Source organism: Gymnoscopelus microlampas, assembly GCF_963454915.1.
Source record: "Gymnoscopelus microlampas genome assembly, chromosome: 14".
In the NCBI taxonomy this organism is placed as follows: Eukaryota; Metazoa; Chordata; class Actinopteri; order Myctophiformes; family Myctophidae; genus Gymnoscopelus; species Gymnoscopelus microlampas.
In genome coordinates, this window is record NC_139951.1 from 12,239,757 (window position 1) to 12,303,738 (window position 63,982).

At 41.2% G+C, this 63,982-nt stretch overlaps 3 protein-coding genes across 3 annotated transcripts; 1 reads left to right on the plus strand and 2 right to left on the minus strand.

Moving 5' to 3' along the window:
• Positions 1 to 21,386: 21,386 nt before the first annotated feature.
• Positions 21,387 to 33,604, plus strand: LOC311060050 (monocarboxylate transporter 12-B-like; the record flags this gene model as incomplete). Its single annotated transcript, XM_084078178.1, has 7 exons — positions 21,387 to 21,505; positions 27,420 to 27,523; positions 28,344 to 28,487; positions 29,294 to 29,572; positions 31,479 to 31,830; positions 32,263 to 32,522; positions 33,342 to 33,604. The coding sequence occupies 7 exons, from the start codon at positions 21,387 to 21,389 to the stop codon at positions 33,602 to 33,604; spliced, it is 1,521 nt and encodes a 506-aa protein (XP_083934304.1).
• Positions 33,605 to 39,585: 5,981 nt separating this feature from the next.
• LOC311060051 (uncharacterized protein) lies at positions 39,586 to 47,935 on the minus strand (the record flags this gene model as incomplete). Its single annotated transcript, XM_084078179.1, has 8 exons — positions 47,774 to 47,935; positions 47,652 to 47,687; positions 47,357 to 47,433; positions 43,301 to 43,353; positions 42,125 to 42,351; positions 41,727 to 41,983; positions 40,709 to 40,831; positions 39,586 to 39,603 (listed from the first exon to the last, which is right to left on the minus strand). The coding sequence occupies exons 1-8, from the start codon at positions 47,799 to 47,801 to the stop codon at positions 39,586 to 39,588; spliced, it is 819 nt and encodes a 272-aa protein (XP_083934305.1). The 5' UTR covers positions 47,802 to 47,935.
• A 134-nt stretch (positions 47,936 to 48,069) lies between these two features.
• LOC311060052 (GTPase IMAP family member 8-like) lies at positions 48,070 to 53,282 on the minus strand (the record flags this gene model as incomplete). Its single annotated transcript, XM_084078180.1, has 5 exons — positions 52,582 to 53,282; positions 51,710 to 52,402; positions 49,700 to 49,812; positions 48,590 to 49,403; positions 48,070 to 48,239 (listed from the first exon to the last, which is right to left on the minus strand). Exons 1-5 carry the CDS (start codon positions 53,144 to 53,146, stop codon positions 48,070 to 48,072), a joined length of 2,355 nt encoding a protein of 784 aa, XP_083934306.1. The 5' UTR covers positions 53,147 to 53,282.
• Between the last annotated feature and the right edge of the window lie 10,700 nt (positions 53,283 to 63,982).

Genomic DNA, 63,982 nt, shown 5'->3' on the forward strand with positions numbered 1-63,982 from the left:
TTAAATAACATGTCCCAAAACATGTCTAACATCACGTGAAATATGTGACATGGGAAAATGTAGTGCTGCACTGCACGAGCTGCGTGAGTGCAGACTAATTTATACAGGATGTATACAGGAAAGGATAGATCTCCAAGCTGACAACATTATGCACCGTGACACGTTAGCTTGTAGATCTGTTATTTTTTTAGCGGTGCCAGCCGCTCTACATTTGACTTTGTCCGTGTGTCCGTCCGTATGTTATGTCCGTCCGTCCGTATGTTATGTCCGTTAAATGTTGTAAAAATCTGTAAAAAATACTTTAAAGTTAATAAAGTGATTAAAAATACTTTCAAGTAAATACATTCAGTATCAATACGTAAGAGTACTTCAAATGAGTAAATAATACTAATACAAATACTCTTTTAGTACCGCCTCAATACCAGTTTGAATTCCAGCGCCCACACATCAAATAGATTTGTACCAACTGAATGACAGCACACACTCATCAAACAGAGTAGGCACCGCTTACTCGCACTGGGTGTGATTTTTATGTGACACCTTCGCTCAAGTCTGTCTTGGGGCATTGATAGCACGCTCGTGTAAGAGCCTCATTATTGCGCCGTGTGGTTGCAATAGGCCTGAAAATGGGGTCAAATACTTTGAAAAAGTTATTGAAAGTTTTGGAAGTCCGTTGTTAAAGATGTGTGGGAACCTGGCTGAATAAGCCAGGAGCCATTACATGTAGAGCACTGGTTCTCAACGTCCGGATTTATATATCAAAGTCGTTGTTTTAATCTATTTGTTTGCTTAACCCCCGTGTCCGGTGATAATGAATGATTGAGAGAGAGAGAAAAAAGAATCAAAGTACTACTACCGTTATTATACACGTACTATACCGTTGGAAAATGAACAAATGAAAACGGTTGCTTATGAGGCAATACCAGAACTTTTGCTGCCAAGGCGGGCATGTAAAAGCGGTCTCTTTCATTGCCATTCCAGCAAGTTATGCAATTTTTTTTGCTGGAAAGATTCTGGCACTGTAGTGAAAACACAGCTTTAGTCAAATGTTCTCAAATAGAAACTTCAAACAAATCTAAAAAATGTATGTGTGTGTTCCATATCGTTGCTGTCAGGAACCAGCTAACTAAATTTTTCCGCTTTTGCTTTTTTTCCATAAATCAGTGCTATTGAACACCCTTTATGTCTGTGTGTTGGTAAAAGAAAAAAATGTAACCAATGAAAAGTATTAAAAAGTGCTGAAAAGTGCTTTTGACAAAAGCAGCTAACTCCATTGGATCTCCTAAGTCCAGCAAAGGGGGGTGGAGTTAGTTGGTTTTGCTGACTCCAGGCTCCACCCCTTTTGACCTCCAACCTCATTGTGAGCTTGGAGGTCCATTTAGCTGTTCTTATCAATGATGAACAAAACCTCCTAACTCCATTTTAGTTTTTTTCAGTTTAGTTTTTTTCATTTCCTGAAAAATGAACATTTTGGAGTTAGCTGGTTCCTGCCGGACAGCAGAGATATGTATTTGTTCCATTTGTACATTCTCAGAGTTAAATGAACACTAAGGATGTATTTTAAAGTGTAGATTGTTGTCCCAGAGATAGAAGATAAAATAAAATACACATTGTAATCTAATGGGGGTTCGTGGCCTAATGCATATCAAACTGGGGGTCTTTGAAATGAAAAACATTGAGGATCACTGACATAATATAGAGCAACACTATTCCACTTGTCACAACTTCTCCAGACGTGGTTCTGGGTCCAAGTCTGCAGGTAGCCTACAGAAACAAGTGACTGAGTTCCATGTCATTCGTACGAGGATTTTTTTGTTATAATGTATAAAATGAGAGACCATGGTATATTGTGATTATACAACGCTGATGAAGGCTTTACGCCGAAACACGTACGTTGCTGCCTGCTCTGCAGAATACCATGCCTACTTAATATTCTATGAAAGTGCCTTAAAAGGTCAGTTCTGTGAGTGCTGGTATTCTCTTTTAGAGATGTATTGTAAAGTAAACTTTTCCAGACCGTGCACCCAGTAAGAAAGTTCAGTATTGTTGAAACGAGTTGGAGTCGTGCTCGCACCCTTGATTTAAAGATATTGTGGTTATACCACAGGTCTGTGGATGTTGCTGTCTTAAACACCCGTAGCTGTTGTATAATCATGACATATCACGGCATTGAGTATCAGTTAGCAGCAAGACTCTGCCCACATTTTCTTTTGTGCTTTTTACCCCTTTTTCTCCCCAATTTAGTCGTTTTTGCCAATCGATTCCTCCCCACACACATGCGCCACGTTGTGAGCTTGCTCGGTTCTTTTGCGCTGTTTTTAAAGTTTTTGAAAAGTTTATGACATGACCAAAAATAGGCACGCCAGGTTGAAAGTGGTTAACTTAACTAAGTAAGTATTTTCTGTTTACTATGCTCCCTATATGAACTCATCTTTGTCCTTAAGTTGGTTTGAACACTTCAACATCATTGCGATATGTGTGCTGCAATGTTATATGTAGATACAGTGTACATTATATATGTGTATAGGATGCTTACATTGCTTAAGTCTTGAGAGCATAAAATGGACCTACTGTATGCGCTGTAAAATTCGCTGTTTGTTAAATTCACTCAGGATTTTACTGTGTAGAGACGATTTCTACACCCCCAATTAACCCTGATGTTCTTAAAACATATATATATATATATACAGTACACACCTGTGGGCGAGAGCAACCCCGAGGGCTCATTCAAGTCAGTCAGAAAGGCCCCATGGAACTTTTCTGCCCAGGGTCCCAGCAGTCTCAAGAATAGCCTCTGCTCACAAAAGGCTAAATGTTTAGTTTTGCTGTCCTGGTTGCCAAGGGAACCCTGGACCTTCTGTATACACTGTAGAACAATTGGTTGTTGATGGCACATGGCAGGTCACTACCTTAAGGCCTGATTTACATTATGTCTCAGTCTATAGCTGTAGCATGTATCATTATCTACTGTTACAGAGCAGATGGCCTATACTGCCTGCTGGTCGAAGACCCCCTGTCCCTTTTGTCCCTTTTGTCCCTTTTGCACTGTAAAGGTGAGTAGGTCCTTTATGTCTGTGTGAGTTTTGTAAAGTAGAAACAGGGGGCTGGGGGGGCACAACATCTCTGGGTTGTTCATTGGTGGGTTGTTCATTTACTTTACTTTTACTGTATTTGTTTATTTGGACAGGACAATGCATATTAATGGACGTCACATGGACGTAAAAACACCGGATTTTGCAAAGATGCTAAAAGTCCTCACAGAAAAACATAAAATCAGAAAACAGACAAACGGTGGAATACATTTACATAACATTACATAGGGAACACAGCATGAAAATAAACCTAAAACATGATCGCAAATGGTTGCAGCTTTGGTTTTCAAGCAACCATCTTTTCAGATTGAATTTAAAAGATGGAAATGTAGCACAATCCCTTATACGCAGACAACCCTGTACTGAGAGGACATTTTGACCGAAAGTTGTTTGCCGGTGCGGCACTTCGCAATCTCCTCGAGTGATTGCTCTTGTACTGATTCCCCTATCAGGCTTCCTTTTAATGAATTCACTTGGGGGGCATGGTTGCTGAGCAGGAGAACGGGGTTCGATCCCAGCTCAGTGCTCAAACCCACTACATCAGGGACACTTCGACACATAGACCGAAGTTGGGAGGCGAATCTGTGACATTCTGATTGCCAACAGGCTCTCTAAAGCTATGGCCGCCCCTATCTGTGTGTGACTGTGTTATCTCTGTGTGTATGTGTGTGTGTGTGTGTGTGTGTGTGTGTATCTGTAAAGTGTTACGTGTACTGGATCTGAGTCGTAAGGCTGAGTGAGATAACAAAGGGTCAGTTCCAGTGCATGTCCTCATAGTTAAAGGGGTAGTTCACCCCCCAAAAATAATTTCTATCGATTAGTCACCCCATAGGGACTTGAATTCATGGATATGGTCACATTCCTAAGCCAATCATTTGATGACCGGCAGTAGTTCCGGTATACTGTAGGGGACACAAAGAGTCTCATTTGTTTCTCCTACCGGAACCACTGCCTACCGGTCCGCTGGTCATCAATTTATTGGCTTAGGCTTAACAAAAAATATCTGTGAATTCAAGTATCCATGGGGTGACTAATCGATAGAATTTTTCTTTTTTTGGGGTGAACTATCCCTTTAATTTAACTCTGAGTACAAAATGGAACTACGGTAAATGGATAAATGAACACTGATGACTTTACCGTGTGCCACTTGTCACTCAGACTGTCTTTGTTTTTTTTTTAACCACTAATTAGTTCTGAAGCCCAAGGGCTATAGGGAGAGGGAAGTGCTGGGGGCTGAGGCGGAGTACAAAGAGGTTCAGATTATGGTGTGAAATTGGGAGTGCCTCTGCAGTTCTGACTGCAATGTGGGGAATGGGTGCTCTAATGCACCTGCAACCTGTAATTACGATAGTAGACATCTGTACAAGAATGAATGAACCTGTTAAACCACTGCTCTCTCAGCTGAAAGCAGACTAACTACAATAAATCATCAAGTACACAGTAAAATCCTTAATTTGACTATGTATTAAGTCTGAGAGTACACTCTCAGAGTTACAAATGGATAAATTGTGAAGATTTTGCTGTGTAGGGAACTAATGCCACAGTCTGTTTACCAATTTTATCCAATCAGGAGAGCCCCACTCATTTATCAGCTTAAATGTGATAGTTTTCCAGTTCCAATTTTGTTTCATCACTTCGAGCTTTACTTGTTGATACTGTATCCTTTATGAGTTCTCTCTCCTGGTTGGATAATATTGGTATCCTGGCCTGAATATTTCATTTTTTATGTCTTTCTTTTCCCTTTCTGTTTACAAGAGAAATGGGGAGACCCTTTTACTGAACAAACACTCTATACCAATGGAAGGCTTTAGGTGGCCCGTGGGCCAGAACTGTCCTGCCAGCAATAATATCTGGCCAGGCAAATTATTTAGTAAATAATTTAGGATAACTGACTGACAGTCCCACATACTGTAGGTGTGATGTGGACAGGTAAATACACAATGGCTTTGTGTTGATGAACCCGGGTAGGATGAACAGATATAAGTTCTCTTGCAATCTTGATGTGAATGTTCTATTTTCACGTAAACTTTCCTCTTTAGACTTTTGGATGAAAATGTTGAACCCATTAATACCTGGAACGCATCTGTGTCACTTTAGATTTATTTGGCTATTCAAAAATAGCAGATATACAAGCTCATAGCGCGGCACCGAGGGCCGCGCTATGAGCTTGTAGATCTGCTATTTTTGAAACACATTGTTTTTTTGATTTTTTTCAAAAAACTGTTAGGATTTCGATTTTTTTTAAAGAATCGCCTCAGGTCTTCATGGGTTAAACAACTGTGTTTCACAGGTATTAAACAATACACTGTTGCTCAAGGAGAGACCTTGAACGATGAGAGATCTTGTTTCAAAAGCAGTATGACTGTCCGTCCCCAGATAAAATGTTCTTTTTGATGCACTAAATATCCTCTAATAAGTGCCACATTCAAGGCTTTGGCCTGCACAACGTGATCACACGAGCATGCTGTGTAACAATGAATGTAGAACTATTTAACACATATTTAACAAAACATTATACTTTACATCCCCTTTAAAGAAAATGTGCCATCTACCTATAACATAGCCTCCCTTATTAAGGTATTCCTGAAGAGCTGCGTTTATGTGATTGTTTTTTTGTGTGATCATTTTGTGTTTCGGCATTGCAAGTGCAGCTGTTTTAGTTTACACTTTGATTTGATGACAATTCTATTTTTATCTTGTCTCTGTATTGAATAGCCTACTGTGTCTGTGTGTTGATTTGTTGATTGTTGCTGCTGTTTGAACCAGATCTCTCTTGAGAATGCGACCTCAGGTCTCGATGAGATTACCTGTAAAAGGTTAATAAATACATAATAATAAATAAAGACCTTCCGACAGACAAAACAAATTCCACTGAATTTGTCTGAAATAGATCATTCTGAAAGACACAGAGCAGTGAAACATAAAATTGTGTTTTTGTGACATCACAAAAACAATCACATGAACATGGCTCTTTAGGCCGAGTGGTCCTCAAAGTGGGATCCTTGAGGGGGCTCCAGGGGGTCCCCAGCAAAACGATTTATAGTTAAGATCCAAATCGGCCCTTTACGGGTCTGTAACTCAGAGAGTGTACAATTTGTTCACTAGAGCTATGGTGGTCTGTGGCCTAATGCATACCAAACTGGGGGTCTTTGAAACTAAAATATTTGAGAACCACTGCTTTAGGCTATGTTAAAGTAATCAGACCCATGGAGAGAGAGCTTTGATCTCGCCGCAAAGCGGGCTGCTATGGGCTGTAGTTCCAAACGTTGGAACTTCCTCATTGAGTAAGACAGAGCATTTCCGCATTCCATTCTTACAATGGGAGTCTATGCTAGTGTCGTCACTCTCATACTAGATCACGCTGAAGGTAATATGTTGAGCTGACTCTTTAAGGAGATATTTTTGTCTTAGCAAGATTTGTTTATATGATGCAGGGCAACTAAGACAGAGAACACTGTAGCCACCATAATAGGATCATTCCTGTCATGGAAATGTAATGTTTTGAAATATTACCAATTAAAATTGGTGGAACTATGAGGCTTTGTCATGTGGCCATCATCCATGCTGGTTGTTGTTATGGGCTGGGAGCAGGTCTATTTCACGAAAGCGGAATTAAATTATCCTGGTTTGAAAGGCAAATCCAGGTTTGACAAGCCTGCGCTGTTCAGCCTGGTTTATTCAGTTCCACGAACGCCAAGCCGGGCTGAGAAGGAGCGGTTTGTCGAGCCAGGATCGTTAAACCAGGCTGAATTTGAGTTCACATATTCCTATAAAAGACCATGAAAGTCGATAGCAGAATCCTTGAACTTGACCAATCATGGAGCTAAAAACCAGAACGGCGTCCTTCTCTGTGGCAGAACAGCAGCACTGCAGCAGCTCATGGAATCATACAAGGAAGTAAAATGTATAATATGCAAGAAAGGAAACACGGCCGCAATAAATATAGATCCAGGGAGAAAGCGTGGCAAAGTATTGCCGACAAATTAAATGCACAAGTTGTCCAAAAATATGCAATTAATTTATATACAAGTCCATAAATCTATAATTCAGTTAGGCTTAAACATGAGGAGTTTAAGTGAATGTTGGAATTATAATTACAAACACTTAGAATCATTTCTAATTTCTAATTTCTAAAATCAAAGATCTACAAGTGAGGGGGGGTCAACGGGGGTACACGGGGGTCCACGGGGGCGGGGGTCCATGGGGGGCCGGTGGTCAACCGGGGGGCCGGTGGTCCCCGCCCCCCCCGTGGACCCCCGGCCGCCATAAGACAAAAAAAATTCAGGCTTGTAGATCTTCGATTTTCGCATAAGAATTGAATAAGTGTGGAAAAACTCATTGGTTTACGATTGGAGTCATTAGACTAACAGCTATTTCACAAAACTGGAAGAACAAGGCACTGGATTAATAAAGCTTGGCTGTTAGCCTGGTCCGGACCAGGCTAACTTCACAGCTAAATTGCCATGGTAACTAAGGCAGGATTGCTTCAATTTTCTTTCGTGAAACCGGATCATGGATAAACATATCCAGGTTTACTGGCTAAATGAATCTGCCTTCTTTCGTGAAACCGATTCCTGGATCATTTAAGCCAGGATAGCCGTTTAAACCCGGTTTATCCCTAATCCAGGTTTCGTGAAACGGCAGGACACTCAAACATGCCAATCAATCAATGTAGATGTAAATACATGCACACAGCTGAAGTCAGCAGCATGCCCTTACAGTGTGATGAAATGTCTTCATGGATTTTTCTACTGTTGTGAGTCCAAATGGATTCACAAAGGGGTAAAGGTCTCACCCTCTCTCTCTCTCTCTCTCTCTCTCTCTCTCTCTCTCTCTCTCTCTCTCTCTCTCTCTCTCTCTCTCTCTCTCTCTCTCTCTCTCTCTCTCTCTCACACACACACATTTGCATGATGTTTTTGAATAATTGTGAAACTGTACCTGTTATCTGAAAGGGTTTGAACTAACTTGCATAAACACACACACACACACACACACACACACACACACACACACACACACACACACACACACACACACACACACACGCATACTTTTACATGAGGTTTTTGAATAATTGTCAAACCGTACTTGTTATCTGAGATCGTTTGAACTAACTTGCATAAACAGACGCACACACTACTAAGTAATCTGAAAGAATTGTACAATGATTGATTGATTGATTGAATATTTTATTAGACAGAAATGTAAAACGGCACAAGTACAGTCAAACACTTTGTCTAAAAGGATAACACCAAAAAAAGGCCTTGCGGTCATACTTTTGTGGCAGTGCAGTAGAAGGAGAATTTACCCATGTTTGTTTATAGGTGGGTGTCACCAGATTGTTGTTTACGCTCCCTCTAGTATTGTGACTGTGGGTGTCATAAATTTTTTTGAGGTATTTTAGTCAGATATGCGGGTATTGAGGGCATTGATAAAATGATTACAATGAGCACATGCACAATGCACACGAAATCCTTCCGAAGGATGTGAATCACTGGTTACTTTCAAAATAGGCTTGAAAAAGCATCTACCAGGAACCTTTGTGGAGTTAGATAGACTATTAATTCCTATTGAAATGAGGGATCATACACTGCCTCTGTTTTCACCTTTTCACCTAACAATTTGAATGTGTTGATGAACATGTATTAACGTGTTAATATCCTGTTGATGAATTGAATACATAGGACCACAATGGAAACAAGTTCCCAGGAGTTTATCCTTTTGGCCTAAATGTTTTACTTCATGCTGTTTACAATCCTTTGACTAGTAAAGTAGCCTATTCAATCAATCAATCAATCAATTAATCAACGCACGCATGCACGCAAAACACACGCACGCACGCACGCAAAACACACACACACACACACACACACACACACACACACACACACACACACACACACACACACACACACACACACACACACACACACACACACAGACACAGAGTTCCAGTCTGCACTCACTCACACTCGTTAATTACATAATTTATTCTCACGTGTTGGACAGAGACCAGAGGGAGCAGGAGGAGGAGGGCAGTGGTGTAAAGTAACTAAGTACATTTACTCAAGTAGGCTACTGTACTTTTTTTAAAGGTATTTTCAAAAGATTGTACATACATTTTAAAACTTGTGAAACGGGACATTCTGCATAATGAATAGCCTACTTTTGGTATTTTAAGTACATTTTTATACTAATAGGTCCTACTTTTGTGTACTCAAGTCATTTTTTAATTCTGGACTTTTACTTACAGAGTATTTCTATATTACAGTATTGATACTTCTACTTAAGTAAAGAATGTGAGTACTTTTTCCACCACTGGAAGAGGAGGAGGGAGAGGGGTTTGAGGGGGGCTGGCTGCTGGCCACGGTTCAACAAGTGTGTGTGTGTGTGTGTGTGTGTGTGTGTGTGTGTGTGTGTGTGTGTGTGTGTGTGTGTGTGTGTGTGTGTGTGTGTGTGTGCGTGTGTGTGTGTGTGTCGCGTGCGTGCGTGCGCACACACACACACACACACACACACACACACACACACACACACACACACACACTGTGTACTGCGGGACTGGACTGGATGTCCGCTTTCCAGTCTGACCTGAACCGGACCCGGTGTGACGTCACGTGTGAGAGAGAAGCACACACACACCGTTTCTTTTGGAGGTTTTTGTCAGCTTTGTTTGTGAGTCCAGTTGTTTGTCCTGCTGTCTGTCTGTTCTCTGTTAAGTCTGTGAGATCTGCTGCTGCTGCCAACAAACACACACACACACACATCTGGGACTGCATGCACTGCACCGTGCACGGGATACGGAGGTAAGACGCTCACGTTTTTTTTCCTGTAGCAATACGTTTTTTTTTAAATGAATGGTTAATTAGTAGCCTAGCCTTGGATCAAGACTACCATAGATGTATTTGATCGAGTCTGACTTTTACTTGAATATGCAAAAGTCAAAATCGATAATAAAAAAAAACATGATAGTCTTGATCCAAGGCTATTAATTAGTAAATATTTTAATAAGTGTGTTAGTGTATAGGCTATAGTTGGAATGGACATTCTCATCTGGGTGAAGTGAAAAACAAACAAAGAAACAACTAAGTAAAACAAAACAAACAGCCCCAGCTAAAACAATCAACTTTTGGATGTTTCTGCTTTTTTTGTGAACCTATATAAGCATGACCGAAAACAGACCATCACAGCAACGCTTCGCATGCATCGCGGCTAATAGTTTCGTGGTTCTATTTAAATTAAGCATGTAGACTATCCGAGTCTGATCAGCTCTGCAGACCTGTTAGGCTATATAACAGGACTGATGCAAAAATGTTGGCAAAAAAACACGAAACACTGTATTTGTTTTTTAATTATCAGTCTCTATAGGTTGTTGGATGGATTGAGAACATGTGTTTTTCTTCTTGAAATGCATATGGCCCCTAAAAGAGGAGGGGCCCCCGACCTAAACGGCGAAAACATGTCTGGCACACAATAGCAGGCACATATGGTCTGGCAGTCTATGGGTCTGGCCTCAAACAAACTCACACTGAAACATGTTCCATTTAATGCATTTCTATCCTTCATTCACTCAATCACACAAGTGGCTTGCTAATTATTGGCAGATAACAGTAAGGAACACAGTGAAATATTGTCCAAATGTGCAACTTTTTTACACGTGACTGACCAGATAGGCACACTGTTTATACAGTTTGGCACCAAACTGACTTTAAGTCCATTCGGGGTCATTGAGGACCTGTGACTGTCATTGACCAAGTTAATGTGTGCAGAGATCCAGAATTCACATGGCTTGTCTCAGCTTTCAGTGTATGGTTCTCAAAGTGGGGTATGGGGACCCCTAGTGGTCCTTATGGGGGATCCCCACCAAAATGAGTTAACATAGCATCAAATTCACTTTAACCACTTTAATTCTAGACTAGTACAGTAGCCTATATAAATTACATCAGCTATTTGAAAATAGCCGATCTACAAGCGCTGTGAGCTTCATATGCATTTGGGGTCCTTGACATAAAAAGGTTTGAGAACCACTGGTGTCTTTAGTCTGCTGACCAGTAAGTCAGAATTATGATATTTTTGACCAAATACCTCCATATCAGATTTTTGATGATAATATCGTATTGTAATGATACTAGCCTACATTTTTTTCCACAAAATAGCCAAACATTTAAGATCTACTTTTTGAAAGTATAGAAAAGGCTTAAAGCATAGTTCACCCAAAAATTACTTATTTTCTATCAATTACGCACCCCATGAACTGAAGCCTTGAATTCATGGGGGATGACTTTGTTTTTCTCGCATTCGTAAGCCAATAATTATTTTGATGACCAGCCGAGTCTCCAGTATAGGAGACTCAATGGAGACTCTTTGAGTCTCCTTCCTACCGGAGACTCCGCCGGTCCTCAAATTATTGTCTATATGCATGTATTAACGAAGGTAATGATAATAATTTAAACATCCAGATTCAGATATGTAAACAAAGAAAACAACTAAATGAACTTCAAGCTACATGATAGAACATTCACTCTGGACACTCTAATCTGTAAGGGTCTGTGTCTGGCACCCAACAGATTCCACTTGTGTGCGCTCGCGCTGGTCGCTGAGGCGCGGCGACACCCGCATAGTGGCCGGGCCAGGCAGCATTCCAGGGCGGGTGATCAGAGTGTGCGCTGCACCGTGCAGCGCAGCGCAGCTGGCTGGTGTCCTCATGGTGACATATTTAACCTCTCCCTTTCCCTGAGTGCGCGTAGTGCTGGTTCAAGTCATCTTTCCACCTGATTCAAATCATCTATCATTCGCTGTTCTTCTTCCGCTGAGAGAAAAAAAAAGCATGGTGACACGCACGATTGACGCCCTGATGATGCCCTCACGCACATAGCGAGCAAATGCTTTGAGAGACGTGTTGGCAGTAATCTGTTGCATGTTACCGGCAACCTATGCGAGCATGCTGTAGCCTATATAGATTACAGCTGAGGGTTCAACACCATGGCCCCCTCCAGACAAGCCTCTTCTCCTCTCTCGCGTATCATCAGACGGCCGGCTCAGTGTCACGCAGCCATGAACCTCGTCGTCTCAAAGAGGCCGGCTTCTGAAGGTGGGCTGTAGGGTGCCGGTGGTCATTCGGCAGCCTGCTCATAGACTCGTCGCAATGCACATGCACATGCACATGTGCTGTCTGTCAAGCTCCCCTTCTTCGTAGGTTATTTGAAGCGGCCGACACCAGTACTACACGTAGGTGGTTCAGCAGGGTTCATTCATTGGTAGATCTTCTCCTTTGGCGCTATCTCCCTGCGTCAAAGGAGACTATGGGTGCGTTCGGAAATTACGCACCGGAGCACACTCGCCTATATTACTTTGTATTGGCCAGTGCGCTCAGTGCTGTATTTTCGAACGCGCCCTCTATTTAAAAAAATATAGCCTGCAGAAGTCCAGTCTATCAGAATACAGAATATCGGCCTGAGCCGTAGCGTGACGGTCCAGGCAACCTAGGCTGCAATGCCAGCCTGACAACGTGTCGCGGGTTCGTCTCCCGTTTCCGACGACCTTTGCTGCGTGTCACCCCCCCCCCCCCCATCTCTCTCCCCATTTCCTGTCAGCCTACTTTCCCTATCCCTCTAAAAAGAAAATAAAGGCATAAAAAGCCCCCCCCCCAAAAAAAACAACTTAAAATTATACAGAATATCTTCTAATATTGTAGAAGCCTTGTTTTGTATTTATGAATTTCATACTATGAAATACAATTCATTATCACCCTTAACCTAAAGTACAATTCATTATGTCCGTAGACTTACAATCACTGTTGTATTTCATGACCTCACTGCGCTGACATTTGGCCTTTGTCAGCCCTCCAAACCTTTCAGAACAGAACACCAAAGGCCAAACGTGGCCTTTGCCCCTAAAATGATTTAATTGGCCTGTTGCTGGGAAGACTAGTGCTAATATTTTCTTCATTTATTCAAAAACTTCAATCGGAAACACATCAAGTCCTGTTGCTTTACCGCTTTTAATATGTTGACTAGCTTTTGACTATTTTTAAATGATTAAACCACGATGTATCTCCTTTTTTTGCACCTCTGATAAGGCTGTAGTGTTTGAAATTAAAGCTGGGCCAAACCAGTTCTAAACTGTGAAAGTGTGCAGTCCATCAGTCAGCCAGTCAGTCTCTTTATTGCTTCCTGACTGCTTTAAAACAAAGAGTCTTTCTTAAGAGCCTGCTCACAGGGCAGCCCCCCGCTCACGAGACTTACACTACACTCACTGTGCCACACTACTAAGTATAGTTTACGCTAAACATACTGTACTACAAGCGCTGTACTACGAAGCTGTGACGTTAGTTCTGAAACGACTCAGATGTAACCATATAGTCAGTGGTGGGAAAAGTATTCAAATGTTTTACTTAAGTAAAAGTATCCCTACTGCAATATAGAAGTACTCCGTTACAAGTAATAGTCCGGAATTCAAAATTTACTTGAGTAAAAGTACAAAAGTGTTGGTATCAAAATGTACTTAAAGTACCAAAAGTAAAAACTTAATGTTTAAAAATAGCAGATCTACAAGCTCACAACGCGTCGCAATGCGACGCATTGTGAGCTTGTAGATCGGCTATTTTCCTAGGAATGAAATAGGGTGGTTAATGTATTTTTTATAATGTAATCATTTATATCTGCAAAGTAACTAGTAACTAAAGTTTTCAAATAATTGTAGTGGAGTAAAAGTACAATATTTGCCTCTGAGCTGTAGTGGAGTAGAAGTAAAAGTATAGACAATTGGAAATACTCCAGTAAAGTTAAAAGTAGGCTACCTCAGAATTGTACTTAAGTACAGTACTTGAGTAAATGTACTTAGTTATACTTTACACCACTGCATATACATAGTATATGGCTTTACTCCCTTCCTGTATTTTAATTACCAGCATGATAGGGGTGAAAGTAAACTGAGTTAGCCACTTGAACCCTAGCGCCCCTATCCTGAACTTGTAGAACAAATCTACAAGTTCACAAAGTGTCACAATGTATTATATACTGTATATTTGTTGTAGAGGAACAAACAGAGGGGGCCTAGCCTATAGACCGATGGAGAACTCCAGGCAACAAAGTAGGCTATAGTATAGGGTTTAAGTGTTTAAGCACATTGACAAGCCTCCTACCACCTCTGTTCTGCTCCAGAAGTGTTAAAGGCATATTGTGTAACTTTGATTGATTGATTGACTGAAATTTTTATTAGGCAAAATAATGTAAAACAACACAGTTACATTTATAATGCTTTTGTCTAAAAGGTCCGGCCAAAAAAGTCCTTGCGTGTTGTTTACGCTCCCTCTAGTTTTGTGACTGTGGGTGTCACTAACTTTTTCGAGGTACTTATACAGATATGCAGGTATAGGGGGCATTTTGGGCAAATCTGCATTTACAATTTTGAAGACCAGTCCCATTTTTAATTGTATAACCCTGTCTTCCACCCTGAGCCAGCCTAGGCTGGCAAAGTGAGTATGAGAGAGGTGGGTCATGGGCCCCAGTCCGAGAAGTAGTCGAATCAGTTTGTTTTGGGAGGTTTGAAGCTTAGTCTTCAGTGACACTGAGGTGTTGGAGTACCAAGAGGAGCTATCATAGTCAAAAAGGGGCTGAATCAGGGCCCCAGAGAGGGTCCTGAGTGCCTGAGGGTTGACAAAAGAGGAAACTCTGCCCATAAATCTGGTTCTCTGGTTTACTCCTTTGAACACCTTTGTTGCCATGCTTTCACCTGTCAGGTGTTTGTCAAGAATACATCCCAAATAGGTAATCTCTTCTTTGCTAGTGATGATTGTGTCATCGACTTTGACCGTGAAGTCATTTACCTTCATTTTACTGAGGGAATGTTTGGTCCCAAATAGGATGGATTCGGTTTTCCCAAGGTGTAGTGACAGTTTGTTATCGGTAAGCCAGGTACGGATTTTTGAGAGTTCAGAGCTGAGAGCTTCCTCGACTTGCAACTTGTCCTCACCCGAAATCAGGAGTGCCGAGTCATCAGCGAACAGGAACAGTTTGCAGTTACAGGCAGCATTCATGTCGTTAATGTATAGAAGAAACAGTAACGGCCCTAGAATGCTGCCTTGAGGAACCCCGCAGCTCACCGGGAGGGATGAGGACATGGTTCCGTTGATGTCAACCACTTGTTCTCTACCCTCCAAGTAAGATCTCATCCAATTTAGTGATGTGCAATCAAAACCAATCGCCCTCAGCTTATCAAGTAGAATTTCGTGGTTTACAGTGTCAAATGCCTTTTGGAGGTCCAGCATGACCATGCCGCAGTATTTGCCCGAGTCTACCTCACGTTTGATGTGATCGGTCAAGTACAGTAGGCATGTGTCAGTGGAGTGGGATGTTCTGAAGCCCGATTGGAATTCAAACAACAGCTTACGCTCGCTGAGGTAGCTGTTGATTTGTTCTTGGATTGATCGCTCTATAACCTTTGAGATGGAACAAAGGATGGAAACAGGCCTATAGTTGCCAGGATCTAGTTTGCTTCCTTTTTTAAATACAGGGATTACTCTTGCCAACTTAAATTCTTGTGGGACATGACACTGACTTATGGACTACTAAGGGAGCAATGGAGACCGCTGCGTCTCTGAGGAATCTGGTGGGGATGTTGTCAAGGCCGGTGGCCTTGTTTGGCTGTAGGGCGAGGAGTTTTTTTTGCACATCAACAGTCAAAACAGGTTTGAAAGAGAAAGAATATTTTTTAGCCCCTAGTTTCTCATAGTGAGCTTGAATGTGGTCGGGGCCATACAGACCTGAATGCTGAGGGAGTGTGCTTACCAACTGGGTTGCAACTGTGGTGAAGAAACTGTTAAAACAGTCCGCTACCAATTGCTTGTCGGTAGTGAGCGAGCCACTTGAAATAATGCAAATGTTTGTAGATTTTGTCTGAATTTTTCCGTTGCAGCCTAATTGTTTTAGTGCCTCCCACAGTTTTTGTGGGTGGCTTTTGTTAGCCTCTATGTTCTCATTTAAGAAATTCTTTTTGGCATTTCTGATCAAATTAGTAACTACGTTTCGTAGTTTTCTGCACTTTTCAAGTAGCTCCTCACTTTTGTTTTTTCTGAACGCGGAGAAGCTTTTGTTCCTGAGTTTGATGGTATTCAAAATATCACCCTTCATCCAAGGTTCTGTGCTTGCTTTGACCCTCACCACCTTTGTGGGTGCGATGTTATCAAGTACACACAAAAAAGCTTTTTTGAAACAGGACCAGGACTCCTCCACAGAGGTGCAATTTAGGACATGGGACCAGTCCATTTTTTCAAGAGCTGTTGTTAGAAGATCACTAGAGTAGTGTTTCATAGACCTGCAGCTGATTGTCCTGTGACAATGAGCTCTAGGTCCGTGAATCTTCCGAGTGCAGAAAATGATATTGTGATCACTTAAACTGCACTCAATAACACCGCTCTTGGAAATTCTGGACTGGTCCGTCGTCAACACTAGGTCTATGATTGATTGAGAAGCAATGCCCACCCTTGTAAAATGCTTTATCAGCTGGGTAAAGCTGTGCAGGTCACAGAACTTTCTGAGGGACTTAAAGGTAGCTGAGTCTTCCTTCAGAACACAGGTGTTAAAGTCCCCAATTAGTACCGTCTCAGTGTTTCCTAAACCCACAACATGTTCCTCAATCAAGTCATAAAATGCATTTTGATCTGGGGGTCTGTATATGGCGCCAATTATCAGTGGTTTTGCATGTGGGTATAAGATTTTGCCCCAGACCGATTCTGTGGGTTTTTTATCCATATCTGGGATCACCTCGTAAATAATGTCTGATCTTACATAGATGCAAACCCCACCCCCATAGAGATTTCTGTCTTTTCTGATGACATTGTAGCCCTTTATTTCAATCTCAAAGTCTTTGATGGAATTATCCAACTTAGTTTCTGAGAATGAAATAATGTCCACCTTGCCATTTCCAAACATGGATCTCAGCTCAGACATTTTGTTTGAGTTTTTAAGACTGTTAACATTCAAGTGAACAATGTGAGTACCTCTAGTTGAAAAAATGGCGTCCATGTCTTCAGTTGAGTAGTAACCATTGTCCCTTTCAGCCTCTGGGGGGTCGGTGGGGGGAGGAGGAGGTGTGGGTGGGGGAGGGGGGACTTTGTGATGTCTGCGGGGGAGCTGTGGATGTGATTTGAGGCAGCATATCCTTCCTTGGACCTGTCTCGGGGGAGGGGAGGTGGGGGTGGTGGTGGTGGTGGTGGTGGTGGAGGGGGATGTGGGGGAGGGGTGATGTGGGGAAACCCTTGACTTTGCCCTGGGTTTAGATAACAAAACAATAAACACATGTTTTTTTCGATAATTGATACCTCTGTATCAGCAGTTGTGATGGTGTTTACCTGCTGAAGCGCCCTCTCGCTGTGTTTTGGCGTTTTCACTGTTTGCTTTGGTAGACGAGGACGTTTTTGGGCTACCAAAACAAACTGTGAAAACACCTAAATACAGTGAGAGGGCAATGAGGTTCTGCAGGTGAACAGGTTTCACATTCCCACAACAGTCAGTCGTTAAATCAGATTAACTATGCAAACAAACTGGTTAAATTAGGCTACCGCTAACCTCTCCTCATTCTTTACAGACAAAAACAATTGAATAGATGAGAGGGAGACCGTGTAGGAGAGATAGACAGTTGGAAAGCTGAGAGGGAGACTGTGTAGGAGAGACAGACAGGCAGACAGACAGTAGGAAAGCCTAGAGGGAGACAGACAGTGTAGGAGAGTTAGACAGTTGGAAAGCTGAGAGAGAGACAGTGTACAGTAGGAGGGACAAACAGTAGGAAAGCTGAGAGGGAGACCGACTGTCAGATCAGATGCCCTCTGATTCCAGAGAGTTGATGAGAAGGAGCTTCTCCACTGTAAGGTCACAAGGCTTCGACATTAACCACTTAAACATTGGTAAACAGGAATAGTAGGCCAACCACGAGCCATACAGGTTTACACAAGGACAAACGGTGCTAGTAAATAGAACCAAACTAGGCCAAACAGAACTACACACACAGGGCTAACCAGGGCTAATGTGGGGGACACAGGGGCCTAGTGGGGATGCAGTGGGATTAACACCTAACAAACTGTACAAGCGGTACTTCTACACTGTTTACAGGTCAGTAGCTACTAGCTACTGATGCAGGACAAATTCATACAAATGCTGACACTGACTGTACAGTTCCATGAAGAATGTGTTGGTGTACTAATTCATTGTTTCTCAACGTCGGGTCCGCGGACCCTGGGTGCATTTCTCCTTTCCGACATGTCGCCTTTCCGACGTTGACGAACCCTATACCTAACCCTAACCCTAACCCTAACCGCACGCGGAAGCCACTAGTCGGAGTGGTGAGATGTCGGAATGGAGAGTGAACACCGCGGACCCTGAGAGTGTAATGGAACCAAATGGGCCCATAACAGTGTTTATTTAAGGATTTTACAGTGTAGATTGCGGTCCTATTGTATCAAATGGGGTCCGTGGTCTAATGCATATCAAACTGGGGGTCCTTGAAATAAAAAAAAACACTTTTACGTTACGCCAGAAGTGTAACTGAGTACCATTAGCCACTTAAACCCTATTTGGTTGACCGGAGTCCTACTGAGTCCACTAATACTTTGGTTAAGAATGTTATTTAGATAGCATGTTGTTTTTAGACAGATGCTAGGTTCATTGATTACCTGGTATCCTATAGTTTCAAACGTACATAATGTTATTTAAATAGCATATTGTTTAGACAGATGCTAGGTTCATTGTTTACCTGGTATCCTAGTCTCTTGGAGGCCTGTGGACTCTGTGAGGCCTTTGTGGGATTATTTACCTTGTTTATTGACTAGAGTTCAATAAACACTTATAAGTCTTGATAAGAGCGTCTGCTAAATGCCTAAATTAGCCCTGTTTTGCGCTGTTTAAACACCGTAAAATCCTCAGTGTTAAAGGTCCATTAGTTACGTTTGTGCAGTCTCAAGAGTCAAATTAACACTCAGGATTTTACAGTGAACCCTGACCCCTGTTTCACACAATAGGCTCTATATTGGAAATAAATTGGGCCTCTTCCTTACTTCCTTCACCAATGATACTAGTGAAGGCGCTGTTCCATTTAATGTAGCACAGTGGTTCTCAAACTTAATTTCAAGGACCCCATAACTCTCTGAGAGTGAACAAATGGAACGGTTCCATTTATACACTCTCAAAGTTACACGGCCATAAGGGGCCATTTGGAACCCCCTCAAGGCACCATGAGGGTCCCTGGACACCAATTTGAGACCCACTGGTGTAACAGAGTGTTTTCAGTGAGCCAACATGCACAATATCAGCACCCTGACTCTGTTAGACCAGAATGGAACAGAGCCTTCATTAGAATTATTGGTAACACCTGTGAAGGAAGTAATTAAGGAAGAGGCCCAATTTCTTTCCAATATGGCTGCTGTGCATAGAGCCTATTTCCACCGATTTAGCTCAGTTAGATAATGCTTAGCTCTCTCTCTCTCTCCCTGCACTGAAACCCAGGCTGCAGTCTAGCCAGGTCAGACTGACCTCTGTGGCTTCTGGCAGTAAACAACTGGCAGTCTCTCTCTGACACCCTGAGACAGAAATATACACACACACACACACACACACACACACACACGCACACGCACACACACACGCATAGAGTATACACTACAGTATATGCATGAATATACACATCTACACACACACACACACACACACACACACATACACACACAAACCCATACATACACAGGACATAAATACATGCAACTCTGGCTGGCTTCATTTACGCCACCTGACACCCCGTTGAAGCCACGCTGCCAGCATGAATCGCTCAAAACTCCACCTGCCTCAGGTATCGGGTGCCACCAATCGAGTGCACGCCGTGTCGTCGCAAATGCCATTCAAATGAGTGCTGACAACGTGTGTGTGCGTGTGTGTGTGTGTGTGTGTGTGTGTGTGTGTGTGTGTGTGTGTGTGTGTGTGCGTGCGCATGCGCGTGTGTGTATGTGTGTTGTTGTTGCTATATAAAAGAGAGGTTATGTGCGGTTTGACTTGAAGCTTTTAGGACTCCATGTCCTCTCCGTCTGCAGGCTTTAAGAAATGGAGTGGGGCGGAATTTGAGGATGGATAAAATGAAGTTCCTGAACATTTTGGGGATTTAATAGCACAGGTTAACTTTCAACATGTATCTGGAAATGTCGGGTTTAGTTCGGGTGCGTTTGGTTAATGGATTATCACCTTCAGGATTGATGCCCGGCAGGAGTTAATGAGTGAGGGTGGGTTCGGTGACTTATTGAATTTAGAAACGTGATTTAAGAACCAAACCCCCACTGCTCTGTCAACTAATCTTTCCTCTTGTGTTTCTGACAGAAGAGAACAGGAGAAGAGAAGAGAAGGCAAGAGAAGACAAGAGAAGACAAGGGAAGACAAGAAGACAAGAGAAGACAAGAGAAGACAAGAGAAGAGAAGTCAAGTCCTTACTAGCTCTAACCTTCTCTCTACAGACTTCATAGTAGAAAGACACTATTGTCCTCTATGAGAGTCCACTGGATCTTACTCAATGCTGCACTTCTCTGAGACGATCTCCACTCACTACTCCACTGTTCTGTCCTCTGCTCAGCTCTGACCTGCAACGAGGGCCAAGGGAGCAATGGAGGGGCATTTCTTCTACTCAGGCTTTATTCTCCTCCAGTAAGCTGTTTTCTGCTCTCAAAGAGAGACGAGAGATTTACAGTCACAGAGAGAGACAGAAAGACATGGATCTCTCTGGTGTTACTGTGGTTTACATGTATCTCTGTAGCATTTAGTCTATCCTGTGGATAGGTGTGTCCATCTGCATTTATCCAGCCGCGTCTGTCACACAGATGCGGTCTGTCTGAGTTCATAGTTTAACCTCAAAAGATAGGTGTGACTGCCTGTCTGTCTGTCTGTCTGTCAGCCCTCAGGCGTACAGAGAAGCACCAACCACACGGTGCAGAGGTGGGGAGAAACCAATAGGAGAAAGGAAAGGAGAGGGCAGAGGTGTTGTTCCAACTGGGCCTCCATCTGACAGGTAGGCAGGGGGAGGAAGAAGCATAGAGAGAGCAGAGGCGAGCCGACATCTTATACAATCTTTCCTGCACGAAACCGGCCACGCGAAAACCTTCCAACCTTGGCGTAGAGAGAGGCAACCTCGGCGAAGGAGAAGTGCAGAAAAGACGGACAGAGGGAGGTGTTTACTGCTGAGCTGTCAGCCTCTCGGATCAATCACCACACCGGGATCAGCTTAGAACTTTTGTAATTGTTACGCATGGTGCGCGCTCTCGCCGCTATGACTCATGGGAAAGGAGGCGGGCCTGCGCGCGAGGCACGCCCCCCCGACGGAGGATGGGGCTGGGTCATCGTCGCCTGCTGCTTCCTGGTTACTGTCTGCACGCGAGCCGTTACCAGGTACTACACGCACGCACGATCGCACGCACGCACGCACGCACGCACGCACGCACGCACGCACGCACGCACGCACGCACGCACGCACACACACACACACACACACACACACACACACACACACACACACACACACACACACACACACACACACACACGGTTGCACATGCAAGTGCAAACATTCATCCACACACACACACACACACACACACACACACACACACACACACACACACACACACACACACACACACACACACACACACACACACACGCACAGACAGACAGACAGACTGACAGACTGTCTATGAATAGTTAAGTTGTGAGTGTCAGTTAAACAGCTTGTTTTACTAATGACATGAGAGACAGCTTGAGTTACTGTCAGTAGTAGCTCTCTGACATGAACACACACACACACACACACACACTCACACTCACACTCACACACTCACACACACACACACACACACACACACACACACACACACACACACACACACACACACTTGCTTCCAAGTAAACATGCATGCGCACACAAACCTTTGTTCCACGCTGCATTCAGCTGCTAAACAAAGACAAGTCTTTATTTTAAAGATTGTTTTGCAGTATGGTGCCTGACGATCATGTAGTGTTTTGCTTTTTATGATGTATGTATTACCATGCTCATGTCATGTTTTTAGTCTGTGTAGTATTTATGTGTGCTCTCTGTGTGCAAAGCAAATTCCCGTAAGGGCAATAAAAGGTTTCATTACATTCATTCAGTTCAGAGGTCGCACTGGCGTCCAGAATGTCTGGAATGATTACGGTTTGCAGAGTTGTGGAAGATTCTGTAAAGAAAAGAGGAAGCAATGACACGTGACAATTGGATTCTCATCACCTAATGTTAATGAACAACGCTCACGCCAGACCAGAACAGTGTAGGCTGTTGATTTAACAAGATATTGATGATTTGAAATAGCAAGATTTGTAAGAAACAGTAGAGTTGTCTGATTATTCAATGATAACATGCCTAATGATAAATTGCCAAGAAATTTCTCTGTCTGTCTGTCTGTCTGTCTGTGGTAAATGGTGGTCTGTAGCAGTGCGGCTGCACGCTTACCAATTGGAGGGTCCTCGACATGAAAATGCTTGAGAACCACTACTACTCGAGACCCATTCATCCAGTTGAATTCACACTTGCTGGGTGTACTGCTGATGACCCAGGGAGTGCAGTCAGTGTTGAGTGTGAAGTCAATCGGATGAGCGGTCATTGAGAGCTGCAAGCAGCCAAGCAGTCAGCCTGTTCCGAACATGCATGCTCCGAAACAGTGATGCCCCAAATGGCCACGACGCATGTTAAATTACTATATTGCAGAGTTAGGCACACACGCAAAATATATACATACTGTATATTCATTTAATCCTTGCAGGCAGAAACATGTCTGCAAGCATGTCTATATTTAAGCATATGCATATAGGGCAGTAGGGCACAAGCACACGCACACGCAAGGGCACACGCATACGCGCACGCCCACGCCCACGCCCACGGACACGCACACACACACGGGTCAGGTAGAATTACAGTTGACGGTAAACAACATATGTCAGTGTGGTTGCGCAGTGTGTTACTAGGGATGGGATGATATGAAAATCTCACATCACGATTATTGTGGCCAAAATAATTGCGATGAACAATATTATTGCCATAATCAAAATATGCTTAAAACTCTTAAAATGCTTGACCACTTGCACCCCATCATCTATATTCCGTGGGGAACATTAGCCAAAAATAGCAGAGCTACAAGCATTTGACGTCCTACGGTCCTGACAGCCTCTTTTTTTCCAGTCTACCCCCAAATCTATCTCTTCGACAAAATAGCAACAGTTTTTTGGCGAAGAGATTCGGTGTAGACGGACAAAAGGTCCAGTGTATGACGTACAATTTCATGATTCTCTCTGCGATATGATTATTTTTGTCTTTTTTTATCGCAATATAAAGCGATAATAACGATTATCATTCTATCCCAATCTGTTACTGATGCCCAGAACATCCACAGTCTTGTAATGGTGGCCACTGAGTCAACAGTTTCATCCCCCAACACGCACACACCCACGCACACACAGATCAGGATGTGCTCTATATTAGTTACTTAGTTCTCTGTTCTGGACCTGCTACAACAGTAGGCTACTACTCTCTACAAGATTTTACTAAATGTTTCGAAAGTAGCCAATTTACAGGCTCATTGTGACCCGAACTGACACGTTGTGTCACAATGTGTAATATTGTTGAAGAGAATCGGAATCAACTGTATTGTCACATCACAGGTTTACAGGTATAAAGAAGTACTGTAGGTGAAATGTGTTTTTGTGCAAGCTCTCTGCATGAAACTGTTCCTCATTTTGCTTGGAACCCACTCGAACCCTCAGGGACCCCTGGTGGTCCCTGGAACCCACTTGTGAGAGCCAATGCTATACTCCAGTGGTTCTCAAAGAGGAGTCCGGGGACCACCAGGGGTCGTTGAGGGGGTTCCAGGGGGTCCCCAGCTAAAATTGATAGTTAGAGATCTGTAACTCTGAGAGTGTTATGGCTGCCTAATGCATACCACACTGGGAGTCCTTGAAATTTTAAAAGGTTTGAGAACCCCTGCTATACCAAACCAGCTAGTTAGTTGTGTTCAACCTGTCCCAGGACCAGTCCCTGCTAGTCTCTGACTAGACAGGTAGACCACTGGCTTCACCGTACAGCTGGCCTGAGATCAGACAGACTTCACACATCAACAAAGACAAATATGGAAGCATCCCTGATTAAATAACTGGTCAACCCTAACTGAACCTGTGTGTGTGTGTGTGTGTGTGTGTGTGTGTGTGTGTGTGTGTGTGTGTGTGTGTGTGTGTGTGTGTGTGTGTGTGTGTGTGTGTGTGCGTGCGTGCGCGTGTGCACGTGCGTGTGCACGTGCGTGCGTGCGTGTATGAGTGGCCGGGTGTGTGTGTGAGTGCGCGCTTGTTTCCTTACCAGCTGTGGTATATTAGGATCAAATTTCCATCACATTGACTGCATTTCTAAATGTGTGTGTGTGTATGTGTTTACATGCGCAGTCTGATGCTGAACTGCTGTTTATTCAGGTGCCACTGTGTCAGAACAATGAGGCCTCGAGCGGCGTGCGCACGCGTGGCCGTGCGCACTGCGCACACACACACACACACACACACACACACACACACACACACACACACACACACACACACACACACACACACACACACACACACACACACACACACACACGATTAGAGTAATGTTCCAGTGTGTTGGGTTAAAGAGACCTGCTGGGTTTCTTCAGGCCGTTCTCTGGTTTCAGGAAGACCAAGAGCTCTAATCTAATCTAATCTCCTTACTTCTCAGCCAAACCACAAAAGGTGAAAAACGACACCTGTCACACGCTGGTGTTCCTCAGTCAACAACTCTAAAATGTTCCCCATTTAGTAACACATTCATTGACTTTTTGATTGATTCTTCATTTTTTCATTGATCCAAGAAACACACGTTTGTAGCCTACAACAACAAAAGATTGCACACTCGTAGTCAAAATGATTACACAAAAAAATTTTTTTTCATTGTGGTCCTACAGTATACATCCTCATTCATTCATCCTCATTCTCAAATATCTAAAATGTTCCTCATTTAATTAGTCTGAAATATTCCCCTTTCAGTAACTCAGTACAGAATATAGGCCTAGAGATTATCAATTAGGAGGAGGAGAACGTCAGAGCTGGTGGCAGGGACGCCATTTCCTTTTTGAACATATCTAATATACGTACAGTAACGCTCACTTCATGGGTGGTTTTCTGCTGCGGTTCCCGGCGACACAAAGTACTGCTGGTCTCCGTTCTAATCCAGTCCATTCAGAGACAGTTTCTATCTCCAGGCCATTTTATTTTGCTGTGGTATGTAGGGGGGTGGGCGGGGGTTAACGTCAACACAAGGGATGCCAGCAAGCTGAACAAGCTGTTCTTGGAAGGCCAGCTCCGTAGTTGACAGTCTGGAGGTGGTTATGGAGGGGAACTGGACACTTATCTTGGCGACTATGATGAGCTGTAGTGAAGATGAGGAGCATGTTCAATCACATATTCATCCTTAGTGCCAGTAGCAGCCATCAGGCTCCACAACCACACTTGACCTCCATATGAGAACTTTAAGACCTGCATGTAGGCCTACTGTTACTGACGTTTGACTACTGACTCCTGCGTGTACTCTATAGTTCACTTGTACATGGACTGCTAGGATGCACATGCACTGCTGAACTTTGACAGTTGCCTGTTAGCCACTTAAGCTCTATGTACTTTGTGGTATGACAAATAGCGGAAAATGTGTCGATTTTAGACCGAACATGCAACTAAAGAGTGCATCATGCACAATTAAATTGTGGGAATTGTCTCGCCAAGTACTTTGGTACTGTGTGAACGGCGAACGCTGACACTATTGTGAAGCAGGGAAAACAGAGAATTCACAGAATTATGAAAACAACTTTACTTTTCTATCAGGCCCGACATCGTTTTCATCAATCTTTTATTGAGAGCTTTTATTTTACCTGCTGGTGTCTCTCACGTAAAAGTAATAGATAGAAACAGCCTGAACAGCTTTGTCAACATCTGTCTGTTCCAAGATTATCAGAGTGAAACAAACAGAGCGACTGCAACCAACAAATCCTCTGTGTTTCATGGGTGGGCAGCGTTTCATTCTCTCTGCTGTTGCTGCTATGACACCTGGATTTCCCCACGGAGAGCAATAAACATGTATCTTATATTATCTCGTATGAGTAACTAATAATAACTCTTGAACTCAAAACAGCGATGTGGACCGTATGAACTGTGACATAATGCTGTCTTGAACGCAAGATCGCTGTTGAGAACTTTCCATTGTTGGCAGAGTTCACTTTAAAACACTTCTGGTGTCATTCACACCTAACCAGGATTTTGTGTGCACCCAGTCCAGGGACATCTAGTCCAGGTCGTTGCAGCTGCACCTTTGACCAACTTACATAATTTCTGTTTGCATCAGCATTCATTCCAGAAGGAAGGAGTCTGCCTGTCCATCGGTCAGTCAGTCAGTCAGTCAGTCAGTCAGTCAGTCAGTCAGTCAGTCAGTCAGTCTGTCTGTCTGTCTGTCTGGGGATGAGGGAAGTAGCCTACTGTAATGAAGTATTTGAACAAATGATTACTTGATTTACAGTTTAAATCATATCACAACCTCAAAACAACTGAAATCCACGTTCAAAGAAATAAGAAAGCCAGCCAGACACATGGACAACACAGCATAATAAACAGCACCACAAGTCCAACACTAACTCAAGGCTGCCTCATGGCCCCCGCTGGCCCCATGTGCACACTGCAGGTCTGTCATCACCAGGCGCTAATGAGTGACTAGTACACATGTATGATTAATCACTCACTACAGCTGTAAGGGGTGGGGGTGGGGGATACCTGGAGTGAACAGGATAAAACACAACAGCGTAACAATTACAAACTTTGTGTGACACAATGTTACAGTATATAACATCTGTATCTGTTTTATCTTATTTCATAATGGCAAGACACACAACTACAGAAAATGTGTGTTCGTGTGTATCTGACTTTCACACATTGGCAACAGGGACATACAGAAATGTTTGAACTATATACGCTATTCTACATGTAAGCTAAGAAAGCAACAGAAGTTTTTCACTCCTCTCCTCTCTTGTTCACTCCTCTCCTCCCGTTTCCTCTCATCTCTTCTCCTCTCCTCTCTTCTTTCCTCTTTTCCTATGTTGTACATTGTATGTCTATTTATCCATCTCCTCAGTGTGGATAAAACTCCATCTAATATTATGACAGCCACGTTATACGTCAAACAACTTATCATTGCTCTCAATGCCCCCCCCCTCTCTCTCTCTGTCTCTAGGTGTATCTCAATCTTCTTCGTGGAGTTCCAAGGTCATTTTGAAGGAGATTATTCTGCTACTGCTTGGATCCACAGCCTAGTGGACTGTACCACCATGCTCTGTGGTAAGGTTATTATCGTACTAGTGGACCCAACGTTTCTCAACGGTTCCATTTGTAGACTCTCAGAGTTAAATGAACACTGAGAATTGTAGGGTGTTGATGGCCGAGTGGTTAACTCATTGAGTGCCATTAACGTGTTTCACGTGTTTTACCGCTATGGTGCAACATGCCATTAACGTGTTTCACGTGTTTTTGAAAAAAAAAGAAAAAAAGAAAAAAAGAAAAAAAGAACCTAAGATATCATTATCTGAAGATTTACAGCTCCATCCACTCCTTGTTTAACTTATAACTTAAAAAGGCTGTATCTCGCTTCCTAAGCACTTTTTTTTTTACTAGTTAAGGTGCGTATCTGTCTTCTGATTATTTAATATATTTAATATTGATGTATATATGTATCTCTGTTGATATTATTGTTGTATCTCGGCTACATTGAAAATGAGGGCCTGCCCCTCAACTGTATTCCGAGTTGAAATAAAGGTTATGATGATGATGATAGGCTATATGGGCTCTGATGCTCGGTGGACCTTTGCGCAGATTAGAAGGTGAATTCTGCTTCACAATAGCCTCAAGCATTCGCATCGAGTTTAAGATGCACGTGCGCACGTATGCACACACGCGCGCACACAGTCAATTTAACAATTTTTATGATGCGTTGTGAGCTTGCAGATAGGCTATTTTCAGCAAAGAGATTTGGCATACTTTTTTTAGAGGGGAAAAAGAACGGGACCAAGTATAGACCCCTGGGTGACACCGGTCAACAAAGTATATGTGGTTTAACACTGTGTGTGTGTGTGTGTGTGTGTGTGTGTGTGTGTGTGTGTAGCTCCACTAGGCAGTCTCATCGCTAACCGCTGGTCTTGTCGTGTGTCGGTGATTACGGGAGGAGTTCTCTCCTCCTCCGGTCTTTTCGTCGCATCCTTCGCTCCCAACCTCGAGTTCCTCTACCTCACACTGGGAGTCCTCACAGGTAACTATGCATTCAACCACACACACACACACACACACACACACACACACACACACACACACACACACACACACACACACACACACACACACACACACACACACACACACACACACACACATGGTAATTCTGGGACATACATATGCACCTAGAGACTATCTATCTAGATGGATGGATGGATGGATTGATTGACTGACTGACCTGCGGGATAATTAAAGGTCTTTAATTATTAATCATCATAATTTAACCACATTATCCCTAGCGTCCCTATTCTGGGCATGTTGTGAGCTTGCAGATTGGCTATTTTTGGTGTAGAGATTTGGTGTAGAGGGAAAGAAGGAAGGGGCCAAGTACAGAACCCTGGGGGTTCTCTACTTGGCCCCTTATATTAAGTATATTATGGTTTAACCCATTAAAACCGGGAAAGCATCTGTGTCATTTTCAATTTTATCCATTATTTTATACTTTGGCTATTAAAAAATAGCAGATATACAAGCTCATAGCGCGTCACTTCGTGCCGCGCTATGAGCTTGTAGATCTGCTATTTTTGAAAAATCATGAAAATTTGTGCACATTTTTTAAAATATATATACGTTTTTTAAAGCAAACATTTTTAACTCAAATCTTTGCCTCTGGGGGGGTCCCTGGAAAAAAATATATTGAGATGCTAAATACATTTTTTAAATACAATTTTGTGGGTCCTTGACATGAACACGTTTTGAGAACCACAACAACACACAAGACATTAGTAGAATCGGCCTCAGATTTTAACTGGGTTAAGTGTTTAATATCTCTCTCTCTGTCAGGTCTTGGCTTTGCCCTGTGTTATTCTCCTGCCATCTCCATGGTGGGCTGCTACTTCAACGAGAGGAAGGCTCTGGCCTACGGCATCGCCATGTCCGGCTCCGGCATCGGCACCTTCATCCTGGCTCCGGTCGTGCAGCTCCTGATCGACTATTACACCTGGCGCGGGGCGCTGCTCATCCTGTCGGGCCTGGTGGCCAACCTGTGTGTGTGTGGAGCCCTGCTCCGACCAATCACTGCGAAGCAAAAGGAACTGGATACAGCAGAGGAGGGGCAACTTGGTGAGGAGGGGAGGGCAGTGGAATATTGTAGAATATAATAGAGCACAGTAGAGTACCGTAGAATGTAGTAGAAGAGTACAGTAGAATGCAATAGAATATATAAAAGCACAGTAGTGTACCGAATGTAGTAGAAGAGTACAGTAGAATGCAATAGAATTCTTGCATGCATTCTTCGATGAATTGAGTACACAGAACCCCAATGGAAACAAGCCATAGCGCTTTCTTGGGTATAATCCTCTTAGCAGACTTTGTATTGAACTGTACTACTTTCCTGTGCTTTTTTTTTGCAAACTGCTAATAAAGTATTCAATCAATCAATCAATCAGAATATATTACAGCACAGTAGAGTACTGTAGAATGTAGTAGAAGAGTACAGTAGAATGTTAGCGTACAGTAGAGTGCAATCTAACTATATAAATGGCGACCGACTTCCGCACCCTCGGTGAGGACACCCCACAGCTCTGTTATGGAATAAACAACGCACCGCCAGACCACATGTCGCCAACTGACTCGCCACGGCGGCCGCGCTGAATTTACGCGTCGCGTAGGGGACATCTCATTGCTCACTACACCTTTTCCACCGCGCAACATAATTAATTCTACTCACCAAATGTCGGACAAAACGGAAGGTGAATCACTTTCGTACCGTTTACCGTGCACACCACCGACACCGAACGCCGACGGGTTTCGCCGAAACAACACGAGCGGCCGCCATTGCACTCTGCCCATCTCCTCCACAACACCACACACGCAGCTCCTTTGCTTCAACCCCCCCCCCCCTTCTTACGTACCTCCTTTGTTCCACCCAGGCCGTTACTTTCACTTCACTCATGTCTCGATCACAATATGTCCGTCCTTCACGTGCCATGTTCATCCCAAACACACAAACAAACAGCGACGGCCACAGCACAGCACGTTGCCCAGGCTAATGTGGTAAACAAACCGTTCTAGGTTCATGACACCAAAGGACTCGACAGTGATGTCATCATTATGCAACAAGGAAATACAAATACCAAGGATACGTCAGTGATGTCAGTCGGGTTGCCAGGCATGCCAGGTTCTCTAAAAACAAGCGCCAGAAACAAGCAACCACCTTCATGACAAAAAAAAAAACACCGTAGGGGTCCGCAATGTTCCAGGGGTGTCCCCGCGCGTCCCAACACTCCACAGGGGGTCAGTGGACCAGCAGGGGGTCCGCGGACCCCCTGTGGACCCCCTGAAACATAAAAAATATTATTTCTTCTACTTTTTTCCTTTTTCAAAAAAACTTTTCCACAGTTTTACTCCGGCGATTTGGGTCCCCCAATATACACGCGGCCACGCTGGGCCCCGTGCGCGGCTGGGGTTGAGGGGGGCGTAGCCCCCCGAAACTCTAGTAGAATATATTAGAGCAGTGTTTCCCAAACACTAAATCTGGGTCTATTCTTGGGTGGCAGGCCCGTTTTGATGGGGGCGAGTAAATATCCCTACACCTATATTTGTTTTATTTTATTCAAGGTTTGGGGGGGTGGATCAAAGACATTTTAGAATAAATAAGTTAAAACATTCCATAAATGTAAAAAACATTTAAGAAATAGTGAAAATAGCACATATATGTGCTATTTTTATAGGGCTTATGTGGTTGATTAATAACGTATTACTGTACATTTGGGTCCCGTGGAGACACTAAATTAATGTTGGGTCTCAGCTGAAAACGTTTGGGAACCACTGTATTAGAGTACAGTAAAGTGCAGAAGAATATATTAGAGTACAATAGAATACAGTAGAATATATTACAGTACAGTAGAGTGCTGTAGAACATGTTGTCAGCTGTCAACATTCACATTACAGGAGTATACAATTACAATAGACCTCATTTGCATAGAGTTCAATAAAGTCTGACGTTTCCACTCTCGTCTCCTCAAAGCAGGAAGTGCGAGTGAAGACTCTTACGTCGTCCCGTCAACACCAACCACGCCTTCATCACCGCAACCTCTGTTACCGAGCAGCAACCGGCCAATGGCGCGCCGGCGTTTCTTCAGCCTCACCTCCTGCTTGCTGCCCAGCCGGGAGTACCGTTTCCTGCTGCTGCCGGACTTCCTGGGCCTGGCTCTGTCCTTCCTGTTCCTGGCGAGCGGCTGCAGCCTGCCGTTCGTCTACCTGGTGCCGTACGCGCTGAGCGTTCACCTCAGGCACACGCAGGCCGCCTTCCTCATGTCCATACTGGGAGTCAGCAGCATCGTGGGAAATATCACCTTCGGATGGCTGACCGACAGAAGGTACTGCAGACAGGGGGGAACGTTTGTGTGTGTGTACGTGTGTGTGTGTGCGCGCGTGTGCATGAGCGCGCGTGCATGTGTGTTTAAGGCCAGTCCACACCAATGATGCGCGATGCAACGAGTTGCACACTTACAACAGAATCCCAAAACTGCACCGACCTGCAACGGGGCAATTCAGGCCGCTGCCATTTCCCTCTGCAACGTATTGCAACGGTTTTGTTGCATCGCAAATCCTTGGTGTGGACTGGGCTAGAAGGACCGTTAAGCTCTTTGAAGTTGTAAATTTAGGATTAACTTATTTAATCTTTCTTTACTCTGTGTATCTGCTCTCTCTTTCTTTCCATCTCTCTCTGTCTGTCTCTCCACCTTTCTGTCTTGTCTCTCTCTGCCCCCCTTTCCCTCTCTCTCTCTCTCTCTCTCTCTCTCTCTCAGGTGTCTGAAGCCGTACCGTCTGTCCTGGTATTCCTTCTCAGTTGCCATGGAGGGAGTGTGTTGTCTCTTCACGCCCCTCCTGCACTCGTTTCCCCTCCTGGTCCCGTTCTCCGTCCTCTACGGTTACTTCGACGGAGCCTATGTGGCCCTCATCCCTGTCGTGACCTCTGACCTCGTGGGGACCCCGTACCTGTCCTCGGCGCTCGGCGTGGTCTACTTCCTGCACGCTGTGCCCTACTTACTCAGCCCCCCTATAGGAGGTGAGGGGTGTGTGTGTGTGATAGAGAGAGACAGAGAGAGACAGAGAGAGAGAGACGGACAGACATACGTTCAATTTCATGTGCTCACTGTGTTGAGTATGTAACTAAAACATGCACAGTTATAAATGTAAATAACGTGTTCATAGTCGCCAAAACAAATGTGTACCCAAAGTAGTGGCAACCTGTCAAGCAAGCCTTGTCACAGAATCACCACCTGCGATTTAACCAGTGGTGATTGGACACTGGAGTGATCTGTTCCAGCCAATCGGGGGTCAGGGAGGCAGAGGTTGTGGTCAATCAGTGACAAGTTAAAACAAACTGAGCGTGTTTAGTTCACATCTTGTAATCTTTGAACATGTCTGTTAGACATTCTGATGTGTGCAGAGGTGTTCGGGTTTGAAAATTCGAAAATAGCGGAAATAGTAGATCTACAATCTCACAAAGTGTTGCAATGTGACATGTTGTGAGCTTCTAGAGCGGCTGTTTTGGAGGCCGCAGCCAGAAGTTATGGCTGTTCCCAAAACATCACATTTCTACGCAAACTCTACCATTTAAACTATGTCCAGGACCAACAGTGTCATGCTCGAGCGAGGAGCACACCTGGTCGAGTGCGTACGTGTGAACTATGAGCTCGTGTTGAACCCCACCACAGTATATAACATGATTAGCAGTAATGTCAAGTATACTGTGAGTCATAGTCAATGGACTAAACATGACAGAACACCAGTATGGTCCTTTAAAGTGCTTTAACTTCTCTTCCCCTCCTTTTCTCTCTCTCTCTCTCCTTCCATCGCCGTCCCGCTCTCTTTCTTCCTCCAGGTTGGTTGGTTGACTTCACAGGAAGTTACACGTCCACCTTCTTCCTGAGTGGCTTTGCGCTGCTGACCAGCTCAGTGGTCATCGCCACGGTCGCCGGGATACGCCACTGTCGCCGGGCGACGGCACAGAGCCCGGTGGCCGAGGACACTAAGGACCTCAAGGCCCTGACCCCTGGTCTACCCGACCAATCGGAATGCTACATCACCATCAACAAGGACGCCATAGCAGCTGCCACTCCTGTAATCAAATCAGCATTGGACTAAATTATTCTCATTAGTATTTTCACAATGCCAAATCCAAGAGGATGTTGATTTGATTTATAATTGGCTAAGGCGGCCTTCAAATCGAACAATTGCTTCTTTCCATTGGATATAATGAATCTCTATTTGTTATTTTCGTCTTTTTTGATAATACCAAAGCGTATTGGTGGACAGTGTCATGATTGGTCCAGCTGGCCGTCAGTCAAGCAAGTAAACACCAGTACATATTGGAGGCTGTGCTTCCATTATTTAGTAAAGACTATAGATAAATTAATCAATAACCCTTTTTGACAAAAAGGCTCCCGGAACAACTAGAGAAACTAAAAAGTCAAGGAACTGCAAGTCCAGGAACTAAAATAGTTCCTTGAGTGTGTTTCCAACATGTCCGTCCACCCACCCTCCCACCCACCCTGGCCAGCTCTCCCCAGCCACTGCACCTCCAGGAATATGCAGGAATATGCTGACACCATGCAAGTTGAAGACATCATTTTGTTCTTTATTATTTACTGTTGCTCTGTGCTATTTTTACTATTTTTTAAATAAGCCTAAGTGGTTCATTCATTATATATTTGTTTGTACGTTTCTGTCCCAAGAGTCCCTTCCAGGAAATGTACTGTAGTGGTGTCAAAAGTACAATATTTCTATTTAAAGTCAAAGTTTAGTCAAAGTTATGAACTTGCAAAAAAACAAATACTCTAATACTAAAAATGGACTTAAGTACAGTACTCAAATAAATGTACTTAGTTACTGTCCACCACTGGTTGAAACCAATGTCAAGGTCTTGAGTTATTGAATGAGCTCCTGAGTTCCGGGAAAAGTACCTTCTGTGGAAAAGGGGCTCCTGAGTTCCGGGAAAAGTACCTTCTGTGGCAAGGGGGCTAAATATAATATCGTTGCTGTCAGGCAGAAACTTTGCATGTCCATATTTCAACCTTTCAACCATACCTTAAAATGTTTTATCTACAAGCTCACAGCGCGTATTTCACTAACGGACAAATCTCTATCCGTCCATCTATGCGTCCGTCAGTCCGTTCATCCTCATCCATTTTTCCTCTGCGGATTTGATCAGTTGATCTGAACCTGCACATGTGCATTGACCATTGGCATAATACAGGGAATGAGGAAGTCCATTTGTCACTTTCCCAAAATTTAAGCTGTTTATAGGCTCTATGTACAGCAGCCATATTGGAAAGAAATTGGGCCTCTTCTTACTTCCTTAACAGGTGTTACCAATAATACTAATTAAGGCTATGTTCCATTCTGGTCTCAAAGTGTGGTCCAGGGTTCCTTGAGGGAGTTCCGAATGGCCCCTTGCGGGTGTGTAACTCTGAGAGTGTACAAATGGAACCAAATGGACCCGTAAGGGTCCATTTGGTTCCATTTGTACACTCTCAGAGTTATGGGAGTCCTTGAAATTAAAAAGTTTGAGAACCACTGTACACTAAATGGAACAGAGCCTTCATTAGTATCATTGGTAACACCTGTGAAGGCCCAATTTCTTTCCAATATGGCTGCTGCGCATATAGCCTGTGTTGCAGTCGCGTTCCCATTGCCTGGATGGACCACAACACAGGTATGTGGACTACTGTACAGTAGTTTATGAACCGTTTTTGTAACATATTATTGCCTATAATGACCAGATTAGGGACAGGAGCTTGAAAGTGCTTAACAGGTAGTGTTTCTGCACTCAGGTCTACAGTGTGCATTGAGCAGTGGTGGAAAGTAACTCAATACTTTTACTCAAGTACTGTACCTAAGTATTGTACTTTTTACTCCACTACAACTATTTGCCTGCTTTAGCTACTGGTTACTTTGTAGAATTACTACTTTTTTTCACCTTTTTTTACTACGACTACTTAAGGCCTATTTTATACCTGGGCTATTCAAAAGTAGCCAATCTACAAGCTCACAACATGTTGTGTTGTGTGAGGGGAAAAAAAGGGCCATTCATAATGAGTACTTTTACTTTAGTACTGTAAGTATATTTTGGTGGCAACTTTTGTACATTTACTCGAGTAAAACTTTTACTTACTTTTTTACTAGTAAAGTAAATAAATCTGTGTACTTCTTCCACCACGCTACTGGCAGTGAGACATATATTTCAAATGCCTGCAGTAGCAACTTCTCAGGGAGAAGGTCTGTGTTTAGCTCAAGGGCTCCTCCACATGGCTGTTGATGGAAGTGCGTTGCAGGGGATCAAATCGTTATTCGGGACCATGTTGCCTCTTTTAAAGCAGTGGTTATCAACCCGTGGGCGGGGGGCCGGGCCCACTGGTGGGCCGCGAGGCAATTGCAAGTGGGCCCCCAAATAATTGGCATAATTATGGTAATATAATATTAATATAAAACAAACAACAACAATGTAAAAACAAAGTAATCTCTTTCTTTTCATTAAAACCTTTTAGTTTTTGTTGTGATACTGAACTGAAACACCACATTACTTCCATTGTTCCAAGTTGGAACACAATCGATTGATTGATCATTAAAATAAACATGCTATATGAAAATGAAATTTCCTGAAAAGCTAACCGTTTTGGACAAATAAGCTCTCCACCTGACGGCGAAAATATACACTCTTTATAGTTGAGTGTTGGTTTGTTATTTTTGTGATACGTGAACGCACAAAGTCACCCTTCAGTCTTAGCTCAGTGAGCTAACTCTAGAGTCTTATAAGTGTACAGGCGACATTGTGTCATACAGTATAGGCCATTGTTACAAGACTGCCATCAGTGTGCCTTTTTTATGACTTTAGAGAAATTGAGGTGTAAATACTGGATCTGTATTAATGAACACATCAACATGTATGTATGGAAACATTTTTAAAAAAGAACAGAAATTATATTCACCTTGTTATTTTTTTTAACATGTCGGCTTCTATAAATAAACAGGTTTGACAGTAACAGGGCTTCTGTCACTTTGTCAACACATGGTAAGTATATGTATGAAGTGATATGAAAACAAAAATCCTATTTTTCCCATCCTTATTATTACCAGCAATTGCAGGGTAGAAGCAACAGTGGTTATTATCGTGGACATATTATGGACAGGGCCAATGGAGCCCGTGCCCAGGGGCCAGGGACGTAGCCTGTATGGAGGGCCATAGCTGCTATATTTAAAGATAATTAAATAAAGGAATTAATTAAATAATAATTAATAATAATTAAATAATTCATATAGAAATAAAAGTGCAGGTTAATTTGAAGATAAATAAATATTATTTTTGCATGCATTTACAGTATTTTCCAATACTATTTTCCCAATAGATTCATTTATTTATTTCCCTGTTTACCCCACACCAATTACGACACACCTGTCAATTATGTGTCCCATACCTACAGTATGTGCTCTCCAAAGCTAGTTTTCATTTGTTCAGTCCTGCAATCATTTCGGGCCCCGTCAAGGGTTGTTATTGCAACTTACAACAAGTCCTCCATTAAAAAGAACATTTGTGTCACACTGTGTTAAGACATTCTCTATATCAGTGGATCTCAAACTGTTTTGGCTCAGGGCACCCCTGTAAATAACTTTTTCATCCACGGCAGCCCTGAATTACTGAGTTACTTCATAGCACCTTACATTTATGTCACATTAAGGTACGTAAGTATGTAAAACTTGCCCCTAAGATACAGTATGCCACGAGGAAAACTTGAGAGGATATCAGTTTCCATTAGGACGTATTGAAAATAACTTTATACTTGACATTTAACCACTTGAACCGCAGCATCTCTATTCTGGGAGCTTGTAGATCGGCTATTTTTGGCAAGGAGCTTTGGTGTACAGTACTGTATACTGAAAAAGAATGCACAAAGTGGTTAAGTTGTTAAACTGAAGTGATATTGATAATTTCCAAATATTATCAAAGTATTCTGCGGCACCCCTGAACTTGTGAAACCCTGCTCTAGATGTTCCCAATATCACTCCAAAGCATGTTTTGAAGGCTAACATCCAGAACATTAAAAGAAATATATATAAAAAAAGGGAGAGAGAGAAATATATAATGATATTCTGGCACTTATATAATTTTGAGTATTTTTCACAGTGACATAAAGCTGATTTTACAAACAACAACACACTCACTTAATAATAATAAAAATAATAATAATGGATTTTATTTATAATGCACTTTACATTTGTGTAAATCTCAAAGTGGTACAATAAGCATTTGCATAAAAACCATCACACCACTATAAAAGATCTAAGAAATAGAAACAAAACATTTTAAACATGAGGGCATACAGCCTAGAGGTAAAACCAGTGTAGCTAAAAAAAATGTGTTGTGAAAAACGTAGGTCCTCTCTTAAGAACAGGAGATGGGATATTGTCTGGGCTTTGACACAGGATGAAGGGAAATTCCTTTGGTTGGTAAAATGGTCGACACTTTATTGAAGGTGTTTCTACGCCGCTGATCTTATGAACCGGTCCGGAATGTTTGAGGTCAGCGAGGTTTTCCCTGATCTTCCTCTGGAAATTGAAAATAAACGAAAAGAAAAAGCATGTCAGACGCAACTCCAACAGACTGGACCAAAAGAGGCATTTGAAGTTATTGGTTCTTACCCAAATCTTCAACAAGAAATGTTTCATAGTGTTGCAGAGCATCGTAGAATGCTGACATTGCTCTTTTTCCTTTAGGATGTACAGCATCAAACAGTATTCTCATTTGATCTTGACTGGTCTTTGCTTCCCTGATGCTGTCATATGTCCCCTTTGTGAAAATGTTTTTGTCAAGAAGGTCATCTGCTAGACACAGAACCTCTCTGACGCGCTGAATTAGAGCAAGCCTGTTCTTCTCCACAAATTCAGCTTTCATGTCTGTGAAAAGAAAAGTCAGACTATTGTTACTTGACTTTTACCCTCAGAAAACTAGAGGTGCACTGAACTTGGGAAAAAAAGACATCAAACAATTATCTCATTGTCCATTTTATTCTTCTGTAGTTCTTGGTTTGACTTCAGGGTTAAAGATAGGCCTAAAGGACAGAGACAAAGGCCTTACCTGTTGTCCGGCTAATCTGAGGTTCTTTCACATTTGATGCACCTGAGAGAAAACAATAATCACTTGATGCTGTAACATAAATGACTTTCATGTTCATGATGTGAAGAAAACAAACAGCTTCTAAAGTTACAAGCTGCATCAAACACTAGACACAATATTCAATGAACTGCTTAAGTTACATCACCTCAGGGAAGAATCTGAACAATTCAATATTGTGTTCAATTAATAACTTAACTAATAGCAGTTTCAACCCAACAGTCTCTTGCCTGATGAAGACACTGTTACAGTAGGTTGAAACATTGCTAGTCAGACTATTGGGGGCTGTAATCTTGGGTGCAGATATTCATGTCCTTCAATCTAGGGAGAGAGAGAGGCCTAGACTGTGGATTCGATTGGTCAATACTTTACATTTCAATATTGATTCTCTGGGGTTAGTGATTTAGACTGTAGGCTATTATGCTCTCATATAAGGGTCTGTGTCCCCCAGAGTGTAGGTCAGTGTATATTCTGAATTTTCAGGGAGCACTGCATATTTACACCATGCTACATATGCCAGCAACGTGATGAGGCGCTGAGCGTCTGTCCTGCATGTTTGTTCTTTTTGTCTGGCTCCCAGAGTTGATTAATGTTAAACTTTGGATAGAAACACTCTGCTCGTCACCGTCACTTTTTACCCATCCGTCCAATCACAGTGGAGGAGGGGCGGGACTAACACCGCAACATACCAACTGTCATTGTCGCTCTTCTCACATGGACGATCAGTGATCTTGGCCTACTGAAACAATTCTAAATACTTTAGTGCAGTCCTTCATATTGGGGCTGTGATATGATATGATTGTTCAAAGCAGTGGTGGCTATTATTACCTAATATAATTACATTGTATTTTCTATATTCATCATGAATGAATACAGGAGTTGTATTTTCTTAAAGGCAGACCTATTAATATATCACCATTAATAAGAGAGTTATGCTACTGCATGAACTGTAGGCAGCTCAAGCCAGCAGCTGTGCCTGGCAGGACAGATGCAGAAAAATGCATAGAACAGAAGCTCAGTGCAATTCATCAGTAAACAATCTATATATTTTAGGCAATACATTATGCTTTTACTCAGTATTTGTTATCCGTATTCTGTAATTTCCATAGTTATATTACAGTCAATTTCGGCCAATCTCAAGTGGTGGTGTGTGAGTGATCATTCATTTATTTCATGAGTAAGTGAATGTACCTGGCTGATGTAGAAGAGAACGTCTCTTGCTGGTTATTCCTTCACCTGATGCATCAGATCTCTGCTTTCTCACTGTAAGATGGATGGAAAGTACAGTCTGGTTCTACAATGTTTGAAAATCCTCATCACACAAATTAAACCAAATTGATCGTGCTTACATGTATTCCTTTTGCCAGTGCCCAGCCGAAGATGACCAAATAGTTGTCGGAATGTGCTTGGGCTTTTCTCTGTTATACCCACCAAATTACCTGACATTATGACATGAGAATAAAATATACACATGATCATTGACAAATACACTGCAAAGTCACAAACATAATTATTGTGTACATACTGTAGTTACCTTGTTGAATGTTTGCAGACCATGTAGTATCTTCGCTACCACTCACGTTGAGATAAAATGTGAAGGGAGGTGACTGTTCATAGAATGCTTCAAAGAATCCTTTGTACATAGTTGGTGCCAGGGTGAATATCAAGTCCTGCACAAACACACAATTAGTAATACCTAGAAATGGTGCGCAAATCACCAGGAGGCACACGCCAAACTGTATTTGTTTGTTTGTTTGTACTGTCTGTATTTTACTTTGGTAAAATGTGTAATTTACATGCTGTGCATGGTTGTCACTTATGTTTTTGTAACATGCTTATTTTATGTTTATTGTTTATAGTTTTCACGGTGGATTTGGAGGGATTTGAAGCCGCTTTCCAAATAAATCAGTAGCAAGGAAACCACTTGTGTCTGTCTGTGCTTGGAGGGAGTTACAAATTAACTTGTATCACATTCATTCATAAATAAATACAACATATGAATTAGGTACACAATCTACAACTTTACAAACAAAACAGTGATATGATATGCATATGGTAAACTGAATGAGCATCAAGCACACCTCAGGGTGAATGACCCCTCTTGGCTCACTCATAAGATGGTACTTCTCCTCTCCCAGTAGTGGACAGAGGGTATTCTTCTTAACCCTACTGAAATGTCCCTTCTTCAACTCCTTCTTGATGTCCTGCCACGCACAATAAAAAAACGAGATTTTTTTTTTTAAAATTTAGTTCCAGACAATTAGAAGGTAGACTAACAGGTTATCAATACAATATACTGTACACTAATTGAAGACCATGTTAAGGCCAATACATGCTTTTTCCAAAGTTGGAAATTCTTCCAGTTCGGACAGGCTTTCCAAACTATAGTTTGGAGAGTCAGGACATCTGGCGGTGCACGAGTTCCGAGGCCACCCATTACAAGTTCGGAACGATGTCAATTTGAATATCACCTCCCTTTGGACGTCTAAAGGAGCGTGTATTGGCCTTTAAAGTAAAAAATATAGCATGCGGGTGCATTTCAACTCAATAATATAATAATAACTCAAGTCAATAATTATTCAGAGAACAGTTGAAATAAAGTCATGTCTAACAATATAGTCATATGGTGACAGCTGGTCATTGTTCACTATATGATCGGTAAAAGAATGAATCCAAATAATTGTATCCTGTAATTGTCATTGTGATCCATAAAACAGCTCATATCGAAGCACTCTCAATATATTTTAATTATATTTTTTAAGATTTCTATATTTGGACTTGTTTCCTAGTGATTTGCATTTGTGTTCCTTTTTCTAGGGTTTGACTCCACTGGCATGCATTGCTACCTGAGACATAGTAGCTTGAAACACGTCTGTGTGCTTTGTGTCAACAAAACATTTTGTGTTCCGAAGGTAAGGTACTGCTGCACTACTTTATAGCTTTAATAAATGCTGATTGATTTTGTTTTTTAAAGGTAAAAGTTATTGTTGTGATAATAGTGTTTCACATGATTATCATTATAGAAAATTATGTTTGGCTTTGGCCTGAAGCTAAACTGGAAGCACATATGTCATCTTTCTGTCTGGGTGCCCTCCTCACTTTATGCCATGAGCTGCAGTTGGGGCCGAGGTAGACACGGAAAATGTGACCGTCTTCACTACTTCCCAGATCCTCGTAGACCAGCACTGCTCCATGGCATTTCTCTAGCTGTGTCTCCTGAGGGATGAAAGTGGAACCGACCGGTGACAGGGAGGACACCGGCCACTTTAGATGGCTACCAGAGTACTGGACTCTCTCAATGACAGGATCCCTGCCAGTGATGTGTAGGACACCAAATACCCTCTCTTTTTCCTGTCCTGGGTGAAGACAATGGGAAGGAAGGATGGAGGTTAAATGCATGCAAAAAGAAGAAAAAAAAATGGATTTGCCGTATTACAAAATATTGGACATGGAAGATGTTTAGTTGTCGATACATATCTCAGAGTCAGCATTCTCACCAGCCAAGCACAAGCAGTGGGGGAGCTGAATGGACTTGAGGGCAGATGGATCCTTGTCGACTGCCTGTATGTTGAATATGGGACCAGCAATCATCCAGGGGCTCTGGAGGAACTTGCCGAACTTGGACCAGGGCAGGACAGAATAACACACCAGAACTCGCTCCGATGCCTCAAATATCAGGCCTGTGAACAGACACGCATATGTCCCCTCTCCTTCCAGCTGAGCCCTAAAACATGCGCGTGCACACACACACACACACACACACACACACACACACACACACACACACACACACACACACACACACACACACACACACACACACACACACACACACACACACACACACACACACACACACACACATATTAGTCCAGGGGCCAAGCCATATTTTGGTACCACCTAAGGTGACCGTAAAGTTTTTGTATTTTTGTCTTCCTACATGTCTCTAGTTTATATTTTGGTTTGATAACCCTTCCAATCTTGTAGCTTAATGGCAGTTATCACTACCTACCGGCTAATGTATCCGGTAGGAGACACAAAGTAGAATCTTTGTGTCTCCTACACCCAGGCATCAAATTATTGCGACAAAAAACTAAATATATCCATGTATTCAAGGCTTCATGGGGTGTGCAATTGATGGAAAATAAATATTTTTTTGGGTGAACTCCTCTTTAGGTTTCCCAGGGGGACTCTCTACCCATTCAGCTATGACCACCCTGGACCGAAGGAGGGTAAACTTTTACAAGCTTATGGAAAGCAGTCTTTTTGCAAACACCAAAAATCTGAGAAGTTATCAATTGCACACCCCATGAAGCCTTGAATACATGGATATATTTTGTTTTTTGTCGCAATAATTTGATGCCCGGCTGTAGGAGACACAAAGATTCTACTTTGTGTCTCCTACCGGATACATTAGCCAGTAGGTAGTGATAACTGCCATTAAGCTACAAGATTGGAAGGGTTATCATACCAAAATATAAACTAGAGACATGTAGGAAGACAAAAATACAAAAACTTTACGGTCACCTTAGGTGGTACCAATTTGTGAAAATATCAGTGTTGGCCCCTGGACTATATGCACACCCGCACACGCACAGTCAAAATCACAAGTCTCATAATGAATAGAATTGAACCAGATAGCCAGATTATGTAAAAGCAATGTTCAGACTCACTGCATGCGTCCTCTGGAGAGCTTCTTGGGAACGATCCTCTCATTTCCGTAACTCTACCAAGCAAACCAACACAGTAGATTATTTAGCATCACCAAAAGCCATACATACACACATACGGTACATACAGTGGTCACCTATTCACATACGCACCAGAGTCTCTGAAAGGTACCCACCATAACCCACCATAACCTTAGGTTGTGAAAGGTTGGGGGTGTGGCTATGCCTTGGGGGTGTGTTTTAAGTTTTTCATTTTAGGTGGACAGTAGGTGGCAGAAGAGAGCAGAGGAAAGCAATTACTCTACTTGCAGTTTATTTCTTAAAAGCAGAAGTCATTAGAGAACTTATGAATGCAGACAATTTATCATTGAATTAATAAAACAAACTTATGTACTAGAGTATTTCCAATTTCCAGTACTTTTACTTTATTTTATACATAGGCTATTTGAAAATAGCTGATCTACAAGCTCACAATTTTCACAATGCTATTTTGAAACATTTTACACAACAGTGTATTTTCAAACATTTTACAGTGGTGTAAAGTAACAAATTACATTACACAAGTACTGTACATAAGTAAAGATTTTAGTTTTTTTTTTTCTTTACTGGACTATTTCCCTCTCTCTCTCTTTCTCTTGTTATGCAGAAAGTCCTCTTTCACACGTTATGTCAAAATCGTCACCTTATTAAACTAATGGCCTAAGTCATTTTTTGAGGAAATTATATTTTTGCCTAAGTCAGGTCCTCATGACACTAGCCTTATATAAACGTTGGCTATTTAAAAATAGCCATGTGATGCGTTGTGAGCTTATAGATCTGCTATTTTCAAAGGATTTTTATATATTTTGATAACCTGTGAAACGGGACATTCTACATGTATTTTTATGTGGTATATGTGGTGGCTTTTACTTTAAGTAAAATATCTGAGTACTTCTTCCACCACTGAAGAACAACAATTAAAGAACAGAGGATAAGCCAGTGTTTTTCTCATTCTTTTTTTTTCTCTCTCTCTCAGTCATAGGAGACAGCTGTTGCGACCAGTGTTGCCAGAGTTTACGAGAGAAATAAGCAAACAGGTCTATGAAAACAAGCCCAAAAGAGATTGATTATTATAGGCCACATGAGCACATTAAACCTATATGCACCTCAAGTTCTCAAATAAAAAGCAGCAAGCTTCTACCAATATTTACAAGCAACTTTACAGAAAAACAGGTTGCTTATAATAAGCAAACATGGCAACGCTGGTCGCGACCCCTTCCTTTCATTCAGTGAGAGAGGATCATGGTTAACATATGTTAATAGACAGACAGTGGCTTCAAGCTTGGCCATTGTTGTCACAAAACAAGTTTGGCCACCTTCACACACAGTTAGGTAGGCTACAGTCAGCAGGGAGAGGGGGTTGGGGGAGAATTTAGCTTTTTTTGAAATCATGTTCTCAGTGGTGGAAAAAATGCTCACATTAGCTCAAGCACCCCTCTCTCTCTGTCTTCAGTATTAACTGGGTATCAACTGCCTTTTAAGGTCAACCCTAAATGCATCAAATTTTCTCTGATGTGATGTTTTAAGTTGTATGTATCTTTCTGATGCTTAAGTAAGAGTCCCTCTTGTGGTTAAAGCTGATGTCCAGTGATTTTGCGGCCCGGGTTTAAATCCCACGCTATGAGCTTGCAAATTCCATGCGGAATGTCCAGTTTTTGTTACCACAATATAAAAATACTCTGTTACAAGTAAAAGGCCTGTGTTAAAAATGTTACTGAGTAAAACTACAAAGTACTGGCATCAAAATATTTTCAAACATTTTACACAACAATGTATTTTCAAACATTTTACTGTGGTGTAAAGTAACACATTACATTACACAAGTACTGTACATAAGTAAAGATTTTAGTTTTTTTTTTTTCTTTACTGGACTATTTCCCTCTCTCTCTCTTTCTCTCTACTTGTTATGCAGAAAGTCCTCTTTCACACGTTATGTCAAAATCGTCACCTTATTAAACTAATGGCCTAAGTCATTTTTTGAGGAAATTATATTTTTGCCTAAGTCAGGTCCTCATGACACTGGCCACCTCTGGTAAAATCGCCTATCTCCTAATTGAAAAGGATCATGCTGTTCACGCCCCTTTTAGTATAATGGCCTAACTCCCTAGTGTGACTTAGGACAAAATAGGCCTTTCGTTTGGCCTAAGTCACATGTTTTTGTGACTTAAGCCAAATTATTTACTGATTTAGGCCATTTTGTAATTTGTTTTGCTTTTTATTTTGGCCTAAGTCAGATTTAATCCTATTTAAACCTATTTAAATCTCTTATGTTACATAACTGACAGACAGTGTTATTTCTATTTAAATAGTCATAATTTGTTATAAACATTTTGGGTGAAATGATTAAGAAATATCATATAGTTTTGTTCTGGATCAGTTTTTTATTTTTCCTGAAAACCTTGAAAAAATGACTTAGGCCATTAGTTTAATAAGGTGACGAAATGTAAAATAGCAGATCTACAAGCTCACAACGTGTAGCTTAGTTCTGCTATTTTTAAATAGACAACTTTATATAAGGTTAATGGTTAATGTATGTTTTGTAATAATAATCAAAATCTACAAAGTAACTAAAGTTTTCAAACACTTGCACATCGTGTGTGTGTGTGTGTGTGTGTGTGTGTGTGTGTGTGTGTGTGTGTGTGTGTGTGTGTGTGTGTGTGTGTGTGTGTGTGTGTGTGTGTGTGTGTGTGTGTGTGTGTGTGTGTGTGTGTGTCTGACTGTGCAGTGTGTGGGCACAGACAGACAGACAGACAGTAGGGGGAGGTAGGTAGCAGATAGCAAAACCGGTTATGTTAATGATATACTGTGTAGCCTACACTACAGTATTCCAAATAAGCTGAGGAACTCTGCTATCAGGTTCCCCTCCCCCCTACAGTACCTCTGTCCCCACCACACCGTGGAACCACACATTACTGCCGGACCCCCGGCAGTAACTCTGAGGACCCTCTAGGGGTCTCGGACCTCCTGTCGAAGACCCCTGATTTAACACTCTCTCTCTCTCTCTCTCTTTCTCTCTCTCTCTCTCTCTCTCTCTCTCTCTCTCTCTCTCTCTCTCTCTCTCTCTCTCTCTCTCAAAATGGGGGTCCGCGGGCTAATAAGTGTCAATTTGGAGGTCCTTCACATGAAAAAGTTTGAGAACCACTGCTCTATATCTCCCCCCCTTGCACTTTGGCTAATTAATATTGACTGTTGTAAGTGAAAAGGTTAAGAAATGTTCAAAAAGTTTACTTTATTGTTTCAGTTTCTGAGAGGCTGCAGCCAGTGTGTGCAGTTCAGATTTATGTTGTTCCTGTAAGGATAATTATTGTTCCAATTCCAAATATGGAATCTGTAGCAGCAAAATACTTAAAAAGATAAAAACTGTTTTCTATTGTTCCATTAAATTGGATTCAGTTCTAAAAGGCTAAAAACTGTACACGTCTTTTTTTTTGAGGGGGGGGGGCACGGGGAAAGTAATATAAAGTAATATGTAATATATTACTCTTGATTCCAAGTAATACGTTATATAATATTATTACTTTTCAAAGGAGTAATAAGTAATACAAGTAGGTAACATATTACTCTCCTAAGTAATATAGCCCAACACTGATTATAAAACATATACATTAACCACTTTAGCCCTATATTATACCACGGCCATTAGAAAATAGACGATCTACAAGCTCGTAGATCGGCTACTTTCAAACATTTCAGTACTTTTACTTTTGGTACTTTAAGTATATTTTGATGCCAATACTTTGTACTTTTACTCAAGTAACATTTTGAACACATGCCTTACTTACTTTTTTAAAATAAATTTTGATACCAAGCGCCATCTCGTGGCTGGACGGCCACACTACACTTTCTAATCATTTCAATGGGAGGTGCCAAGAATCTGTGGGCGTCAACTTTGAAAGGTACCTAAAGAAACCTTTGAAAACCTCTGATGTCCAATAGGTGGCCGTTTGAAGATCGTGCATGAATGAACAGGTGACCACTGTATCAAGAAAAGAGTACTGTATCTGCTTTAGGCAAACTGACCTGCTGGACGTATTTGCATTTTTCACAGCATTGATGTGCTGTCTCCATCTCGGTGCTTGTTCTTAAGTACAACTCATCTGGGGGAACAAATAACAATAGTTACACATACAAGATATTGGTGATATTGGATATACACTACGTACAGTATGTTTCCCATTGAAAAGCTCAACTTCAGTACCAGCATGTGAGATCAAGCCAAATGTTATCATGATTCTGACAAAGGTGATGCATTCCAGAGTTTGCTCAGTCATAGATTTAGATTTGTGATTTAGATTTGTATTCATCTTTCACCTACCATTATCAGAATCATCCAGATCAAGTTCCTTGAGCTCTACAGGAAGACATAAAAACAACAACTGTATAGTCCTTCATTTTGTATTCACACCAAGACGGAAGGAGTGTTAAAAAGATTTGTACCTTCATCTATGCTTTCTATCAGCATCATCTTCCTCCAGTCTTCTGTGGAGAGAAAACACAGTGGACAGTTAGTGGATCAAAGGCAATCTATAGGCTCACAGTGAAAAAGATGGATATGATGCACATCTCTCACTAGAATCCTCACCCTCTTCTTGATCTTCTTCTTCTCCTTCAGATGACATATTGACAGACAACACCTAAGAGTGAAACGCAAAAGTTTAATGGCACTTCCCCACTGCCACTACTGTAATAATTAGGATGGATTATATACAGGGGACACATTTCACATTTTGTATCTATGAAACATCTTCATCTCTCACACTCATCACATCAGTGTCTGTCTGGGTTGGAGCTTCACTCATTGTGCCATGTCCTGAATCCAAGTTGGATCCAAGTTCCATCCAACCGTCAACCTTGTCATGTGACCAGTACACACTTCCTGATTCAGATGGTGTTCCACCAGGCACTGGAACAGAAGACAACAGACATGTACAATGATAATAATACAAGAATAAAGAACTGCAACTGTTCACTATTATTATCAAAAATGATATATTGTTGCTATCAGGTGGAAACCGTGTCCAAAGCCCTTCCTTTTTTATTAGGTTTTTTTATATTATGCACTATTACTGAAATATATAATTGTTGTCTATTATCCACATTTCCGAGTTGATCTGATGAAGAAATTATACATTTAGGAAAGGTACTGTAATGCCAAATTCATACCAGCAGCAGTATTCTGATGCCGTGTTGAAATTTCGCTCTAAGAACAATCACATTGAAGTTTGTTAGCAGATCAATTATATTGATACTTACTACTTTCAGAGTGGCGTTCCATGACGTTCCTAACAGCTGGCAGGGTTGGTTCTTCTGGCTCCGTCACCACAAACATCAACATCCTCTTTATCATCTCCTCCTCTCTCCTCCTCCATTCCTCATCTCTCTCCTTCCCCTCCTCTCTCCTCCTCCCCTCCTCCTCTCTCCTCCATTCCTCCTCTCTCTTCTTCCATTCTTCTTCCAGGCTGTTCCATTCTTCAGCATTGAATGTCTGCTTTCCTTTCAGTCTTTCAAACAGGGTCATCTGTCTTGTCTCATCTGCCACCTTGAAGTGTCCTGTGTCTCTGAGAGACCTGTCTTCTCTTGATTCTGAAGGTCCAAAATGTCCTCTGTTCCTTGTCACCATGTCTTCTATTTTCTCCATCAGCTCTGTTACTTCTGAAATTTCCCTCTTGAGAAACTGGAGAACATGATACCTGTAGCCACATTTCTCCAGCAGCCACCTCAGAGGTTCTCCTTCAGACTCGATGTACTCCTCAACACGTCTCTCTCCCAGCCACCGCCCCCATGTGAACAGAACCAGAGCGTGTCTCCAGACTCTGTCCCCTAGCAGCTCCATGTGTTCCTCCATTGATCTCCTCTCAGCTTCAGAGAAACTGGACCTGACATCAACAGTCAACAGGACAGCATGGGGTCCAGGTGAACACAGAGTCACACCATGTAGAAGGACATCTTTCATCTGTGATGGAGGTGTAGTCGACCAGTCTGGACAGTTCACCACACTCACATTTCTTCCAGCAATGTGTCCCTCTTCTCTGACACATTTCATCAGTTTATTCTGGTTTTTAAACTCCTGGAATATGAGGTTTATTGTAAGTTAGTCAATAATAAAAACCTGTACGCCAGTAGCCCAGACGAATCTGCCAGACCATAAAAAAAAGCCAGACTAGTATGCCTTTTTTAATTTTCATTAAAAAGTACCCGAAGGACCTCTGTTTTAGTCTTGTTGGGCAGTGCATAGTAGACTGTTGAACTGTTGAATAGACTGAGTTGTGCTCGTTTTGTTTCTACTCAGATGATATCTCTAACATTCATGACAGCAGATACTTTAACATTTTCATCAGAAAATATTCATATTTTTCCATTCACCTTCCATAACGTTGAGAAGGCATTCTTCTGCAGTATGTAATTTCCAGCTTTCCGTCTCATAGATTGCTCTCCAGCAACCAACACCCTCACATCTGTTAGACTCTTGTGTTCTCCTGACAGACAGAAACGCAACATTAGTTCCTGTAACATTTATTTGACTATATGTGGCCTATAATCGGACATTGAGCTACATGAATTATAACAAACAATTCTACCTGAACTGCCCACATTAGAATAAGAACTAATTCAAATATCAATTATTTAGCCTTGCATGTGATCAGATATGTACATTTGTTGAAAATTCCTGTATTATGTAGGTCAATCTATTGGTCATTAGGTCATAACATAAGTTTTAGCCTTAATATAAAACATACAATTGTACAACATTAACAATATACAATTCAAATCAATATACATTTGTTTTAAAAGGTTGACATTTAATTAACATGGAAATGCATGCCCCACCAGTTATTTAATATCCATTGTACCCATGTCAGAGTACCCACGCGTTGTACCGGTCTGTCTGTCTGTCTGCCCCTTTTATTCCCATATATGAAGTTCTGTGTTGATGATACCAGTGCTATGAAATCATATTGATGACATCCATATATGGGGATTTGTGGTTTTATCCATATCTGTTGGAGATCAACTGATCCGACCGACATCACTCTGTGCATCACTCTCGGTCAGGCCCATATATGGGCATAGCGATGACCCCTGAGTTTGAAGTTGGTCGGTTGGATGATCATTGACTATTAGTCGACATGAACTACAAACGGACAGGCAGATACACAGACAGGGATTTTGTGCATGTATAGCTAGGTTAGGAGCAGATGCTCATAATCTCTTATCTACAAGTGATGTATTATTATTACTCTCCGCCAGGAGAGTATTGTTTTCACTTTCTAAATATGACACACCGATTGGTCAAGCCTCACGTGACACGTGACAATACGGTGAAATACTGTGATCTGATTGGCTAGTGACGCATAGCGGCCTATAAATACATGGCGTCACTTTGACAGTGTCTGTGCCACTGTCAAAGTGAGGTAAGACAGGAACCATCACGAAATGGCTGCATGGCTGATACATAATTGGCAGATAGGACAGATAGGACACTTATATAGACAGGAGGGATATGACACTTACACAGACAGGACGGATAGGACACTTACAGTGTACAGACAGGAGGGATAGGACACTTATACAGACAGGACGGATAGGACACTTATACAGACAGGACGGATAGGACACTTATACAGACAGGACGGATAGAACACTTACACAGACAGGACGGATAGGACACTTACATAGACAGGAGGGATATGACACTTACACAGACAGGACGGATAGGACACTTACAGTATACAGACAGGACGGATAGGACACTTACAGTATACAGACAGGACGGATAGGACACTTATACAGACAGTTGGGAATGTTCACTTACATAGAACATTCCCAACATTCCCAACACAAGTCTGGTAAGAGTGAGGTAAGACAGGAACAATCACGAAATGGTTGAGAAATGGCGGATACTGTAACAATTGGATAGGACACTTACACAGACAGGACGGATAGGACACTTACACAGACAGGACGGATAGGACACTTACATAGACAGGACGGATAGGACACTTATACAGACAGGAGGGATAGGACACTTATACAGACAGGACGGATAGGACACTTACACAGACAGGACGGATAGGACACTTACATAGACAGGACGGATAGGACACTTATACAGACAGGAGGGATAGGACACTTATACAGACAGGACGGATAGGACACTTATACAGATAACATTCCCAACATTCCCAACACAAGTCTTCTGGCGGAGAGTTGTGCTCCGAGGAGCACTTTTTCTAGTTATTATTAATATTAATATTAGTAGCAATACTTTGCCAGGCAGGTTGATAAGAAACAGACAGACAGGCAGACAGACAGACAGACAGACAGACAGACAGACAGACTGTAAATAGATGAATAATAAACTAAAGAAATCACCTGCGAACAGAGCTTTCAGAGCAGCTCTTTGTCTTTGTGTCCGGGTCATGAATATCTTGACGTGTTTCTCAATGTTGCTTTTCCTCTCTGACAGCTTTTCTGAAATATCTGCATCAACATCACAGTGTCCACCTCTGTTTCGTGCCACCATCTCCTCTATTTTCTCCAGTAGCTCCATAACCTGAACATCATCTCTCTTCCTATTGTTCAAGACATGATATCTGTTCCCACATTTGTCAACAAGCCAGCGGAGGTCTTCCCCTTCAGCCTCAATGTGCTGTTCAATGCTTGTGTCTCCCAGCCAGTCTCCACAGGTGAACAGTACTATAGCGTGGCTCCAGACTCCCGGTGTCAGAAGTGTCATGTGTTCTTCCATTGCTACTCTCTGTGCTTTGGTGAATGCTTCATCAACAGGAACTATCAGGAGAAAAGCATGTGATCCAGGAGGACACAGAAACACACAGTTCTGGATCTCCAGTTTGTCCATCTCTGAGGTGTCCTGCAGTTTACTGTTGTAGTGCCAGCCTGGTGAGTCCACCACTGTCACATGTATCCCTGCCACTTCACCGTGTTTTACTTCAGAGTACCCTGGCCTACGATCTCTGAAAACACTTCCTCCCAGAATAGTGTTTCCTGCTGAGCTCTTCCTAGAAAAATGCCTTCCAAACAACACAATCTTGAGGTCAGTCAGTCCTGTCAGAAAACAATGTTTACTTACACTTAAACATCTTTGTTTAAGGACACAAGCAGCATATTGTCCATATTATTATAAGCTATGCTCTTAATATATAATAATCACATTGATATACTAACTAAATAAACTGAAAATCAACATGAAATATTATTTCTTAACCAAGTAAAACAAAACATACCAATATGTTTTGGAAGTGTAGTCGTTTGTTTCTGGGCTTCTGCCCTCCTTTGTTCTGCTCTTCTGCTGATAGTTCTCTCCAACTCTTCCAGTTCCTCTGAGACGTGTTTTTGTATCTCATAGTGACAACCATTTCTAGTTACCATCTGTTCTATCCTCTTCAGCAGCACTGTGACCTGACGTCCATCTCCTCTGTCAGTGATGTTAAGAAAATGGAAGGGCACTTCACATTTCTTTATAAGATATATTAATTCTTTGTCATATCTAGTGAAATTTTTACTCAATTTGTTTTTATCAGCTACAGTGAACACCAGAATAGTGTGCCTCCACACTTGGTCACTGAGGAGAGAACTGACATGCTCCTCTACTGACATCGCTGTTCCTACATGTGCAAAGTCCAATGGCATCACTAGGGGAAAGACATGGGGTCCTGGAGAACACAGATGCACACTCTTTTGGATTTCTAACTGAGTCAGTTTTAGGGTCAGATCTAGAGGATGATGAGACCTCCAACCTGGAGTGTCAACTACAGTGATCTGTCTCCCAGACACTTCCTCTTGTTTCATGACACTCTTGGATGTTCTTCTGTTTGTTTCAAAAACATCTTTGCCCAGGATAATGTTTCCTACTGAACTCTTTCCGCTGGGTTCGCCTTCACGTCTTCCACCAATCAGAACAATTCTCAGTTCTGACGGAACTCGTTTTTTCCCTGGTTGAAAAAAATAAACATAAATATAATACATAATATTTAATGACTAAACCAGTAGCAGTTCTTTGTCTGTTTCAGTAGAACTCACCTCTGGAAACTGCTCTCCTGGTTCCACTGGACATCCTGTCTAGCTGCTGTTTGAACTGTAAAAGAGTAAAGTCACGATTATCAATAATTATTATTATTGGCCTACTCGGGGATCATGCTAGTCAAAAACATGAGCATACGCAAATGGAGTTCCATTAGACATGCTACGCAGCTGGCGCAGCGGCACAAGCATCGGCACAAGCATCAAGCAAAAATGTGTCTGATTGTTTGTCTGTGAACAGATAATCTCCAGCACCGCTGCACCGATTGGTCTGAAACTTAACACGCACATTCCAAGTAGGCAGAGGAAGAACCACCACCCTAATTTTCTTTGGCCTAATGGTGGTGCCACAACAGGCCGCTTCAAATTTTTGCCTATATGGTAACTCTTGAACTGTAGTTGGTACCATTTTCCGTTTTATTTAAAACGCTCTTTTTGCCACTACTCCTACAGATATTATCCAAATTTCACACGTAATATCTCTATCTATTCACATCATTGTGAGTGTTACTCTGAGGTTCGGCTCCCAGCTACAGGAATATAGTTAGCTACAACTTGAGGGGAGAGTTAGTTTTTTACGTGTGTGCGCACGCAAATTTGTGCGTGCGTGAGTCCACTAAACAGAGTCATGGCGGTTCTCACAATTTCACAAATAAACGTATTTACCAACTAGAAGTTGATTAGATGTGACCACGTCGCGTCTCTTAAATGCTCCCTCTTCCTCTCTTTATTGCTCGCTCTCTTTTTCTATATTGTATACATTAGTGACTCTCTCTCTGTGATGTTATTTGCACAGCCATTTCTGGCATTAACTTGTGTGTTCTTTTTTTCACATATTTGCGCACAAAGAGATTGTTGTCTTGCACTTAAATTACACTTCACATAAGGTTATAACTGTCCTTTATTAGACAATAAGTTCAGTTTTGGTTTTTGTCACATATCACCAGACTATTTTTCTTTTTGCATCAAGTGACCCAATCTAACATCCCATTTATATATATATATTTTTTTAGTCAGTCTCTGGTCAGAGATCTTCACAATTCTATTCCAAAGCCAACCCATGCGACATTTATGTCTGATGCTTGGCGGTTCCCATCCCATATCCCCATTATGTGGTAACACTGGAGTCAATGTATGGACTCCCAAAAGGATCAGATAGCTCTGTAATGCACAGTGTTGCAACTTATATGTTTCCGGAAACCCCAAACACCCAAACACCAGATAGTTAGACACAGGACACACCCCTGATTCATAGAGTTGTATTTGGAATCCTACCACTATATTTAACTTTGTTTATTACAGAACCCTGTGCCCTGCTTGCTGACTGAGCTAGGACACGCACACTCTTATGTGTACCTGTACACAAGATCCAACAATAAAGAACCCTTGAAAGGTTGATACTTGAACCTTAACCACGTCAGCTTAACCACTTAAACCCTATATCATACTTAGTTCACCGGGGATACTTAATTCACCGGAGTCCCCCCCACCCCGGACCAAATTTCTTTGCCCGAAATAGCTGATCTACAAGCTCAAGACCCTTGGCAACACGAGGCATTGCGGTCTCGTAGATCGTCTATTTTCTCTGAATGTTTGCGCCCAGAAAAGGGATGCTAGGGTAAATCAACTATTCGACTAGTACCAACAAGGTCGACTAGTGGTTATACTAGTCGACTAGTTGGTGAAAGCCCTAATGCATATACTGTATACAAATAGATAAATCTACCTTTAATTCTGTGAACTAAGGGATATGAGGTGATACTTAAAAAAAATGGCTCTTTTAAAAGTACTCTGAGAAGTGCTTCTCAGAGTACTTTTAAAAGAGCCATTAAGAATTACCTATAAAACAATAGTTACATTTTAGGTTAATTTTGGTTAACTTTAGTTACTAAATATACTTCGCTCTACTGGCCTGCTACTGCTATTACCCTGATGTTCACATTTATGCACATTCAGTGCCACATGACGTCTAAGACGTCACGGGGCCACATGACGTCTAAGATGAAAAAAAAAAACATGTTCAGAACCCAAGATATGATGATTTGAAGATTTGCTGCTCCATTCACTCTTTGTTTAACTTCTTATTATTTTGGCTGTGGCACTCAGAGCCAAAATTCCATAAATAAGCTGGGCACTGAATGAGTTAAAAGAGGTCCAGGCATATACCCCTTAAAAATCCAACATTGGTGAATATTTAATACTATGTTTTAGGTACATAGCTTTTATTTAAATATTTTTATGTTTTATGTTGTTTGTGTCTATGTATACAGGATCAGATTGGAAAGCCTTGGGCTTTATTGTGTTTTTTCTTTTCTTTTCTTTTCTTTTTTAAAATTTGTGATGTTACTTGACTGCATGTCAGGAAGTGCTATTGTGCTCTTTTTAATCAATATCACCAACTAAAATCAATCAAACAAACATTCAATCAATCGTACTATGCTGAAAATATATGCTTTTTCTCTTCCCTTTAACAGCTGGAATAAGAACTACACTAGTTCCCCTTGCCCTTTGAGGTGAGGAGCAGAAATGTAGCAGTAATCCAGGGAGAAACAGGTGACAGTGTAGTAATCATTTACAGTGTAGTAATCATTTACAGTGTAGTAATCATTTACAGTACATGCTGACAGTGGCATGAGAACAAGGAAATGCAATAAAAACAAATGAAGTAACAATACAGCAGATACAGACATGGGCCATGACGATGTCACTGCAGCAACTGCAATACAACCATGTATTTGTCCAGTTGAATTGGGATTGTTAAAGCAGCACTATGTAACTTTTGTTTAATGAATAAAATGTAAGTTTGTCCAATACGTATGGTAGAGTATGTTTATACTATATAAGTTTTGTGGTGGTTGTATTTTGTCTCCCTGCTCTTCTATTGAGACATTTAGATCGGGTCAAAGGTCATGTCTCACCTAGACACAGGATCTGACACAAATTTTGACCTGATGGTCAAGATTCAATTTATCCCCTGAGCAAGCAGGCAGGCTCTATTAGCTCAATGGTGAAAGAAATCAGCTCGTGCACAGGAAACCGGGTTAAAATCTGGGGTAGAAGAGGAAAGTTACATAGTGCAGCTATAAAAAGCTAATACACACATCACTTGTCAGAGTGCTGGGTTAAGATATGATTAGAAAGAATAATAATAGAATAGAGAATTGTAAGAGAATAGCATAGCCTGCACACTCACATTCTCATTACATTTTATTGACATTTTGAGCCTGTGGTTATTGTCAGGTTAAACTTGCCACCCACATTGTATATGGAAACGTTGTCAATACAATGTATTGGAGCATGTGAGTGTGCAGGTTCTATGATTCTTAAGAACAGCTGAGGTGCAACAGACATTTAACACAACCACTTTTACACTCAATATCCAAATAGAGGAATCATCAAATAGAGATAATACGATATTATTCAAAAGGCTGCTCAAGGCCTACTTAACAGTGCTTCTGTTCAGAAGCGCTGGTCCTGTGTGGGGGTTGGGATGCAACACCTTACACACCTGATCCAAGATGCCAAAGATCCTGAATCACGCTCTCCCTAGACCTGTCCTGATCATGACATTTGAATTGTGTTTTTCCATTGCAAATTGGAACATAAAAATCACATTTCTGTTGGTCTTTTAGGCTTTGTAAACAAACATTGCACAGGGCAGATATGACAAATAACTTAGATATACAAAGAAATGACTGACAATGACCTAGTATAACAGTAATCAAAATAAATAATGTACAATGCCAAGATAGGCCATATTTAATAATTGTATACTTTGTTCACCGAAGACCTCTGACCAAAGGATTACTGAGGAATGACCACTGTGCATCACGCATTCAACATGAGTTATCTTATTTGTTGAATGAGTATTGTTGCTGTTTGCATTGACTGATTGGTCGTTTAAATTATTATAATGCCAGCATATGAAGATGGATCATTACTTTTCAATTTACATTTTGTATTTGTAACTGTAAAATATCCACATTTTTAACTCATTTTGTTTAGTAGAATTGAATTGAATGCTGACTGAATATTGGATAGTAGTACCATTATCTGGTATTTTTTATTTAATATTCCTGATTATACATGCAATCTTGACTCAATGATTGAATGGTAAATAGTAGTTAAACTACTTCTAAAGTAAACTCTATGTTCAATTATTATACAATACATCATTATGCATTGATCATTCTATGGCATACTCTTATGTCTTCCACCTATAAACGCACACGGTAACTTGATTTAATTTGATCATAATGATATATTTCTTGATCTCATACAGGCTGTGCTTACCTTATTACCTGCCTACAAGATGTGTGGTAGGCTTTAAAAAAAAAAGAGAAAAAAAAGAGGTCCAGTCGTCCAGGCATATACCCCTTAAAAATCCAACATTGGTGAATATTTAATACTATGTTTTAGGTACATAGCTTTTATTATATATTTGTATGTTTTATGTTGTTTGTGTCTATATATACATGATCAGATTGGAAAGCCTTGGGCTTTATTGTGTTTTTTCTTTTCTTTTCTTTTTTTAAATTTACTTGACTGCATGTCAGGAAGTGCTATTGTGCTCTTTTTAATCAATATCACCAACTAAAATCAATCAAACAAGCAATCAATCGTACTATGCTGAAAATATATGCTCTTTCTCTTCCCTTTAACAGCTGGAATGAGAACTAAACTAGTTCCCCTTGCCCTTTGAGGTGAGGAGCAGAAATGTAGCAGTAATCCAGGGAGAAACAGGTGACAGTGTAGTAATCATTTACAGTACATGCTGACAGTGGTATGAGAACAAGGAAATGCAATAAAAACAAATGAAGTAACAATACAGCAGATACAGATATGGGCCATGACGATGTCACTGCAGCAACTGCAATACAACCATGTATTTGTCCAGTTGAATTGGGATTGTTAAAGCAGCACTATGTAACTTTTGTTTAATGAATAAAATGTAAGTTTCTCCAATACGTATGGTAGAGTATGTTTATACGATATAAGTTTTGGGGTGGTTGTATTTTGTCTCCCTGCTCTTCTATAGAGACATTTAGATCGGGTCAAAGGTCATGTCTCACCTAGACACAGGATCTGACACAAATTTTGACCTGATGGTCAAGATTCAATGTATCCCCTGAGCAAGCAGGCAGGCTCTATTAGCTCAATGGTGAAAGAAATCAGCTCGTGCACAGGAAACCGGGTTCAAATCTGGGGTAGAAGAGGAAAGTTACATAGTGCAGCTATAAAAAGCTAATACACACATCACTTGTCAGAGTGCTGGGTTAAGATATGATTAGAAAGAATAATAATAGAATAGAGAATTGTAAGAGAATAGCATATCCTGCACACTCACATTCTCATTACATTTTATTGACATTTTGAGCCTGTGGTTATTGTCAGGTTAAACTTGCCACCCACATTGTATATGGAAGCGTTGTCAATACAATGTATTGGAGCCTGTGAGTGTGCAGGTTCTATGATTCTTAAGAACAGCTGAGGTGCAACAGACATTTAACACAACCACTGTACACTCAATCTCCATGATGTAATAGAGGAATCATCAAATAGAGATAATACGATATTATTCAAAAGGCTGCTCAAGGCCTACTTAACAGTGCTTCTGTTACAGAAGCGCTGGTCCTGTGTGGGGGTTGGGATGCACCACCTTACACACCTGATCCAAGATGCCAAAGACCCTGAATCACGGTAAAAAATCATAAAAATCACATTTCTGTTCGTTTTTTAGGCTTTGTAAAGAAACATTGCACAGGGCAGATATGACAAATATCTTAGATATACAAAGAAATGACTGACAATGACCTATAACAGTAATCAAAATAAATAATGTACAATGCCAAGATAGGCCATATTTAATAATTGTATGCTTTGTTCACCGAAGACCTCTGACCAAAGGATTACTGAGGAATGACCACTGTGCATCACGCATTCAACATGAGTTATCTTATTTGTTGAATGAGTATTGTTGCTGTTTGCATTGACTGATTGGTCGTTTAAATTATTATAATGCCAGCATATGAAGATGGATCATTACTTTTCAATTTACATTTTGTATTTGTAACTGTAAAATATCCACATTTTTAACTCATTTTGTTTAGTAGAATTGAATTGAATGCTGACTGAATATTGGATAGTAGTACCATTATCTGGTATTTTTTATTTAATATTCCTGATTATACATGCAATCTTGACTCAATGATTGAATGGTAAATAGTAGTTAAACTACTTCTAAAGTAAACTCTATGTTCAATTATTATACAATACATCATTATGCATTCATCATTCTATGGCATACTCTTATGTCTTCCACCTATAAACGCACACGGTAACTTGATTTAATTTGATCTGTAATGATATATTTCTTGATCTCATACAGGCTGTGCTTACCTTATTACCTGCCTACAAGATGTGTGGTAGAAGAATCACAACCAGACTTTAGTGTTGTATGCACTGAGAAGGGATTCCTTTACATCAAGAAAACTCTATAATCATTAACCTGCTGTAAGGAATGACTCTGGACAAAAGTACACACAGCCCTACCTTTTTTTTTTATTGATCGTAGAACTGCTGATATCACATGACATTGTTAATGTTATAAGACAACCTCACACGCGATGCGTTGATTTTTGACAACGACAAAAGTCTCATTAATTCCCTGTAAGCATGAAATATTATAATAAATGATTTGCCAAATAGATTTTTTTACAGACAATGAAATAGACCCCATAAGGGAATCGTATAGAAACAGGTGGATGCAAGGGTGGTGGTGGGAGCACAAAACACTTCATAGAGCAGAGCACAAGCAGCGAACTTGATTTAATCTGATTTGTAATTATTGAAGGATTTGTACATTTTCTCTCACTCAGAGTGCTTAGGCCTACCTTATAATACCTGCCAACAAGGTGTGTGGTAGAAGAATCATCCAGACTCTAAGCTTTATCTTTCAGTGTGTCAACATGCACTGTAAATGAGGATGTCTCTGTAATCATTAACCTGCAGTAAGGAATTACTCTCGACGAAACTATCACTTCTTCTTTTTGTAATGAAGCAGTGTTAAAGGGACACTTCACCCCAAAAAAACTTTGTTTCAATGGATTAGTGGATTAGTCATTAGTTAATTTTGACAGCAAATTTTGATTTAGTATTAGTCATAGTCCTTTGAATAAAATTACATTTAGTTTTAGTCATATTTTAGTCATCTGAAATGTTTCAGTTTTAGCCTAGTTTTAGCTGACTAAATATCATAAGAGTTTTGTCGACTAAATCTACAGTTGATTTTGTCGTCAAAAATGTATTTTCGCAGGCCTTGATGACGTCGTAATGCCTGATATTTTACACTTGTTTGCATGCTGAAAACATCCGAGCACATCCAAAACATAAAATGACTTGTCGTAGTAGACTACTAGTCCCTCCCTAACATTTTAGTCTTGTTTTTATTTGATGACGAAATTGTCAATATATTTAGTCTCAGTTTTAGTTATCATAGCTTAGTTTTTATTTCTGGACTCCAGGATATGACTGATCAGAGAGATGCAGAACTGCTGACATCACATAGCTTTGTTGCTGTAATTGACATTAAAAGTAAAGTTATAGGCATTATAGTTGTGTATTTATCCTGCATTTGTATTGTGTATTACAGTTGTAGTCACTATAACATTATTTTACTATGTATACTGCAGTAGTAGTGTGGTAATAATCATTACCAAATGTACTGCTGGCTATTGTGCATATTAAAATGTACGGCTGGCTACGTGGTGCATATTTGAGATTATAGATATATAGACATGTCTGGATTATGGCGCTGTATAATAGATGGTCAAATATTAGCCTTCCCAAACGTCAGGCTCACCTGCTGCCTATAATAATCATCACAGAAGTTCATGATCACACATTACATCAGGTACAATGTTTTTCTCAAAACTCAACTGCATAAGGCCGATTTTTGCAAAACATTCTTACATATTTTGTCCAAACCTCACGCAATTCGGTACACCTTTGCATATTATTTTCAATTTCTGTTGTGTACCTGCAACTCTGAATTCACTAAAGCACACATTTAAACTTAGATTAAATGTGTATTACAATACTGTATATTAATCCCATTTGTTTTCCCATAGCAAACAAGTTAAACCTCATCACTTTAAAACCCACAGCATTCACCACATTCACATGGCACCCATTTAGCTATTAAGTTAATGAAATATTTCCACCCCGGGCTTTATGGTATTTCTTCCCCACCCGCAAATATGACATGAGAGCAAAATGGACCCCCAGGGGTCCTTGAGGGGGTTCCAGGGGGTCCCCATCTAAATGAGTTATTTCAGCATCAAGATCAACTTCACTACTTTTATCCTAAATGTGTTATGGCTGGGATTTGAACCTCGGTCTCCCACATGGGAAGCCAACATCTTAACCGCTAGACTAAAGAGTAATTTCTATACTCTGGGGGGAATAGGCTCTATGGACAGCAGCCATATTGTGAATACATTCACAGGTGTTACCAAAGATACTAAGGCTCTGTTCCATTTAGTGTAGCACAGTGGTTCTCAGATTTTTCAATTTCCACGACCCCCATAACTCTGAGAGTGTACAAATGGAACCAAATGGACCCTTACGGGTCCATTTGGTTCCATTTGTACACTCTCAGAGTTACACACTCGTAAGGGGCCATTTGGAAACCCCTTAAGGAACCATGAGGGTCCCTGGACCCACATCTTAGAGCCACTTGGTGCAGCAGGCCATATATGTTAGTGCACGGTGGATTTGTAGTGTAGCAGAGTGTTTCCAGTGAGCCAACATGCACAATATCAACACCCTGACCTCTGTTTGAGCAGAATGGAACAGAGCCTTCATTAGTATCATTGGCAACACCTGTGAATGTCTTCACAATATGGCTGCTGTGCATAGAGCCTATATCAGAGTTTTATAGAAACAATAAAACTGGCACATCCACTGGACGGCAGGTGCAGGACCAACAGTGGATATATATAAGAAATAATAAAGTCTGCACACTGAAAAATGTAAAAGAAGCTGCAGACTTTATTATTTCTTATAGATATCAGACTTTTATCTCATCAGGCTGTGAGCCACTCTGCTACATATACATGATGCAACATGTTGTGAGCTTGTAGATCTGCTATTTACAAAAAGAACATTAACATTTTAACAACACAAATCCTTGTATGGGGGGTCCCTGGCATTAAAACATTTCAGATGGGGGTCCCTGGCATTAAAACATTTCAGATGGGGGTCCGTGGCCAAATACATTTTATTGTGGGGGTCCTTGACATGAATTTATTTTGAGAGCCACTGGTCTAAATGTCCAAGATATCATCATCATCATCATCATCATCATCATCATCATCATCATCATCGGCATAGTCAGATAATAGTTTGGGCAGTGGTGTAAAGTAACTAAGTACATTTACTCAAGTACTGTACTTAAGTACACTTTTGAGGATTTTTAACTTTGCTGGAGTATTTCCCATTTTCAGTACTTTTACTTCTACTCCACTACATCTCAGAGGCAAATATTGTACTTTTACTCCACTACAATTATTTGAAAACTTTAGTTACTAGTTACTTTGCAGATATAAATATATTCCATTATAAAACACATTAACTACATCAGCCCTATTTTATACCTAGGCTATTTTCAAACATTTTAGTACTTTTACTTTTGGTACTTTATGTACATTTTGATGCCAACACTTTTGTACTTTTACTCAAGTAACATTTTGAACACAGGCCTTTTACTTGTAACAGAGTATTTTTATATTGCGGTATTGCTACTTTTAAGTAAAATATCTGAGTACTTCTTCCACCACTGTCAGAGAATAGTTTGGGTAATATTTCATACATGTGAATCTAAATGTACTTTTTCTTCCTACCTTGACCATCTTAATGGAGATAAGATGCTGGTTTCCTTTTCCAGCAGCACTTGGCAAAACTGCTGTTCAGACGCCATCTAGTGTCCATCATCAGAAACTACATGTGTCTGACTATGGCTGCTATAAACCAGTGGTTCTCACACTTTTTCATGTGGGACCCCCAAATTAATGTATTTGGCCACGGACCCCCATCTGAAATGATGTTGTGCCAGGGACCCCCAGGGACCCCCAGACAAGAAGATTTATGTTAAGAAGTTAAACATTATCAAACGTTTCCCACACATTTTCGAGATTTTTCAAAACATTTCTAAAATATCAGTGGTGCTGTGAGCTTGTATATCTGATATTTAATATGGATAAAGTGGTTAAAATGATTGTGATGCTGATGCTCTATTAAATATTTTTTCTGGGAACCCCCTGAGACCTCCCCAAGGACCCCTAGGGGTCCTCGGACCCCACTTTGAGAAACAAAAGCTATAGATAAAACACATTCATATTGATGTGTGGTTTTAAATAGACAATTTTTTCAAATATGTAAATTGTCTCATTAAATATGCACAATTTAAACTACAAGAAGAATCACATATCAGCTGAATGTCCAACATGTTTTATTATTATTTTTACTCATGCAAATTGAGAATAGATGGACTTTACTTGTAACAGAGTAGCTATGTTTATATTATCACTACTTTTACTATAACAA